The sequence below is a fragment of the Ranitomeya imitator genome, chromosome 2 (assembly GCF_032444005.1).
Source record: "Ranitomeya imitator isolate aRanImi1 chromosome 2, aRanImi1.pri, whole genome shotgun sequence".
NCBI lineage: Eukaryota > Metazoa > Chordata > Amphibia > Anura > Dendrobatidae > Ranitomeya > Ranitomeya imitator.
In genome coordinates, this window is record NC_091283.1 from 422,690,392 (window position 1) to 422,762,480 (window position 72,089).

General features: G+C 45.7%; 1 long non-coding RNA gene and 2 pseudogenes across 1 annotated transcript; 2 read left to right on the plus strand and 1 right to left on the minus strand.

Annotated features, from left to right (window-relative positions):
• Positions 1-2,347: 2,347 nt before the first annotated feature.
• On the plus strand, positions 2,348-2,524 carry LOC138668136 (U2 spliceosomal RNA; annotated as a pseudogene).
• Positions 2,525-7,499: 4,975 nt separating this feature from the next.
• Positions 7,500-28,711, minus strand: LOC138667460 (uncharacterized). The gene is made up of 3 exons (XR_011318769.1): positions 28,660-28,711; positions 9,723-9,875; positions 7,500-8,624 (listed from the first exon to the last, which is right to left on the minus strand). It is a non-coding gene; the product is annotated as an uncharacterized lncRNA (long non-coding RNA).
• LOC138668222 (U2 spliceosomal RNA) lies at positions 14,723-14,903 on the plus strand (annotated as a pseudogene).
• Positions 28,712-72,089: the final 43,378 nt, after the last annotated feature.

The window sequence follows — 72,089 nt, forward strand, 5'->3', positions numbered from 1 at the left end:
TTCCTCAAACAGGCCCAGTCCTGCTGTCTCTTCCAAAAGGAGTACCTCATTTTGGAATAAACAATAAGAGCATACGACTTGGAGAATTTTGAGATTGACACTTTAAAAAACCCAAAGAAGCTGCTACAGCAAATAAGGAAAAATTAATTTATGACACCAATAAGCTACTACTCTTATAACAGAACTGCAATAGTATGAAAACTGGTAAGTGCACCTTATAATAATAATAATAATAATAATAATTTTATTTATATAGCGCCAACATATTCCGCAGCGCTTTACAAATTATAGAGGGTACTTGTACAGACAATAGACATTACAGCATAACAGAAATCACAGTTCAAAATAGATACCAAGAGGAGTGAGGGCCCTGCTCACAAGCTTACAAACTATGAGGAAAAGGGGAGACACGAGAGGTGGATGGTAACAATTGCATTAGTTATTCGGACCAGCCATAGTGTAAGGCTCAGGTGTTCATGTAAAGCTGCATGAACCAGTTAACTGCCTAAGTATGTAGCAGTAAAGACACAGAGACCATTAACTGTATAAAGTGAATGAGAACATGATGCGAGGAACCTGATTATGGTTTAAGGTTTTTTTTTTTTATTGGGCCTCACAGGCATAGTTATGTTAATGCGTTGAGGCGGTGTTAGGACTGGCGGAACGCACCAAGAAAGTTGATATAGATGCGTTCGCAGTCCGGGGTCCACCGTACAGGTGAAAACCTGCTGCTAGTAAATACAGACTATGTGGCGGTACACTAAAGTATATACACGTGGGTTCAACCTCACCCAGCGTGAAGGGAGCAATCCTGTTGTGTCACAGGATCGCGGTACCGCACCTAAAGCGCGAGCGAGTAGTCAGCGTACTTAACCCCAACTGGGATTGAAGTCCGATTAGACCCTCGCTGGCACTACACCGCAACTGGGTGTGAAAGGAAACTAAATATAAATATATAAATGCACAGGAGTGCGAGCAATGCCGCACTGACGGACTCCACCAACCACACTGGCTTGGGTATGGAAAGCGCTAGACAAGCGCACGGCGCCGTACAGGCGGACACAGCAAGAGGACGCTGTAATGTGTGTATCGTGCAGATGATTAGTCGGGCACTAGATAGCTACCAACATCCGCGAGCAGACAACAACTCTAGGGAGGGATATTTAGGAGCTTTCATCCATCGACATACATTCATCTACACACACACATATAACATTATGAGACAATACTAGCGCATGGCCGTGCGGTCATGCGCAGTTTATATAGTTGCAGCACAGGAAGTTGCCACAGAACTTTTGCCCTTCCAAGACCTGCCAAGAGGACCAATGGAATGTGCCGCAGAGCCTGAGCACATGACCCTCGATCTCCAACGGGAGATCTTGCCCTGGGCATGCTCAGTGTGTGCAGATAAGGACTTAGTCCCAGAGAAGTCCGCTCGCTGCTGACCAGTATTGGCTTTAAAGGCAGAAGCTGGAGAAGCAGCAGTAACTCTTCTCACAGAGTCAGACTGAGCGAGACGCTGGGACCGACGTCCCTGCTGAGCAGACTCCACTGCGGCTGGAGGAGAATGGGAGACCGCAGCGGAGACAGATTGAGATTCCCCCTGTGCAGCAGAGGAAACTCGACTCGACGCTTAAAACTGTGGGGATTAATCGTATTAACCTGGGTAGTGCATTCCAAAGAATCGGCGGAGCACGTGTAAAATCTTGGAGATTCTGATTATTGAGGATGCTAACCTCAGGTCATTAGCAGCAGGGCACGGGTACGGTGGTAGACTGAGACCAGAGACGAGATGTAGGGTGGTGCTGAGCCATGGATTGCTTTGTGGATGACAAATCAACATAAAGACTTGTCTTGGGTGATAGTACATGAGTGTTTGCCGACTAGAGACATCCAATACAGGTGAAGACTTAGCAACATACAGACTTGTCCTAGGAATCAGTGCAATAACGATGAAACAACTATGCACCTTATATTGAACTGCGACTTTGCACAACAAGTCTGGAAAGAATGTGGTGAACTTTTGAAATTTTGTTCAGGTCTCACTTTTTTAAACCATGAAATAGTTTTGCACGGAATATTGCCAAACATGAATAAAGAAAAAGAAAGAGTTTTATTGTGCACTTTAACCTGTATAAAGAATGCTTTGTGGAAAACAAGGAACATCCTGCTGTTTAAAAGGGACTACATAATAGTAAGAGACTGTATAAGGCTGGCACTAAGTGAGCTGTACATGTATTACCTTTCAGACATGAAGAAGCTTGGTAAGAAAAGAGCATTAAGTATATGGAACTTTCATTTGTGGAAAATGCTATTCTAAAGATATGAAAATAAGATAAAAACTACGAACTTTTAAATATAAACGCAAAAATCTGTTCTTATCAGTTTAATATCTGATACGTCCCCTATTTGGGGACCATATATTAAATGGATTTTTAGAACAGGGAGATGGAATTCGAGCTTGCTCTGTCAACTCCACGCATTGACCCGTTATTGCAGTATCTCCGTGAACAGTGCACTCCTTCTCTGATCCGGTTTCTAAAAACAGATTGAATTGAAATCAGCGCAAGTAGTCTTTTAACCCTTCATGTGAATTAATTTCAGGGTCAAAGAAGCACATTTCAGATGCCAAATGTAGCATTTTGCTCGATTTCACTTGACCATTTGCAACATTTTGTGTGCCTTGCCTGGCCTTGCTTTCACCTATGTATGTCAAACATTGTATTGCATTCTATATGCAATCAATCAATCAATCAGTTTTTACTGGTTGCAACAGGTGTGTTATGATGTAGGCCTGTACTAGGCCTTTGTTACAGTGTTGCAAATATACTGTGCCATCTACAAAATTAGGCCCCTGCAGTCAGCACTTGGTGTTTAAATTGAAGTATCCAATGAGTAGTTCTGCCATACATACCACATTTGTGACCACATGAATTCTTTTGTAAAACATTGGCTCCCTCTTGTGGACCACTGACTTTTAAATGCGGTGTATTATATGCATTTAAAAAAAAGGAAAAATGGTGCCTGTGCTGATCTTGCATATGCTTGTCTTGTCCATCTACACCTGTGTGAGTATTCTAATGCTTTTTACCAACCAGGTGTGCTGCCTGCAGGAGATAGAATCTGTGCACGGAACCTTCACGTGCAGTCACAATGGCCCTTTATCCATTGTCTCCTGAACTCTCACGTGTCACAATGGGCCCTTGGCCTATAACAGGCAGTGTAAAATGGCCGCCGTCTTCAGTCTGCTGCTGGAGCAGTTTCAGGAGAGCTGGGAAGACAACTGCTCACCTGTCTGTTCTTTTTAATTTCCCTCTCTTTCTCACACTCAGTTGAACACTTTAGAACAAGAGGGGGATGGATGGTGTGTTAAAATAGGTGGAGATATGCAGATTCAAATCGCTTTGTGCACAGCTTGAACACACAAACACACAGCAGAACTGTCATTGAGAATGCATCCAGAGTTTCTAGAAATGTCTTCCCCTTGGCAATTTTTTGCTCTGTCTCCACAATGGGTGTCGGTTTTAGGCCTTGGTGCGGCAGAAGTAGCAAATCATTTCTGTTTATCGCTTCTCGGCCTTTTGGCTCAGATCTTGTGTCTGTCCAGAAGGTTCCTTGAGTGCTTTCCCTCGGCCTTCCGGCATCGCCACTTAGGTGGCTTAAGCTGGATGCTGCTATAGGGGGAGAGTGAGGAGGAAACGGGAAGGCGATCCCTGAAGCCGTTGCCGATGGGAGTCCAGCTTGTCTTTGCTGGGACCGGGGATACCTGGGTCATGAATGGTTTCCACATCGAAGTCTCTGAGGAAAAGAAGTACAATTTTTCGCTTTCCTACTTGGTCAACACCATCTTCTACGAAATTTTGAGGATCCCGAAGTCTGACATCATCTGCCTACAGGAATTTCAGAAATTGCAGAGGTATGTGCTTGTTCTTTCCTCCATGTCTGCTTGTCAGAACCTCTTCAAAGCCTTGAAAGTTCTTTCGGATCACCCTCAGCTGGATGGACTTACGTTCACGGTGCTGTATTCTAAAGGGGATATTCCTTTGGTGGTCTTTATGCATAATCCATTTACCCCTTTGGATAGTATCGTTGCATTCCTGAGAAGACACTGTATTTATGTGCAATTTTCCCATAAAGTCCTAAATGAAGAATGTCTCTGGACTGGGAAATATAAGTTCTTTGTGAGATTTGGGTTCGACCTAGTGGTCCGGGGGGCATTCATTATCCCCCCATAAACTTTACAATTGGGAGAGACTCTGGCTTTTTGTTTTTCCCTGAGGCACCATTATACAGCAGGAGATGCAACAGGTTTGGGCATGTCAAGGAGTGCTGCGGGGAACTTTTGACCTGCAGAAAGTGCAACAGAACTGGACATTTGGCAAAGGATTGTTCTTACCAGGTGATATATGATGTAAGTGGGGAGGAGGGACATATTCTTCGGGATTGTAAGGCCAAGGTCAGGCCTAGGTCCTTTTATGAAGTGGCCCAAAGTAGACCTGCTGTCCCGGTTGCTGATGTTGTTTCACAGATAGAAGCCACAGAACTCGGTGAGGTGACAGAACTACGTGAGATTGAGGATTTACAGGAGGATATCCAGGCCCTAGTGGAATCTCCGGGCCCTGCTTTGCCAGGTATGGAAGTTTCGGAAGTGGATGTGGACCTCCCTCATCAGTCTGAAGTCTGTGGTGAGGGGGAGATGGATGTGTCCCTATCTAAGTCCCATGCATTGTCCTGGAGTGATACTGTCCTTGAGGTAACCGAGGCTCGTGGTCAAGGTGACTTTTCTTCCATTAGGTCCTCTGAGGATGATACTTCAGAGCTTTCCTGTAAAAAACCTAGAAGAGAGGTTCCATCTATTAATGAAGAGGAGCTCAGTCCTGTAAGTGATCGGATGTATCCTCATGCTGTGATTTCTTCAGACACCCCTTACCTTGGAATCCTGGAGGACACCAACGCCTTCGAGGTGCTCACTCATATGGACGATAATGGTTGAGCTAGAGGTGTTCACTAAAGGTTAGGTTTTAATGTTATGCCTTGCCAATCTGGTTGGGACATTGTGTCCCTCCCTAAATGTAAGGCAAATCAGATCCAAGAACAGGAGAGCAACTGTTTTGGCCTATTTGAAACGTTTAGGAGCTGATGTATATTGCCATCAAGTGTGTGGTATTCTGGATGCTCCTAACAATAATGACTGGCCTTATGGACAGCACGTCTGGTCGGGGTCTAGCATTAATTAAAAATGATGGTGTGGGAGTATTAGTGGGTAATAAAGAAATTGTTATAGATAGTTATATGGTGGTGGAGGTGGGACGATGTTTAATTGTTTTTTTGAGTTACAGAGGGTGGCGGGTAAGAATTATTAATTTATATTGACTTACAGGGAAGGAGGAACGGCTCGCTCTACTTGAAAAATTATGTTTTCTTCTTCCAGGAGAATTTCCCTCTATTTTATTTGGTGATGTTAACTGTGTCACAGAAGGTAATTGTGATATAACGGGAAAGAAATTGTCCCATTTAATTTTTGACTTTTCTTTTTTAGATGCAGCAATTGTTAAGCTTGGCATGTGTTAGGAGTCGAGTTCCCGCTGCTGCACAGGGGGAATCTTGAGCCGTGTCTGCTGCGGTCTCCAATTCTGCATCAGCCGCAGTGGAGCCTGCTCAGCAGAGACGTCGGTCCCAGCGTATCACTCAGCCTGATACTGTGCAAAGGGTTACTGCTGCCTTTCCAGGCTCTGCTGTTGTTGCCTGCACTGGTCAGCGGCGAGAAGGCATTTTTGGGACTAAGTCCAGCTTTGCACACACTGAGCATGCCCAAGGTAAGACCTCTCATTGGACATCAGGGGTCACATGCTCAGGTACTGCAGCAGCTATCATTGGTCCTCTAGGAAGGTACTGAAGTTGCTCAGGTACTGTAGCAAACTTCCATTGGTCCTTCTAGGAAGTTCCTGTACGTGCTGCAGTTATATAAGGTTTGCATGGCCGCACGGCCATGCGCTAGTATCACCTCATGTCATGAGCTTGTTAATTGTGGTTGCGCCTGTATGTGTGTGTTCAGGGACCCGGCTGAAATAAGCCCCTAGAATACCGGCCCCATCGGTGAGGAGTATTGCATGAATGTATTCAGGGACCGGCTGAAATAAGCCCCTAGAATACCAGCTCCTCCGGTGAGGAGTGTTTGTATGCTTTTCTGGGTGCGTGACCACTGACTGCCTCCAGCTCAGCAGCTAGCTGTGTTCCCCTGTGATGCTAACAGGGCACAGCATCTTATTTCTAGCGACTCTGTGGAGTTAACAGAGTTTGCTTATACCGCCATATAGTGCCGCCATTTGCCAGCAGCAGGTTCCTCTCCTGCACGGTGGTCCCCGGGTTGTGAACGCACCTATTTATACATATATATATATATGTATACTCGGTGCGTTCCGCCAACCCTAACAGCATGCCACCACCGCCGATGTATCATGCTGACCATGGTGAGATCGAATCAAGAATTGATTTGATGTTGTTTTCTAAAAATATGTTGTGTTCAGAATTTTCTCAACATACGGTTCTTTTTTCAGATCACGAATGTTTAAGGGGTGTGTTTAGTGCAAATGGTGACCTAACATATGGGGGTGGGTTAGGGAAGTTGAATGTAAGATTGCTAGAGGATGTGGAAGTAATGAGTGAATTTAAAATAAAGCATAGGAGATGAAGTATGCGTAAGAAGGACTTTGAATGTGTGCTTGATTGGTGGGATTGGGTGAAAGTACTTTTTAATTTTTTTTTTCAAAAAATGGGGCTATAGAAAAGTTGCCAGATAGCGAAAGTGGTTTAATAACCTTAACAGGCGAATTGATTGGCTGAGAAAGTGTGTTGCAAGTGGTGTGGATTTATCTGATCAGCTTACGGATGATAAGAATGAGTTAAAGGGACACTGTCACCTGAATTTGGAGGGAACAATCTTCAGCCATGGAGGCGGGGTTTTGAGGTTTTTGATTCACCCTTTCCTTACCCGCTGGCTGCATGCTCGCTGCAATATTGGATTGAAATTCATTCTCTGTCTGCCATAGTACACGCCTGCGCAAGGCAAGATTGCCTTGTGCAGGCATGTACTACGGAGGACAGAGAATGAACTTCAATCCAATATTGCAGCCAGCATGCAGCCAGCGAGTAAGGAAAGGGTGAATCAAACACCCGAAAACCCCATCTCCATGGCTGAAGATTGTTCCCTCCAAATTCAGGTGACAGTGTCCCTTTAAAGCGTGTGATTGATGAGAAAGGAAAACAAATTATTTTCCGTACCAAAATTGAGCATTTTGAGGAAAATGAAAAATGTACAAGGTTTTTTTTTTTCCAAAAAGATGAGTGGAAGTGTCATAGCTGTTTTCGTTCTGACCCAATGTCAGACATAGCAGATCACCAGTGAGGCCAAATCAAGAGGTTACACCCGTCATTTTACAAGCGCGCTTGGAGACAAAGGACACCTCACACATTTTCTGTGAGCAAGTCACTTTTATCTGATGTAATGCAGCAAGAGGCAATATTTTATACCATTTACAACAAATGTAACTCTCAATGTAATTCATGTAGCCCCCACCATCACCCAGGGTCATACTGACCTTTATTCCTCACCACGTACCAAAAACATGTTGTGACTGACTATTGAGAACATACATGATAAGAAGTGTAGTCTCCTTGAAGCGGAGACTGTCAGACTACTGCATCAACAGATTCTAGTAATTCTAGCAATTAAAGGCAAAAGGCACTTAAAGGCAAACTATTAACCCTTCTATATCAATTTCCCCCTTTTGTAAATGGTATAATCTCTGCCACCGGGTCAGCTGATGTCCACAAAGGAGCCACTGTCTCATGGATCTAGTACCCATAAGGGGGCTTTCTACCTGCCTCACCCATCCACCCTCAATGTGGACACTCACCTCCCCTGTCAGCAGTGGTTATCCGGGGCCTATGATACACTAGAGAAGGTTCAACCTTAGGTAATACATATATTAGCACCTTTATGGCTACATAAAACAATAAGCAAAGCAACAAGTTTTGCATACAAGTCTGTAAAATACCAAAAATAATCCATCCCGCTAAGCCAATTGGCTGGATTTAAAAAGGAGTCTCTATATTGTATTGGTCTCATTAAGAGCCTTAAGGAACTTAGAAAATCTGAGTCCAAGTCTCATTGTGTATGCAGTGTGGTGTTAATACCTTCCTTGGCTGCTGGGGTAAAGGCGAAGTACAGCATAGTCCTTGCAGATACTGGGCTATGTGTACAGATTCAACAGTCCAACAGTTTTTGTCCTTCCGCGTCTTTTATAAGAAAAGCAAGATGTTGAATAAGTTGTTGTCCTTGTCAATATTTAAAAGTTTATCCAGTGTCTCTGTAAGGTGCAAACATCCTACCACAGCCAGCAAGGTGATTAGGACAACAGTCATTCTGCTGGTGAAAAGATCTTTTTGCAGTGACTGGCATGGATCCAGGTGGGCTTTCCCTCAAGTTTCCCTGAGGTGAATGTGGTCAGCTGGACTTTAAAACGGGCCATCAAACCGTGGATCTAGGTTCCTTCTCACATGTCTGTGTATGACCACCCAATCACCTGGATTCAGCAGATGTACGTCTGCACTGGCATTAGGATCTGGAATGGATGAAAACACATGTTCATGCACCACATTAAGTCTTTTCTGCAAGGCCTGGACATGAGCTGTCATAGCACCGTATTGCATTTGTAGCACCTGTGGGAAGTACAAACCAGCCTTTGGCAAACTACCAAACAGGACTTCTTAAAGGAGGCAAGCTTGTCTTTCTATTTGGAGTGTGTCTGACTGAAAAGAGTGCAAGAGGCAAGCACTCTACCCCGCTCTTTCCTGTGTCTGCCGTGGCCTTTGATTTTTCAGCTTAAGTGCCCCGTTTAGTCTCTCCACTTTCCCACTACTTTGTGGTCTATATGGTGCATGATATGCTTGTTGTACTCCCAGGGCCTGCATGACTTCCCTCATTATTTCTCCCGTGAAGTGTGTACCCCTATCGCTCTCTATGGTTTCTAGGACACCATACCTGCAGATCAGTTCTTTCATCAGTTTGTCTGCAGTTGCTTTAGCATTTGCACATTTTACCAGATAGGCTTCCAGCCAACCAGAGAAGAGATCTACACATACTATGACATTTTTCACACACTCCTACCTTGGGTAGCTGTATGTAGCCAGTCTGCAGTCTCTGAAATGGGTAGAGAGGCCTGGGTGCCGCTTTCTTAGGGATTTGTACTGTTTTACCTGGGTTGTGTTGTGCACAGATGAGGCATGACTGTACGAGCTGTGCTGCTGCGTAACTGAAACCAGGATCGATCCAGAAGGCATCTACCATGGACACATGTGACATTTTGAGGTGTGAGTAGGGCCATGTGTGTTCAGGACATCTAGGCTCAGTGTGCCTGGAATACGCTGACTCCCCGCCACCGTCCACTGCTCCCTAGGCCGCCTTGCTGCTACTTTAGCAGCATCGTCCGCCTTTCTGTTGCCCTCTACCTCCACAGAGTCACCATTCGTGTGTGCTTTTACCTTGACAGTGCCAACCTGGACTGGTAACATCAATGCCTCCACTAATTGTTTCCACAGCTCTGCATTTTTAATGGGCTTAGCGGCTTATGTAAGAAACGTTCTGTTTCTTCAGATAGGGCAATAATCATGGTATATTCCCCATGCACAATTCGAATCTGTGTAACTGTTAGCCACTTTACCTGCAGCAGCTCTACACGCCTCATTGAGTGCCTTCAACTCTGCCTCCTGGACCGAAATGTGAGGAGGGAGTGGTTCAGCTTGGATTACCTCATGTGAGGATACTACTGCATGTCCAGTGTAGAACCGCCCATCCTGGTGCTATCTGGAGCCATCTAAAAAAATAAATGGTAATATAGAGAATGTTCAGCACAGCCGAAGGAAGGAGGTGCACGGTCATAGGTTCCCAAGCCTCAATATGTAGATAATAAGTGACTGGCACACTCCGGACGTGTTGTGATGCAAAATTGGGGTTTATTATACATACAGTAACACAACCGTTTCGGTCATAACTGGACCTTCATCAGTGTGCTAGATAACTAGTATGTTGAAGGAGCCCCAATAATTGAAACTACATTGCATCAGAAAAAAGCCTGGAGCTATATGAAATATAGCACCGCGTGCTCCCTCCACTCATCAGGCTGACAGCGCATACCTCCCTCTTAGCTCACAGCAGCGGTGACTCCGCATGGTTTCATATCTACTGGGGGATAGCGTTACCTGTGATACACCACCCTGCATCTGCAGATTGTTCTCACCTGCTGGGATCTATATACCTTCAGGTTTCTTTTCTGATAGCACCATCTGGGCCATATTCCCCTGTGTCCATGGACTGATACTATCACCTGAATTTCATATAGCTCCAGGCTTTTTTCTGATGCAATGTAGTTTCAATTATTGGGGCTCCTTCAACATACTAGTTATCTAGCACACTGATGAAGGTCCAGTTATGACCGAAACGTTTGTGTTACTGTATGTATAATAAACCCCAATTTTGCATCACAACACGTCCGGAGTGTGCCAGTCACTTATTATCTATCTAAAAAAATAAAAACCTCAGAATATGCATTAAGAACAGGTTTTTTTCCATGAACATATGTAAAACCCACTGTCTCCTGACTCATCAGTTCCTATGCAGTCGTTCGTGCGCCATGTCAACGTACCAGAGTACTTTTTTTTCTCTCTCTCTCTTTTTCCAACGCTGTCACCAATTCCCCCTTTTCTGAATCCACAGGCAGATGAGTGACTGGATTCAGAACATTATATCTTTTGAGGGTGACGTATTCAGGAATTAGTATTAGAGCACATTCAAGTCTGATCTGTCTATCCATAGACAGGTGTTTTGGTTGAACTTGTACGAGTATGGCATTAATGTCATGTGGGGAACAAATTGTTAAAAAGAAAAAGTCAGTGTGATCTCACATGCCTTTCAGTAATACAGCAGCTCTTACAGCACGGACACACGTAGGAGACCCTCTAATCACGGGGTCTTATTGTGCTGAGTAGTAAGCTGTCGGTCTCTGTTTCCCTCTATGCTGTTGTGTCAGCACTGCCTGTTTTCTTCTTTAATCAGTCGTCTTGTACCTTTAGCAATATTGTGGCCTAAAAATGTCACCTTTTGTTTGTAACACTGTAGTTTGTCACATGAGACTCTGCAACCCTTTTCTGCTAAAAACCACAGCAAGGATATCTGGTCCAGGCAGTAGAGCAGGAGATCATCCACGTACTATAATAGTACAATCTGAGGTGAAAAATGCATTTGCCAAATCAGTGATTGTGAAACATTTTGTGACCGTACAGTGAGTGTATTAGGGACAATTGAGGTCACACTCACTGTAACATCATTAATAGCCCGTTAGTCATGAACTATTCTGTAAGTGTCAGGGGAACGCTTGGGTCCTTTTTTCTTAATGGGATACAAAGGGGTGTTGCAGGGGGGAGATCTCTGCACTAGAACCCCTGCCTTAACATACTCTTTAATATCCCTGCTCAGGGCAATTGTTTTGACTAGGCTCAAAGGGATATTGCCTTAACCAAGGAGGAGTGGTTCCTTCTCTTAATTTATCATGACAGGGGTAATGGGCAGCCGACCCACATCAGATTTTCCCCTTGCCCAAACGGTGTCTGGTACCTGACTCTTTTCCGTGTCCTCAGACATTCTGGTGTCAGGTGTTACTTTCACTACCCTTGCCGTACACACCATTTCTGCAATATTAAACAAGTGTTTATATAAATCACACATTAATCTCCAAATATTATTTATACCCGTATTTGATTGGGTAGAGTACCCCTTAAAAACTAAATTTGATTCATAAAATATGTTACCAAAAGAAAATTATATATATGAAAATATATATATAATTCCGAAAGATACTGAGACATAAAATGGGGGAGCACAATGCCATAGGTCACAGCAAAACACAATTCTAAGGAAATAGCAGCACTATATAAGTCCATAACTAACAGTTTCAAATACAAAAAGAAGGGATTTTAAAATACCAAATATCGATGTCAGTTGCTTGCGATATAAGAAGTGGATAAGAAGTGCGATATAAGAAGGTATAAGAAGTGGAAAAGACAAATAAACAGTGACTATGGTTTGAGCCAATATAATGAATGGCTAAAAAACTATATATCATATGAAGACAACCTAGAAATAGACGGTAACTATACCATCTTGTGTAAGGAAAATACTAAACTGGCAAATTAATGGAATTAAGTGTAACTATAATAGGGCATGATTTGGTATAATGTGCATGTGGAAGACCCTGACGCCCCTCTGCCCCAAGTGTTTATATGAAAGGGGACTTGTGAAAGTAATACCCTCAGGAGAGTACTGTATAGTGGCCTAGACAGCACTCTCCTCTGCTTCTAGCAAATTCATAGGGGTATTGTCACTAACAATAAGTTTTTAAGTACCTCTTGGCTGTCTCGTGATTCTAGTCTTATTTGTTTAGTCATAGGGGCTTCAGTCGCTTGTCCCTCTACCCTCACGCATTCCACAGTCTCGTCAGTAATCATGTCTGGCATTATCATGTCTTTGTGTACCACAGTTCCGGCTGCCCCAGTGTCAATCAAGAATTCTGTCTCTTTCCCTCCCAGCATTGGTATGGTGATCATCAAGGCAGGACCAGGTCCAGAGGGGACAAGAGCAGGGCACACATTTGTCACTGGGTTGTCAGTTTCCTAGTCTGAAGGTGAAGAAGGTGGAAGATTGGTCTGAGTGTCCATTTTCTCCACAATTCCAGCACTTCACCGTTTCTAAGTCCTTAGGTCCCTTACTAAGTCTCTACTGTTTTCCTTGTACTCCAACATACATGACACGTCGTCTTATTGTCCTAGTTTGTTCAACTCCTTTAGCAACCTTCAGGAGGTCTTTAGATCTACATTTCTCCATTCAGATCTGGCTGTCTGTACTGCGTCTCGTAAGCCTTTGGTCATTGTTGTGAATTCTGTGGCAGAGCTCCCTCCTGTGGTCACAAGTGGTACTTCGGCTGATTCTCTATGAGCTTCCGTTGGTGGAGGAGAGTGGTACTGCGGCTTCTGAGTTTCCTTCCTCAGGTATGTGGGGAAGTCGTTAGGTGCTGCTCTATTTAACTCCACCTAGTGCTTTGATCCTGGCCTCCAGTCAATGTTCTAGTATAGGACTTGCTTCCTCCTGGATCGTTCCTGTGGCCTGCTGCTCTGCATAGCTAAGTTCCGCTTTTGTTATTTTGTTTGCTGTTTTTTTCTGTCCAGCTTGCTTATTTGGTTTTTCTTGCTTGCTGGAAGCTCTGGGACGCAGAGGGTGTACCTCCGTGCCGTTAGTCGGTATGGAGGGTCTTTTTGCCCCCTTTGCGTGGTTGTTTGTAGGGTTTTGTGTTGACCGCAAAGTTACCTTTCCTATCCTCGCTCTGTTCAGAAAGTTGGGCCTCACTTTGCTAAGTCTATTTCATCTCTACGTTTGTCTTTTCATCTTAACTCACAGTCATTATATGTGGGGGCTGCCTTTTCCTTTGGGGTATTTCTCTGAGGCAAGGTAGGCTTATTTTCTATCTTCAGGCTTTTTCCAGCCCCTTACAGGGGTTTTAGGAGGATTGAAAAATTAATTTTTACTTATTATTGGGGGAGTAAAATGGAGAAACTGAAAAGGGAATATTTGTGTAGATTACGGGAGAATGGGGGTATGGATTGCCCTAATTTTTAATTATGTCTTGGTTTGAATTATATCAAGACAGTGGTTGTTTTGTTAGGAAGGGATAATAAAACGGCATTTATGATTAGATATATGGCCGGGTAGATGTTATTTGGTTTGAAGTGGATGAGGAGGGATGCGAGAGTGCTGATGCCGTTTAAATGTCCAGTATGGTATGACTTTGTGGAAAAGTTTATTTTTAAGCATGATTTGTTGGATGTTCCCATGAGCAAATTTAAGGTGTTAAGGAATGTAAGGAGGATGGGTGTTAGAGAGTTCGAATGTAATATTAGTGGTTTGAGATTGAGCAAAGCATCATATGTATGGAGGAAGATGAGTATAAAAGGGATATCTGATAGGCAGCGTGATATTGTATGGATGTGTCTGCATTAGATTTTGCCTGTGAGAGCAGTGCAAAAGAGAAGGGACCTGATTAGGACCAAAGTGTGTCCGAGCGAAGGATGTGGAGGGAGCGAATCTGTTATGCATTTGGTATGGAATTGTGATTATGCTCAGAGTGTTTGCAAGGGAGTGAGTGGTTTATGCAAGGGACTGGCGGATGTGAGTTTCATAAATTGGAGAGTGGTAATGTTTGGGATAAGTGCAAGACGTCAGGTGAAGGAGAGATTGATGTGGCTGATAATGGCATGTGTAGTAGAAAGTCTGTGGGATGTTAGGAATTTGTGTTTATTCAAGAGAAAAGTGATTTCAGTTAATAATTCCATTAGGATGGTTCTCTCTAGGTTATATGTAGTTTATTTATGGGACAGCTATGGTGGTGGTGGCTCCGATTCAGAAGGTTTTTGGAAAGTTAAGAAATGGAGGTCACTGGTAAAGTTCCAGTAAGTCCTTGCTTGTGTTTCCTGAACTGTGATGTTCATAAGGTTGTAAAGGAAAGTAATAAGATTGTAATTGCTTTAAGTTACAAAAGATGGAATAAAGAAAAAAACCATGATGATGAGAGTTTTGGCAACGTATTTTGAGTTTTCATACTTTTGTTGTTGCTATAAAACTTTACGGAATGGTATAAAAAAAAATCTGTTCTTATCCGTTTAATATCTGAGACGTCCCCTATTTGGGGACCCCAATTTAATGGCTTTTTAGAACAGGGAGATGGAAAAAGAGCTTGCTCTGTCCACTCCACGCATTGACCCGTTATTGCAGTATCTCCGGGAATAGTGCACTCCTTCTCTGATCCGGTTTCTAAAAACAGATTGAATTGAAATCAGCGCAAGTTGTCTTTTAACCTTTATGTGAATTTATTTCAGGGTCAAAGAAGCACATTTCACATGCCAAATGTAGCATTTTGCTCAATTTCACTTGACCATTTGCAACATTTTGTGTGCCTTGCCTTGCTTTCACCTATGTATGTCAAACATTGTATTGCATTCAATATGCAATCAAACAATCAATTTGTCTTTACTGGTTGCAACATGTGTGTTAAGATGTAGGCCAGTATTAGGCCTTTCTTACAGTGTTGCAAATGTACTGTGCCATCTACAAAATTAGGCCCCTGCTGTCAGTACTAAGTGTTTAACCCCTTTACCCCCAAGGGTGGTTTGCACGTTAATGACCGGGCCAATTTTTACAATTCTGACCACTGTCCCTTTATAAGGTTATAACTCTGGAACGCTTCAACGGATCCCAGTGATTCTGACACTGTTTTCTCGTGACATATTGTACTTCATGATAGTCATAAAATTTCTTTGATATTACCTGCGTTTATTTGTGAAAAAAACAGAAATTTGGCAAAAATTTTGAAAATTTCGCAATTTTCCAACTTTGAATTTTTATGCAATTAAATCACAGAGACATGTCACACAAAATACTTAATAAGTAGCATTTCCCACACATTTTACATCAGCACAATTTTGGAACCAAAACTTATTTTTGTTAGTGAGTTATAAGGGTTAAAAGTTGACCAGCAATTTCTCATTTTTACAACACCATTTTTTTTTAGGGACCACATCTCATTTGAAGTCATTTTGAGGGGTCTATATGATAGAAAATACCCAAGTGTGACACCATTCTAAAAAGTGCACCCCGCAAGGTGCTCAAAACCATATTCAAGAAGTTTATTAACCCTTCTTGTGCTTCACAGGAATTTTTGGAATGTTTCAATAAAAATGAACATTTAACTTTTTTTCACAAAAAATTTACTTCAGCTCCAATTTGTTTTATTTTACCAAGGATAACAGGAGAAAATGGACCCCAAAAGTTGGTGTACCATTTGTCCTGAGTACGCTGATACCCCATATGTGGGGGTAAGCCACTATTTTGGTGCATGGGAGAGCTCGGAAGGGAAGGAGCGCCGTTTAACAATTCAATGCAAAATTGACAGGAATTGAGATGGGACGCCATGTTGCGTTTGGAGAGCCACTGATGTGCCTAAACATTGAAACCCCCCACTAGTGACACCATTTTGGAAAGTAGACCCCCTAAGGAACTAATCTAGATGTGTTGTGAGAACTTTGAGCCCCCAAGTGTTTCACTACAGTTTATAACGCAGAGCCGTGAAAATAAAAAAAAAAAATTCCCACAAAAATTATTTTGTATCCCCCAGTTTTGTATTTTCCCAAGGGTAACAGGAGAAATTGGACCCCAAAGTTTGTTGTCCTATTTGTCCTGAGTACGCTGATACCCCATATGTTGGGGTAAACCCCTGTTTGGGCATACGGGAGAGCTCGGAAGGGAAGGAGCACTGTTTTACTTTTTCAACCCAGTATTGGCTGGAATTGAGATCGGACGCCATGTCGCGTTTGGAGAGCCCCTGATGTGCCTAAACAGTGGAAACCCCCCAATTATAACTGAAACCCTAATCCAAATACACCCCTAACCCTAATCCCAACGGTAACCCTAACCACACCTCTAACCCAGACACACCCCTAACCCTAATCCCAACCCTATTCCCAACCGTAAATGTAATCTAAACCCTAACCGTAACTTTAGCCCCAACCCTAACTTTAGCCCCAACCCTAACCCTAACTTTAGCCCCAACCTGTTGTGAATTCTGTGGCAGAGCTCCCTCTTGTGGTCACAAGTGGTACTTCGGCTGATTCTCTCTGTGATCTTCCGTTGGTGGAGAAAAGTGGTACTGCGGCTTCTGAGTTTCCTTCCTCAGGTGATATGGTGAAGTCGTTAGGTGCTACCCTATTTAACTCCACCTGGTGCTTGGATCCTTGCTTCCAGTCAATGTTCTAGTGTTGGACCTGTTTCCTCCTGGAGTGTTCCTGTGGCCTGCTGATCTGCATAGCTAAGTTCCTCTTTGCTATTTGTTTGCTGTTTTTTCTATTCCAGCTTGTCAATTTGTTTTTTTCTGCTAGCAGGAAGCTCTGGGACGCAGAGGGTGTACCTCCGTGCCGTTAGTTCGGTACGGAGGGTCTTTTTGCCCCCTTTGCGTGGATTTTGTAGGGTTTTGTGTTGACCGCAAAGTTGCCTTTTCTATCCTCGCTCTGTTCAGGAAGTTGGGCCTCACTTTGCTAAATCTATTTAATCTCTACGTTTGTCTTTTCATCTTAACTCACAGTCATTATATGTGGGGGCTGCCTTTTCCTTTGGGGTATTTCTCTGAGGCAAGGTAGGCTTATTTTCCATCTTCAGGCTAGCTAGTTTCTCAGGCCGTGCCGAGTTGCATAGGCAGCGTTAGGCGCAATCCACGGCTGCCTCTAGTTGTGTTGGAGAGGATTAGGGATTGCGGTCAACAGAGTTCCCACGTCTCAGAGCTCGTTCTTATTTTTTGGGTTATTGCCAGGTCACTGTATGTGCACTGACCTCTATGTCCATTGTGGTACTGAATTACCAGCCATAACACCAACCCTAACTGTAGCCTTAGCCCTAGCCCTAACGGGAAAATGGAAATACATTTTTTAAATTTTTCCCTAAGGGGGTGATGAAGGGGGGTTTCATTTAATTTTATAGCGGGTTTTTTAGCGGATTTTTATGATTGGCAGCTGTCACACACTGAAAGACACTTTTTATTGCAAAAAATATTTTTTGCGTTACCGCATTTTGAGAGCTATAATTTTTCCATATTTTGGTCCACAGAGTCATATGAGGTCTTGTTTTTTGCAGGACGAGCTTACGTTTTTATTGGTAACATTTTCAGGCACGTGACATTTTTTTATAGCCTTTTATTCCGATTTTTGTGAGGCAGAATGACCAAAAACCAGCTATTCATGAATTTCTTTTGGGGGAGGCGTTTATACCGTTCCGCATTTGGTAAAATTGATGAAGCAGTTTCATTCTTCGGGTCAGTACGATTACAGCGATACCTCATTTATATCATTTTTTTTATGTTTTGGCGCTTTTATACGATAAAAACTATTTTATAGAAAAAATAATTATTTTTGCATCACTTTATTCTGAGGACTATAACTTTTTTATTTTTTTGCTGATGATGCTGTATGGCAGCTCATTTTTTGCGGGACAAGATGGCATTTTCAGCTGTACCATTGTTATTTATATCTGTCTTTTTGATCGAGTGTTATTCCACTTTTTGTTCGGCGGTATGATAATAAAGCGTTGTTTTTTGCCTCGTTTTTTTGTTTTGTTTTTTTTCTTACGGTGTTTACTGAAGGGGTTAACTAGTGGGCCAGTTTTATAGGTCGGGTCATTACGGACGTGGCGATACTAAATGTGTACTTTTATTGTTTTTTTTGTTTTTTGGGGTTTTTTTAGATAAAGAAATGTATTTATGGGAATAATATATCTTTTTTTTTCATTATTAAGGATTTTTTTTTTTTTTTTTACACATTTGGAATTTTTTTTTAAACTTTTTCTTTTTACTTTGTCCCAGGGGGGGACATCACAGATCGGTGATCTGACAGTTTGCACAGCACTCTGTCAGATCACCGATCTGAATTACAGCACTGCAGGCTTCACAGTGCCTGCTCTGAGCAGGCTCTGTGAAGCCACCTCCCTCCCTGCAGGACCCGGATGCCGCGGCCATATTGGATCCGGGCGTGCTGCAGGGAGGGAGGTAGGAGACCCTCGCAGCAACACGATCACATCGCGTTGCTGCGGAGGTCTCAGGGAAGCCCGCAGGGAGCCCCCTCCCTGCGTGATGCTTCCCTGCACCGCTGGCACACCGCGATCATGTTTGATCGCGGTATGTCGGGGGTTAATGTGCCGGGGGCGGTCCGTGACCGCTCCTGGCACATAGTGCCAGATGTCAGCTGCGATAGGCAGCTGACACCCGGCCGCGATAGGCCGCTCTCCCCCCGTGAGCGTGGCCGATCGCGTATGACGTACTATCCTGTCGGTGGGCATACGGGCCCACCCCACCTCGACGGGATAGTACGTCATATGGCAGAAAGGGGTTAAATGGAAGTATCCAATGAGTTGTTCTGTTCTACCATACATAACAGATTTGTGGCCGCATGAATTCTTTTGTAAAACATTGTCTCCCTCTTGCGGACCACCTACTTTTAAATGCGGTGAATTATATGCATTTAAAAAAAAAAGGAAAAATGGTGCCTGTGCTGATCTTGCATATGCTTGTCTTTTACATCTACATCTGTGTGTGTATTCTAATGCTTTTTACCAACCAGGTGCGCTGCCTGCAGTAGATAGAATCTGTGCACGGAACCCTCACGTGCAGCCACAATGGCCCTTTATTCATAGTCTCTGAACTCTCACGTGTCACAATGGGCCCTTGGCCTATAACAGGCAGTGTAAAATGGCTGCCGTCTTCAGTCTGCTGCTGGAGCAGCAGCAGACCACATGGCAGGGGGGGTCTGCGCCCAGCTTCAGGAGAGCTGGGAAGACAACTGCTCGCCTGTTTGTTTTTTTGAATTTCCTTCTCTTTCTCACACTCAGTTGCACACTTTAGAACAAAAGGGGGATGGAGGCGTGTGTTAAAATAGGTGGAGTTATGCAGATTCAAAACGTGTTGTGCAGAGCTTGAACACACACACACACAGCAGAACTGTCATTGAGAATGCATCCAGAGTTTCTAGAAATGTCTTCACCTTGGCAATCTTTTGCTCTGTCTCCACAATGGGTGTCGGTTTTAGGCCTTGGTGCGGCAGAAGTGGCAAACCATTTCTGGTTGTCGCTTCTCGGCATTTTGGCACGATCTGCGGTGGGTCTGTCAGATGGCTGTCTGAGCGTTAGCTCCTGGCCTTTTAGCATCGCCGTTTTATGGCTTAAGCTACATGCTGCTATAAGGAGTTGACCAGTGGACACGACCAGCGATCATGGGACGCTTATGTTACGCAGGGCCCGGCGAGGCTTGTGTGAAGTTTGGTATCCAAATCGATGTGGAAGAAGGGAAAGAAGAAATTTTCTCCCTCAGTTTTGTGGTGAAGAAGGTCCTGTTTCAACTTCTTGGAGTGAAGGAGGAGATCCTGTGCCTGCAACAGTTCAAGTGCAAATATAATCTTGTTTTAACTTCAATGGCTGTATGTAACAATTTGTATGAGTCCCTGAAAAAGAATCTGTAGCATCCATACCTGGGCTGACTTTCGTGATTCTCTATGCTGCTAAGGAGGTACCTCTGACAGTGTTCATGTACAATCCACATGAACAGCTGGAGTTGATTTATGCCTTTTTAAAAAGACATTGTTACATTTGTAAGGCTGGCGTTAAGGTAATGAAATAGGAGGATAGATGGTCGGGGAAATACCAACTAATGGTCACGTTTCGTGCAAGTCCTGATGAGCCAGGGGGTATCCACTATCCTCCATTGAATTTTTCCATTGGGCGGGAGAGAGGGTACCTTTTCTTCCCCAACGTACCCATGTATTGTCGGCATTGCAGGAGGTACGGGCATACCCAAGATGCTTGTAACATAAAAGGCGTTATTTGCAGGAAATGCAATGAGGTGGGTCACCTCTCCTCTACTTGTAAAAATATTATTGTCTGCAACCTCTATGGAGAGAAGGGGCATTCTTTCAAAGACTGTAAATCATGCCCAGGTTCATATGCAGCTGCGACAGGGAGGAGGAGAGCACAGTCTTCGGCTCCAGCAGGTACGCCATCGTCTGTACCGCTGTCCACTGTGGCTTTCCTGGATGAAGAGGAGGCACAGGATTGTTTTCCTGAGAGGATTCGTGTGAACGAAAGAGGGAATATGGAGTTGGCTCCTGAGCCTCCAGTACAGCAGGCTGTTTCTGTTGCCTCAGATGACAGCGATACTGAGACTGTAACTAGTGAAGGAGGTATGGAGGTGTCCCTGGTGGAGGACCTGGAGTCTTAAATCCTTGGCATGGCAGTCACGTTGCAGGGGGAAGAGGAGACAGACCTGTCTAAAACACCACTTGTGGATTGGAGTGCGGATGTGTCAGACCCTGAGATGGAGGAAGGTCAGGGGGATTTTGACTTTCAGCGGAAGGATAGTAGCTCTGATGAGGAGGTAAGGTTCTTCTGTTAAGAAGAAGAAAAAAATTGAGCCATCCTTTTCTCCATTAAGTGACTGCAGTGTTAGTCCTGCTCGGGTGTATCCTACTGCATCTGATCCCAAAGGTGACTCTTTTTTAGGGGAAGGAGTGAACTATGACATCTGCATATCAAACGTCCTGCTCCCAGAAGGTTTAGGATAAAATGCAGGTGGCTGCGTGGTCGTACCTTGGGTCCCCAAATTGACAAATGGCGTCTTTACATCCTTTCTGCATATTGTCACTAAATGTAAGGCAGATTAAGTCTGTACCTAGGAGAGTGGCAATATTGGACTACTTGAGCAATCTGAATGCGGATGTGTATTGTATCCAGGAATGTGGGATTTCTGATCCCTTAAGTGACAATGTTTGGCCTTTGGGTCAGAGTGTGTGGTCTGGGTCTGTAAGTAATTAAAATTCTGGGGTGGGGGTTTTGGTGAATGGTAGAGGGTTAAGGTAGAGAGTTACATAGTGGTGGAAGCAGGGAGGTGTGTAATATGTGACCTTAATTGTAGGGGTTGGAGGGTGAGAGTGGTTAACATGTATGCATCGGTAGATAAGAGGGAGATGCTGGAAATTTTTGAGAAATTGTGTGTGTTTTTATCTGGGAAAATGCCAGTAATTTTTGTGACGGAGGGAGATAAGATGGATATCACAGGTAAAAGACTCAAGAGTCTTGAGACAGATTTTTTTACAGGATGCTGTGGAAGTTATCCTTGGGAAACCCCCTTCTGCAACCTATAAAGCTGACCATAATTTCTTTTCTTCTCAAAATATTGTTTGTAGGAATTTACAGCAGGAAGATGTCCCTTTCTCTGATCATGTGTTTTCTGATCATGTGTCTGATCATGTCTTTTTACGATGCTGCAGAAGTTATCCTCGATCCTCGGTAAACCTCTTCCTGTGACCTATAAGGCTGACAGGGGAGGTATAGAGTCTAGAATAGATTGTATTTTTCTTTATCAAAATATTGTTTGTAGGGATTTCCAGCAGGAAGATGTCCCTTTTTCTGATCATGTGTATTTGAGAGCACGGTTGGAAGGGAAGTGTAATTTTGTATATGGTGGAGGTGTGTGGAAGCTTAATGTGCATTTGTTGGAAGATAAAAGAATTATGCATGACTTTAAAAAGATGTACGTAAGGTGGAGGGATAAAAAAAAGTGATTTCATGAATGTGCTCAAGTTGTGGGATTGGTTGAAGTGTGAGATTGGTATTTCCTTTAAAAAATGGGGTAGGAGGAAAGCTACTATGAATCGGGCTAAGTGTCAGATTGGAGTGGTTGTGAAAGTTGAGGATAATTGGAGTGGATGTGGATGATTTGATGTGTCAGGTGAAAGATGAAATTAAGAAATTTATTGAGGTACAAGGTAAAGAAATTGTTTTCCGTTTTAAGATTGAAAACTTGGAAAAAAAATGAGAAATGTACAAGGTTTTCTTTCAAAAAAGTGTTTGGTAAGAAAATGGATATGCATGAGGTGGTGAATGGTGAAGGCGTGTGTGTTGGGGTAAAGATGTGATGATGAGGGTGTGCTGTGCTATAAGGAGTTGTGTGGGGAAAAATGGTTTGATGATCAGATGATGAATGATGTGTTGGGGTGTTTAAATGGCCGACTGGGAGAGGATGAGTGTGCAATATTAGATGATGAAGTTGTGTTGGATGAAGTTAAAAAAGTGGTTATGTCTGCTAGTAGGAATAAAACTCCTGGAAAAGATGGTTTGCCTGTGGTTCTGGTGTACAAGAAAGGTGATAGGAAGGATCTGGGCAATTGGAGGCCTATCACGCTTCAAAACGCTGATTATAAGGTTTTTAGTAAGTTGTTGGCTAATCGGATGAGGGAAGTGATTGGTGGTGTGGTGGATGAAGATCAAGTGTGTTCGGTGCCAGGGAGAAGTATGACTGAGAATTTGGTTCTGCTGCGTGATGTGATTGGAGATTGTATGAGTTGTAAACAGAAATGTCGGGTTATTTCAGTTGACTTTGAATTAGCCTTTGACCGTGTCGCATAGTTTTATGTTTCATGTTTTGGCCAAGATGGGCGATTCGAGGAATTTTGTGAGCTGTGTTAGGAGTTTGTATAGTAATGTGATAAGTGAATTTTTGGTGAATGGGTGTTTGAGTGATAAAGTGAGAATTATTAAGTCTGGAGTACCTCAGGGGTGCCCTATGTCCCCTATTTTGTTCATTAGTGTGATTGAGGTGTTGATGTGTATGATTAGGAAGGATAAGGTTATGAGAGGTGTGTTGATTTCTGGGAGTGGTGGGCAGGATGTCAGAATTTTGGGTTATATGGATGATGTGGTGATAATGAATGAGAGTATGGCTGCAATGAGTAGGGCAAGGTTGATATTAAGTCTGTTCTGTAGTGTTTCTGCTTTTAGGGTTAATTGGGCTGAGTTCTTTTAAATGTTTTGGTGATTGGAATGTTAGGATGGATGGTGTGAAATGTGAGGATGGTCCAATGAAGGTGCTTGGGATTAAGTTCAATGATGATTTGAAGGGAAATGAAAGTTGGGATGAGTGTCGGGACAGAGTGGTGCGTAAATTGAATTTTTGGAGGCTAAGAGAATTGACTAACTGGGAAGGTCTTAATTATTAAGGCGGTTATTTTACCCATTTTGTTATTTGTTGGGAATGTGTATCCTACTGCGTTTAAGAAAATCAGGAAAACAGAGAAATTGATTTTTAATTTTCTCTGGAGAAGTCGCATGGAGAAATTGAAGCGGGAGTCTGTGCATAAGTTATGTGTGAATGGCGGCTTGAATTTTTTGAGTGTTGAGTTCTTTTTGGGGATTAGTTATGTGAAAATGTTTGTAGTATGTTTGGGGAAAGGTAATAAGTGTGCTTATATGATGAAGTATTCAGCTGGATGGATGTTGTATGGTTTGAAGTGGGTGAAAAGGGATGCAAGTGTGCCAGTTGATTTTAAGTGTCCGATGTGGTATGCTTGTGGTGAGAAATTTGTTAGAAAGTATGATTTGTTGTCTGTTAGTATGAACGATCTTAGACAAAAGAAAAAAGTTGTTAGGATGGTGCGTGACCATGAGGTTGTATGTGATATTAATGGATTGAGAGGTGAAGAGGTGCCTGAGATGTGGAAGAAACTAAGTAGACAAGGTGTGACGAATAGACAGAGAGATGTTGTTTGGATGATGTTACATGATATTTTGCCTGTTAGGGATGTGCAAAAGAGGAGGGATTTAATTAAATCTAAGGTATGCCCGAGGGATGGATGTGGTGCGAGAGAGCATGTTAGACATTTGGTTTGGGACTGTGATTTTGCGTATGCTGTATGGAAAGGATATTCAAATTAGATTTATCTCCACCTTTAATCATAGATGGGAAGTGATGAGAGACATTTTAGAAAAGCATTGGCCTATTTTAAAAACTGACTGTATCCTACAGAAATGTCTTCCGGATAGGCCCCTCCTGACAGCACGAAGAAGTAATAACATCTGTGACATGCTGGTACATAGTCACTAAGTGGCCAAGATCCCGGATCCATTTAATGCCGGAAGACAGAAAAATGGATGTTATCCATGTGGTGACTGCCTGGCTTGTAAAAACTTGGTAAGGGCCACATCTTTCACGTAATCTGACGGTAAAAATTAATTTCAAATCCAAGAGCATATTAGTTGCAATATCATATTTGTGGTGTATTATGCAGAGTGTCCATGCAAGTTAATATACGTAGGTTTAACATCCCGGGAATTGCGTGTTCGTACACGGGAACACGTAAGGGATATTATTGCATCGTGTGACGTGGAAGCTGTGGCCAGTCTTAAACCTATTCCCAGACATTTCAGGGTATATCACAACTGTAACCTGAAAGACTTAAAAATCAGAGGTATCGATAGGATTCATGCCGGTATTAGAGGTGGGGATCTAAAACGTAAACTAGCACAGCGAGAATGCTGCTGGATCACTATTTTGAACACTATTACTCCAGCACGCCTAAATGAACAAGTCAGCTTCAGTTCCTTTCTGTAAAGATATGTCTCCTTTGTGTTTTGTGTGTGTTTTTAATTATATGTATTTCTTGTTTTTAATTAGCAGCGTTCATATAAGCACATGTGATGACGCCAAAACAAGCCTTTTTGAAACATCGTTGTGGAGGGATTTTGGGGGATAATTCCCTGATATATGGACCAGGATAATGAATCCAGGATGTATCGCTATAAAGAACATTGGGGAGTTCATGAGCAGTGGCACTTTAAAAAATGTATTCTGTTTATTAGTATGTATGTAAAAAAATCTCTTGATGCTCGTATGTAGCGTCATGTAATGTTTATATTGAGGTAGGGTCCTCATGTTTTTTACTTGGATGTATTTTCACCATTGTTATATAGTAGTGTATAGTTTTATCATAATGTAATCATGGCTCTCATTTAGCTTTGTATCTATATTCACTTATTATTATTGTGTTAATTATCATCATGCTCGATTCTGCACATGTCTGTAGGGCACTTTTTCAGTCAGCACATGGATTCTGTGCTTATAAATAACTTAGTAGTATTCACTTTCGTTGTTCTGGGTCACCTTCCTCTCCAAGATGGGCGGAGTTTCCCATAAGATACAGTGCGCATGTCCTCTGTGGCTGGAGTCCCGGGGCATCATGGACAGCATTTGAAAGTGACATTTGCGCTTCAGTGATGTCATCGCGACGTCCCTGTATGCGCTCCGTCACGATGGGCGCCTGATATGATGCAGTTCCCGGTGCGGTCAGCGGCGCACATGCGCTACAACCTGGGTCATGTTTACGATAATCAGGGACCCTATAAAATCTCCCCCCACACACATCACAGTACCGCCCCCTGACAAAGCCGAAGCGAAATGCGCATTGGGGCTGTACTGTGTGACCATCCCGCATCTGCCATATGGGTAAGAAAGCATTCCTGGGGTCTTTCGATAAATATGGTTAATTTATTAAATAAGCTACTCTTTACTGAGGACTAGGAGACATAAGATCATTGTGATTATTAGGTCCTAGGTGTTTTCTGTTCCCCCTGACATCTTGAGATTAGCACTAAGCATTTTACTATATATACTGAGCAGTATGTGGGAGGTCACACAGGTCTGGTACCGGTTGTTGCCTCGCTGAACATGTTACGAATTATTGAATATTTTGTATATGATGTTATGAATCTGTATTTGTCAGAAATAAAGTAGATTTTATTTGTATAATATTTTGGACTTGAACTCCCCTTTCTTCTATGGATTTAATGCATGGAAAGGTATAGGTGGTCTTTGTAAGGAATTGGCTGGAGTGTCGTATCTTAAATGGAAACTTACAATGTTTGGAATGGGTGCATGTAGTAGGGTGAAGGATAGGATTTTATGGCTGTTGGTTGTATGTGTAATTGAAAGTATATGGGATGCGAGGTATTTGTTAGTTTTCAGGAGGAAGAAGATGTCAGTTAATAAATGTTTTAGTTTGATTCTGTCACGTATGTATGTAATGTACCTGTGGGACCAGAAACGAGGAAGTGTTATTGATGCTGAAGGAGTTTGGAAATTCAAGAAGTTGAGATTTCTTGAGAAGTTTAATTAGTGTCTTATTGGAGTTATTTTGAATATATACCATGTATGATGAAGGCTGAGTATCATTTGAAGCTTTTTTTAAGCTGATTTGATTGAGCATTAAGCTCTGCCTATCTGATTTGGTATAAAAGAAAAAAACTGCCTTGGTTTAGTCATTATATGGCTTAAGCAGGGATGCTGTGCTGACAGGAGTGGAGGAAGGAGAAGGCCAATTTAAAGAAGTTGGGAGTGGTAGTCCGCTTCGCAGGGACCGGTGACGCCCGGGTCCGTAATGGATTTCGCATTGATGTCGCGCAGGAGAAGAGGATGCATTTTGCGCTGGGATATATTGCAAATATGATCCTTTATGACACGCTGAAGGTGAAGAAGGAGGACATCGTCTGCCTGCAGGAATTCAGGATAGATGGATAGAATGTGCTTATTTTTTCATCTGCTGGAGCCTGCCAGAATTTATACAGAGCACTGAGAGACCATGCTGAGAATGCTCTACTCACAGGACTGACATTTACTGTCCTTTATTCTAGAGGGGACATACCCCTAGTAGTATTCATGCACAATCCCTTTGTGCCCCTGGAGGAAATAGTGAAATTCCTAAAAAGACACTGCTCCTATGTCCAGTACGCCCACAGAGTCATCAGCATGGAGTCTGGGTTCTGGACTGGGAAGCATAAATTCTTTGTCCGGTTTGGTGTGGACCCTCAGGGCCCTGGGGGGGATCCATTATCCTCCTCTAAACTTCTTTATTGGGAGGGACAGTGGGTATTTGTTTTTCCCTGAAGCCCCCTTCTACTGCAGGAGATGCAATGAGTATGGACATGTTGTGGATAACTGCCCCACTGCAATGCTCTGCAGAAAATGTAACCTACCTGGACATTATGCAAAAGACTGCCCTAACCCCATAGTGTGTAATGGCTGTGGGGAGGCAGGACACATGTACAGGAATTGTGGGGCAAACAGTGCTGAGGAGCCAGGCTGTATGCCCAGGTAGCGTCTGCCAGCCCTACAGTCTCTGGTGGCAAAGCTCTGCAGGAACGCCGACCTCATGGCAAAGCAGGAGCCATTATTAGGCCATGTTCCCACGTTCCTAATTTCCCTGCTGTTTTTTCTGCACTAAAAACGGCAGCTCTTGGCAGAAAACGCAAGTGCGTTTTTTGGTGCGTTTTTTGATGCGGTTTTTAGTGCAGTTTTTTATGCAGTTTTCTCTGCAGAGTCTGTGTGTTTTCTAGGAAGTTTTTTTAGGGTTAAAATGGCTGAAAATACCCTAACCCTACCCCTACCCCTAACCCTAGTTCTAACTGTAGTGGAAAAAAAAAATTCTTTATTTTATTATTGTTACTACCTATGGGGGTGATAAAGGGGGGGGGGGGGCATTTACCTTTTTTTTATTTTGATCACTGTGAGGTTATCGCAGTGATCAAAATGTGCCTGGAACGAATCTGCCGGCTGGCAGATTCGGTGGGCGCACTGCGCATGCGCCCGCCATTTTGGAAGATGGCGGCGCCCAGGGAGAAGACGGCCGGACGGACACCGGGAGGCCCGGTAAGTATAAGGGGGGGAGATTAGGGCACGGGGGGCGTCGGAGCACGGGGGGGTGGCATCGGAGCATGGGGGGGTGGGATTGGAGCACGGGGAGGAAGCCACACTCCGCCCACGCACTTCCTGCTGCAGCGGTTCTGCACCACAAACCGCAGAAAACCCGCAGATATTTTTTTCGTCTGCGGGTTTTACTGCGGGTTTGACCTCACAATGCAGGTCAATGGGTGCAGAACCGCTGCAGTTCCGCAAAAAGAAGTGACATGGTACTTCTTTTTTACTGCAGCTATTCAGCGCGGATTTTTTGGGGATTTTCCGCAATGTGGGCACAGCAGTTCCTGTTTTCCATAGGGTACATTGCAATGTACCCTGCTTGGAAAACAGCTGCGGACCCGCAGCGGCAAAATCGCGGCGGTTCCGCATTAAAAAAAGGATAGTGTGAACATGGCCTTACTGAGAGGAAAATCTCCCCCGCAGCTGCAGGTAATCAGCTTACCTCAGGTAATCAGCAGCCAGCTGTGTGTGACTCACCCAGAGCTCCAGACACTAGTGATGTGTCATTCCTGAAGGAGCCAATACAAAGAGCTGGCTCCCTGCTGTGAATGAAAGGAGTGGGCTCTGCAGTGTGAGTGAGCACTGAGCCCAGTCTTTTTTTTTTCCTTTCTTGGCTGGTGCTTGGAGCTTATCAGATTCAGCTTAGTGAAGTGTGACTGTGACTTGTGGGAGGAGCAGTGAGGTGAGAGGTAGATGTGGACTGTTAGTAAATGCAGTGAGCACTGGAGAAATGGTGCAGACAAGCACAGGACAGGGTGGATGGGAAAAGAAAAAAAAAAGGGATTCCTATTGCTAACCCTTCAGTGCCCCCAGACTGCAAGCATTAGTGTTACACCATCCTTCAGTGCTGGGGTCAGGATGTGAGTTACCTTAGTCCCAAATAAAGATATAGTTTACTGACCTCATGCATGGCACATACTGTATATAGTGTGTATAGGAGGATGGACTCAGCAGATTGGTATCATAGTATTAGTCAGGACTGAGGAGGATTCAGGACAGGGACGAGGATGGATCAGTTGCTGCTGAGGGTAGGGTAATAATATAAAGTGACTAGATTGTGGCCCGATTCTAACGCATTGGGTATTCTAGAATATGCATGTCCCCGTAGTATATGGACAATGATAATTCCAGAATTTGCGGCAGACTATGCCCGTCGCTGATTGGTCGAGGCAACCTTTATGACATCATCGTCGCCATGGCAACCATTATGACATCTACGTCGATACTGTGCCCATCACTGATTGGTCGAGGCGAATTCGCGGCAGACTGTGCCCGTCGCTGATTGGTCGAGGCAACCTTTATGACATCATCGTCGCCATGCTGTGCCCGTCACTGATTGGTCGAGGCCTGGCGGCCTCGACCAATCAGAGACGCGGGATTTCCAGGACAGACAGACAGACAGAAAAACCCTTAGACAATTATATATATAGATTTTAGGCAGAACCTATGGTGAGATCTAGTACAGCTCCAATCATATAAAGTTACGCTGGTTTCACACTTTAATATTTTGCAATCTGTGTGACAATGGCTGCACCCGGATCCGCTTACGTCTCCATTGCCTTTCAGTGGTGACAGATGGGACCTGCGTGTGCATCCAGCTGTCACCGTTTCCCACGGATCCGTGTGTCTGCATATTTTAACAGACGCACAAAAACGCAACTTGATGCAGTTTTGTGTTGTCTGAAAAACATGCAGGCACAGGGACACAGACGGATCCATGGCTGCACATCTGGAATTCCCATGGAGCACGGATCTAGGACACACATGGATCCATATGATTCCGTGTGCAGGGATCCGTTATGCGGGACTGAGCATGCTCAGAAGCAAGGGATGTGCTGTATGGGAAAGTGATTAAACTGTATGGGAACAGGATGCGGACATAATGTAAACTATACATGCTGTGCTGTCAGTGAACGGCCTCACTAGAAGGGCTTGTGCCCTATGCAGGGGTGGATTAAGGGTAGCCAGGGCCCCGGGCTGTTCAGACATTGTAGGCCCCCCCGGTAATGTGACGGGGGGGTCATGTGACGGGGGGGTCATGTGACGGGGAGGGTCATGTGACGGGGGAGGGGTCATGTGATGGGGGAGTGGGGGTCATGTGACCGGTGGGAGGGTCATGTGACAGGGGGGGTCATGTTATTCCTGAACCTGATTATTCAAGAAAAATAGTTGCTGTGTGAAACTATAACCTGTCAAACATCCATTGATGTGGTCAATTTACCCTTCAGTTAGGAAGAAAAACAAAACAAAAATAAAAACACTTTAAACCATAGTTTTGAACAGTCCAATTTTAATCTGTAAACAAGACTGTTGTAAATTTTCGCAAGTTTCTCATCTAAAGTGCAACGCAAAACAGTTGAAAAAACATTTAGGGTATGTTCACACAGGGCGTTTTTTCAGCCTTTTTTATGCAAATTTTTAGCTGCCTTTTATAATACCAGCAAAGTCTATGAGATTTCAGAAATGTAATACATACACATTGCTTTTCTGTGATCAGTAGTTTCTGCTTTGCTGCGTTTTTTGGATATAGAGCATGTTATTTCCTTCAAAGTTTTTGCTAAATTTTTTCACCCATTGACTAGAATGGGTATAGAAAAACACTCAGCAAAAAAGCAGGTATCATGATGTGCTGCTGAAAATCCAAGGACACTAGCATGTACAAAGAAAAAGAAAACGCACCAAAAACGCAACAAAAAAGAACCAAAAATGCACCTAAACCTGCGTTTTTGAGGCAACTTCTTTCCTGCCTATATGATCAGGTTTTCCTGCAGAAAAAAAAAAAACAGCAAAAAAAGCTCTGTGTGAACTAACTTACCCTTAAGTATCACATTTTCATTACAAATCAATACAGTCAAATCAATGACAAAAGTGTCAAATGCATAAATTATATAAATATTACTTATACACGCACATTTCAAAAGCTGCCTGAACCAGAAACTATAGATCAAAGTATCTTATCCAAAAATGTAAACTCAACCACAGCACCAATAGTTTCAGGCATATCAGTACTAAATGCTATATGTTAATTTAACCTTCAACCAAGGGGTGTTAATAGAGACTGGTCAACATCAAACACGGGGAAAAGGCGACACTCCAAGAGACCAATCCTAACCCGGAGACAACATGCAAGACAAATAGAAAACACTTCCAGATTAGGAAAACTTGCCTTTTCTATGTAATAGAATCCACGTTGCTGCGCAATGTAAAACTCATTGTTTTCTTATCTCCAGTCAAAAGAAAATTAGATGATGATGTAGGGTATTGAAGCCACAAAGGCTGACATTCTGGAATCAGCCTATAATATTTGGACCTGCTGGATAGACTCCTATCCGGATCCTCTTCAAAACCCCTCCTTAAATGTATCACTCTGAATGAGATACAGTATATGAAATGACAAGCTGTTATTTTTTATCTGAAGCATAAGCTCTCTGTCTATATCAAGTTATTTATGAGACAAGCTATAATACGGTACACAAAATATACCAACCACTAGATAGTGTTTGGTATAAGTTAAAGTAAATGACTAAGGCTATGTGCACACGTAGCGTCGGGACCCTGCGGGTTCTCCCGCAGCGGATTTGATAAATCTGCAGGGCAAAACCGCTGCGGTTATCCCTGCAGATTTATCACGGTTTGTCTTGCGGTTTCTGCTGCGGGTTTTACTCCTGCACTGGTTTTACTATTGATGCTGCATATGCAGCATCAATAGTAATGTTAAAAATAAAAAAAAAATGGTTATACTCACCCTCTGACGTCCCGATCTCCTCGGCGCTGCAGGCGGCGGTCCGATTCCAAAGATGCTGTGCGAGAAGGACCTTCGTGACGTCACAGTCATGTGACCACGACGTCACCGCAGGTCCTGCTCGCATAGCAAACCTGAGACCGGACGGCCACGTACAGCGCTGGGAGGTGAGTATATCATTATTTTTTATTTTAATTCTTTTTTTTTACCACAAATATGGTTCCCAGGACCTGGAGGAGAGTCCACCCCGGGTACCACCTGCACTTTATCCGCTTATTTCCCGCGTGGTGGGCACAGCCCCATGCGGGAAGTAAGCGAATAAATGCATTTCTATATGTGCAGAATGGCTGCGATTCTGCACAAAGAAGTGACATGCTGCGGGTTGTAAACCGCTGCATTTCTGCGCGTTTTTTCTCGCATGTGCACAGCGGTTTGCGGTTTCCCATTGGTTTACATGTTTACTGTAAACGCAATGGAAACTGCTGCGGACCCGCAGCATCAAAATAGGCCGCGGTTCCGCGGTAAAAACCGCAACGTGTGCACATAGCCTAAAAGTCTGATGAAAGACAGTATTCAAATATATTATCAGGATTTTTTTGCAAAAGTAAGCATCCCCTTCCATCCTTGTTATTTCTATAATTGGGTAATTTTACGCTTTGAATTTATGTCTCATCGGAATGTAAAACCCTAAATTAGACTTTTTTAAGCCAAAATTAACACATTTTTTTCCTGCATTTCTCTGCACTGTATTCATCAATTATTTGGGATACGTCAAGGGTTTTCAAAAGTTTGCATTCAATGCTTAAAAGAGAAAGGTGATTTAACCGTTCTTGGCCCATTTGGCTCCTAAGCTCATTTTTTATTCTTTTGAGTTTTGAAAAAGACCTTTCGCCAGTACAGTTTGACACCATCATACTCAAATATATACTGAGTATAATTTCAGTGTTACAAAATGTCTGAGTTAAATTATGTTCATGTAGAAGTAGAAACAAATTCAGTTCAGACAATTGGTTTTTTCCTGTCTTCTCTCTTACAAAGCAGGTGGATAAAAATGTTGAAAACTGAACTAACTCTGTTTCAGTTACACCTGGCATTAGGTCTTCTGGATATGAACGAACAAGAATGCTTCCAGCTTCTTTAATCTCTGATGGAGAAAGTTTTGACAAATGTGACAAAAAGCCAAATTTGAAGCAAACATCTGAATGTGCTCCAAGAAGTTGACTCAGGCCACTCATTAGGTTGTCGATGAGACCTATAAAAACTTCAATTTTGAACTTATCCCTTGGGGTTAAGACAAATGCTTCTGAGTTACCATCATCATAGCGCCGATTTCTCTGCCGAAATCGACGTACAGAAGAATTATACATATTATGGCCACAAATCTTGACAGCCTCATTTTCATATTTCTCAAATTCTTCTCTCAGACTCTTGACAAAGTCTAACAAAGACTGAAGTAAAGCCACAACAGTATTTAAATTTAAACCTGCCTCTTGTAGGGACAAATTGGTTTTATGAAACCGATCCAAAATTGTATGCCACACCACGAGAATAAAAGTAGAATCAAGTTCACTTAACTTCTCACCCAAAGCCTCAGCCTCATTTTTACATGAACTGAAGTCTGGATCTGTAGTCATACTGTGTAAAATATCACATATTGGCTGGTAACCTTTGTACAAAGCTAAAACTGCCTCATATCTTGCTGACCACCTTGTGGTAGAAAGCTGTTTCAAAACTGGTAGCCCAAGGGGTTTTAGTTTGTCTACCAGTACTCTCCATCTACCAGTAGATGCTGAAAAAAAGACAAATTTGTTCCAAAACATTGAAAAATCTGAAAATTTCTGGAATACTTTCAGCACAATTTTTCCCTACTAGGTTAAGGGAATGAATGTGGCATAAGGACATACATTCCTGACATATGTTTGGACACCATTGTATTTTCCACTCATATTGGCGGCATTATCATAAGACTGGCCACGGCAATCTTTAATCTCGATATCGTTTTTTGAAAGAATACCAACAATCAACTCAGCTATTTGTTTGCCAGTGTGACCAATACCAGGAATGAATTGTAAAAATCTTTCAACAGGTCCAGAAGGCAAAACATAATGGACTATAAACGTTAGTTGGTCACAGTTTGAAACATCTGGTGTAGAATCCACAGAGAGTGAGTAAAATTTAGCTTTCTTCAATTCCTGCACAATAAGTGATAGGACATTGGTTCCTAAAATCTGTATCAGTTCCTCACAGACAGTAGAAGACAAGTAAGACGTATGCCCCCTGCCTTTATTTGCATGTAGTTTTATATGTTCATCTAGGAATTCATCCACATTCGCCATTACTTCCATGAACCCAAGATAATTCCCATTGTGAGAAGAACCAATTGTTTCATTTTTCCCCCTGAAAGGCTGCCCTCTTTCAGCAAGGAACATTATAACTGAAAGGGATCTCTTTAACACTTTACGCCAGTATAGTTTTTCGCTTTCCATTTGCAAAAGCATCTGACTGTCTAACCGACATGTTGTCTGTTGTCTGCTCACTACTGACAGGACAGCTTGCTTGTGGTTCTCACTGCATTCATGCGTAACTAGCCTGTCCTCCCCATGTTTCCAGTCATTAAAACCATATGTAAATGCACAATGCTTGCTAGAAAACAGTTTACATGGAAAACAGAACAATTTGCCTTGAGATGGTGAATAGCATAGCCAATTTCGTGATGACATTTCATTAGTTTTGGGGTTTACATGTGTGAAGTATTTTTTACTACAGTACCTATGATAGTTAGCAGTGGTAAGCACAGCAGAGTTGAGGAAGTCTGCCTCAGAGTTTTGGAAAAAAGTAGCTCCTTTAGCAATACAATATTCTTGCATTTCTTTTGACATTTTTTCACCCCACAGCCCAATATCTGATGAACACTCGGAAACAGCTTCCACCACTTCCTGAGCATGCTCTAGTTCTTCAATTACGTTTTCTGGCTCGGCATCAGGTTTTTGGGGCAATATAATTAAAGAATGTGTCATCAGATGAGTGACATGGAGATGTATCTTTATCACAGCTTTTGTTATTGTCATCACTTTGACTTGGCCCATCAGATTCTGCAGATTTTCTTTTAAAGAAACTCTGTAACTTTGGAATTTTAGAAACCTCTTCATGTATTTGTTGAGTTCTCTGTCGCTGCTCTTTTCTTTTCTGAGCACCAGATTTTTGTAAAAAATGCATCTAGGGGCATAGGATGATACGGTGTAAGACAGAGAAAAATTGAATAATTTAGTAAACTAAAAATGGTTGCTGTGTCAGCCTGTGTGTGTGTTTTGTAAAGAACTTACAGTTTGGCTGGTACTTTCAAGAGGAAGCGCACAATGGTATGTACTTGAGTTTTGAATACCTACAAGAAAGGAAGAACTATAAGTTTCTAACAACTGTGTACACCTAATGCATTTGGTGTGTGTACCCGGGCAATTTACCCTGGACTGGCAGGGCTGTCACTAGAAATTTCAGGGCCCCATACTGGCTAAATTTTCCAGGCCCCCTTGAGACTTTACCCACGCTCCACCCCTTGTAATGTCCACAGTGCCACCGCTCTCTCTTGAAAAAACTCCACTTCTCACATTAACAGTTCCCATCACCAGATCATACATACATACATATAACCGGCAGCTTTTGTTTTGGCCAAAAGATTTTGTAAGACACCACCATAACACGGTAGACACTTTGGGCCGGGCCCAACTGTACTGTAACCTATTATATACTTGTTAAAATATGCAATACAATTTAGGTATATTTTGATTTATTTTTCAATTTTTAAAATGAACAATATCACATACAAGGAACAAATACCGCTACACCATGACCAGATGACATATTACAACCACAGTGATCAAATTATATCACATACAAGGAAAAAATACCGCTACACTATGTCAAGAGCACATATTACCACCACTTGGTGACCAAATAGCACATCCAAGGGACAAATACCACAACACCATTTCCAAACCACATATTACCACCACATAGTGACTGAATACTACAATACTGACAGTAATAAAAAAATAAAACAACAAAATACTATCACCATAACTGCCAGTATTCACAGGAGATCTGTACTTAGTATGCAGTGTCTGTGTAGAGGTTATACAGCAATCACTGGCGACATTATACACAGGAGCTCTGTATATGGTTTACAGCAGGGGTGTCAAACTGCATTCCTCGAGGGCCGCAAACAGGTCATGTTTTCAGGATTTCCTTGTATTGCACAGGTGATAATTTAATCACCTGCACAGAATGATTCCAGCACCTTGTGCAATACAAAGGAAATCTTGAAAACACTCATGGTCTGAGCTGAGACCCTCAAGGAATGCAGTTTGACACCCCTGGTTTACAGTGTATAGTGTCAGTGTATAGATAACACTGACTCACCAGTCTCTAGGTGAAGTCCTTCATCTGTCAAGAAGCACAGACTGCCATCATTTATTCCAGCCAGGGCTTGTTTGTTGTTTCTGCAGGAAATAACAGTTATCTCGAGCTCCGCTTGCAGAACACATTACTTAATTTTTCCCAATTTCAACATTACACCACATAAAGAAAAAAAGGCGATATAGTGTCACTCTACACAGTAACAGGACCGCCCCCCCATTTAATACAGTATACTCAAAAAATAAAATAAATACATCACTGCAGTAATAATATCCCTTAATTAGCCCCTACGGAAATAATATTCCCCATCCTGGCCCCCCGTGTATCTCATTCCTGGCTCCTGCAATATGTTCTCGCATCCTGCCCTCTTGAGTATCCATTCTACCCCATATGATTTCCCCATCCTGCCCCATCCATCTCCATCGTGTCCCATGACAGGGTGTTCAACAATCTGCCCCAGTGTGGCCAGCATATTACCCCCAGTGTGTCCAGCATGTTACCTCCACACAGTGTATCCAGCAATCTGCCCCAGTATGTCCAGCATTGTCCCCAGTGTGTCCTGTCCAGCAATATGCCCCAGTATGTCCAATTGTCCAGCATTGCCCACAGTTTGTCCAGCAATCTGCCCCAGTGTGTCCAGCAATCATATGCCCCAGACTGTGTCCTCCAGCATTGCCCCAGTCAGTGTCTCCAGCAATCATCTGCCCCAGACTGTGTCCTCCAGCACTGCCCCAGTGTGTCCAGCAATCATCTGCCCCAGTCCCCAGACTGTGTCCTCCATCATTTCCCCAGTGTCTCCTGCATTGCAGTGTGTCCAGCAATCATCTGCCCCAGTCCCCAAACTGTGTCCTCCAGCATCATTGCCCCAGTGTGTCCAGCAATCATCTGCCCCAGTCCCCAGACTGTGTCCTCCAGCATCATTGCCCCAGTGTGTCCAGCAATCATCTGCCCCAGTCCCCAGACTGTGTCCTCCAGCATTGCCCCATTGTCTCCTGCATTGCCCCCCAGTGTCTCCGCATTGCCCAAGTGTGTCTGTCCAGCAATCATCTCCCCAGGCCAGTCCCCAGACTGTGTCCTCCAGCATCATTGCCCCAGTGTGTCCAGCAATCATCTGCCCCAGTCCCCAGACTATGTCCTCCAGCATTGCCCCCCCTAGTGTCTCCTGCATTGCCCCAGTGTGTCCAGCAAATGCAATCATTTGCCCCAGTCCCCAGACTGTGTCCTCCAGCATTGCCCCCCCCAGTGTCTCCTGCATTGCCCCAGTGTGTCCAGCAAATGCAATCATTTGCCCCAGGCCCCCAGTCCCCAGACTGTGTCCTCTTCCAGCATCATTGCCCCAGTGTGTCCAGAAATCAGACTGCCCCAGACTGTGTCCTGCTCCCAGGCCCAGCATTGCCCCCAGTGTACACAGACTGTGACCTCCAGCATTGCCCCCCCCCTAGTGTCTCCTGCATTGCCCCAGTGTGTCCAGCAAATGCAATCATTTGCCCCAGTCCCCAGACTGTGTCCTCCAGCATTGCCCCCCCCCCAGTGTCTCCTGCATTGCCCCAGTGTGTCCAGCAAATGCAATCATTTGCCCCAGGCCCCCAGTCCCCAGACTGTGTCCTCTTCCAGCATCATTGCCCCAGTGTGTCCAGAAATCAGACTGCCCCAGACTGTGTCCTGCTCCCAGGCCCAGCATTGCCCCCAGTGTACACAGACTGTGACCTCCAGCATTGCCCCCCCAGTGTCTCCTGCATTGCCCCAGTGTGTCCAGCAAATGCAATCATTTGCCCCAGTCCCCAGACTGTGTCCTCTTCCAGCATCATTGCCCCAGTGTGTCCAGAAATCAGACTGCCCCAGACTGTGTCCTGCTCCCAGGCCCAGCATTGCCCCCAGTGTGTAGACAGACTGTGTCCTCCAGCATTGCCCCCCCCCCAGTGTCTCCTGCATTGCCCCAGTGTGTCCAGCAAATGCAATCATTTGCCCCAGGCCCCCAGGCTCCAGACTGTGTCCTCTTCCAGCATCATTGCCCCAGTGTGTCCAGAAATCAGACTGCCCCAGACTGTGTCCTGCTCCCAGGCCCAGCATTGCCCCCAGTGTGTACACAGACTGTGTCCTCCAGCATTGCCCCCCACCCCAGTGTCTCCTGCATTGCCCCCCCCCCAGTGTCTCCTGCATTGCCCCAGTGTGTCCAGCAAATGCAATCATTTGCCCCAGGCCCCCAGTCCCCAGACTGTGTCCTCTTCCAGCATCATTGCCCCAGTGTGTCCAGAAATCAGACTGCCAAGGCCCCCAGAGACTGTGTCCTGCTCCCAGGCCCTGCATTGCCCCCAGTGTGTACAGCAATCTGCCCCCCAGCCCCAGTGTCTGACACTCCTCCACTCCACCTCCACGATACCGTTAGGTTATAAAAAATAAAAAAAATTCTCCTCACCTTACCACCAGCGATCCAGGCGATGAGCTCCCTCCAGCAGCGCGCACTCGCCAGCGACTGACTATGACGTCAGATGCCGGCGACGTGTGCGCTGCGCGGCGCCTGCGGCCGACAGCCTCCAATTGGCTGGCGGCTGTTGTTAACTATTGCCGTGCGGGCGCGCCCGCACGGCAATAGGAAACCGCCGCAGGCAGCGCCGGTAGGGGCCCAGTGAGCAGATGAGATGGGGCCCGATGCGGGCCCCCTCTCTCTGCCCACCGGGTCCGGGGGGGCTCCCGGCACGGCAGTGATGGCACAGCACGGCACGGCAGGGGCACGGCCGCACGCGGCACATAAATCAGGAGATAACGCCGCGGCACCACCAGTCTGACAGGGGCGGCTGGTGGGTCACGGGTGCCAGTGCCACTGTGTCACTGACTCTCTGGACTCTGCACTGTGATGGCGGCGGCCGGCGGGCAATCTGTGCGGTGGCCCAGGGTCCCCCCACACCACTGGGCCCTGGGCTACCGCCCAGATTGACCCTCTGATAATCCGCCCCTGGCCCTATGTTATAGCGTGCTAATGGTAATAAAATGTATTGGGAGCCTGTATATAACATGGGGGCTCCTGGTTAGGGGCTGCACGGGTGGGTCTGCTTTCACACTAGCGATTTGGTACGGTGTGTTGTGATGTGTAGCAATTCTGATGCATGCCGATCCAGATTGCATCCCTACACTTAACATAGGGACGCATGGACCTGCTTTTGCATCAGGACGCATCAGGATCACTATGCGTCAGGATTTCTCATGTGCTCCCAAAACGCAGCTTGTTGCGAATTTTGGGTGTTAAAAAATCTGCAGACATCCTGGTACGTGGCAGCGCATCCAAAAGACATCTGATTGTCAATGTAGATGCCCCCGAATCAGGATGTCTGCGTCCGCTCTACATGTGGATGTGATACTGTGCAGGCTCGGAGCCCCATTTTTTTTTCTTTCACTTTCACCAGTCTCTCCCCTCTCCTCTTTCCCCTCTGCCCCAGAAGTCAGAATTTGACATTTCAACCAAATCTTGATCAGGATGCAGTTCCATGCGTTTGCTTCCGTTTGCAAAAAAAATACGGATGCAGATAAATTGTGTCCAAGAGGGAATGACTACAGGAATGTACAAAAAACGCCACATATTAGAAAGGAATACGTTAAGACTACAACCGAGTAGCAGAGGGGCCCTGCTCACAAGAGCTAACAATCTGAGGAAACTACAATGCTAAACACAGTGTGTACTGCTTTACTAGGTACTTATAGAGGTGTATAATGAGGCTCTCACTGTACAGGCAAAGACCTGGAACGATGACTGTGTAAAATGCATTTTTATTTAAAAAAGAGCCGGTTCGTGAGCCGAATGAGCCGGATCACCACAAAGAGCCGGACTGCCCATCACTACCAGACACAGACAAGCAGCCTGAGAGGAGAGCGGGGGGCGTGGCTACAGAGGCTGAGGAATCTGTGACTGCACAGGAGGTGTCAAAGGGGGCGGAGCTAGAAACGGAGCTCAGCTCACAGCTCCCAGGACATCTCTCTGCCTGCGGGGAGGGAGACATGGAGGTGTCACTGAATAAAACACCTCACTGGGACCAGGGCTGCCACTAGAAATTTCGGGGCCCCATACTGGCAAAATTTTCGGGGCCCCCTTGAAACTCCGCCCAGGCTCCACCCCAGCCCCGCCTCCAGGCTCCACCCCACGAACTGTCCACAGTCCCACCGCTCTCTTGGAAAATCTCCACTTCTCACCTATCACACATTAACAGTTCCCATCACCAGATCACACATATAGCCGGCAGCTTTTGTTTTGGCCAAAAGATTTTTTAAGCCGCCACCACAACAAGGTAGACACTTTTGGCCGGGCCCTACTCTACTGTAACCTACTAAATATTTGTTAAAATATGCAATACAATTTAGGTATATTTTTATTTATTTTTCAATTTTTAAAATGACCTATAATACTACATACAAGGAACAAATACCACAGCACTATGACCAGATGACATATTACCACCACAGTGATCGAATAATATAAAATACAAGGAACAAATACCGCTACACCATGACCAGACCACATATTACCACCACATCATGACCAGACCACATATTACCAACAATGACTGAATACTACAATACTGATCAGTAATAAAAAAAAAACCCACAATACCATCACCATCAGTGCCATTATGCACAGGAGATCTGTAATTAGTAAGCAGTGTCTGTGTACAGGTAATACAGTGATCACTGGTGACATTACACACAGGAGCTCTGTATATAATGTATAGATAATACAGTGATCACTGGTGACATTGTACACAGGACCTCTGTATATAGTATACAGTGTATAGTGTAAGTGTATAGGTAACACTGACTCACCAGTGACGTCTCTAGGTGAAGTCCTTCATCTTTCATCCAGCACAGACCGCCATCACTTTATCCAGCCAGGACTCGTCTCTGCAGGAAATAAAACAGTTATCTCGAGTTCCGCTTGTAGAACACATTACTTAATTTTCCCAACTTCTACATTACACCACATGAAGAAGGCAACATAGTATCACTCTACACAGTAACAGGACCGCCCCCCCATTTAAAACAGTATACTCAAAAAATAAAATAAATACATCACTGCAATAATAATATCCCTTAATTAGCCCCTATGGTAATATTCGCCATCCTAGCCCCCGTGTGTCTCATTCCAGGCTCCAGCCATATGTTCTCCCATCCTGCCCTCATGAGTATCCATTCTGCCCCATATGATCTCCCCATCCTGCCCCATCTGTCTCCATCGTATCCATCCTGCCCCATCTGTCTCCAATCTTGCCCCATCTGTGTCCAGCACTCTGCCCCATCTGTGTCCAGCACTCTGCCCCATCTGTGTCCAGCACTCTGCCCCATCTGTGTCCAGCACTCTGCCCCATCTGTGTCCAGCACTCTGCCCCATCTGTGTCCAGCACTCTTCCCCATCTGTGTCCAGCACTCTGCCCCATCTGTGTCCAGCACTCTGCCCCATCTGTGTCCAGCACTCTGCACCATCTCTGTCCAGCACTCTGCACCATCTCTGTCCAGCACTCTGCACCATCTCTGTCCAGCACTCTGCACCATCTCTGTCCAGCACTCTGCACCATCTCTGTCCAGCACTCTGCACCATCTCTGTCCAGCACTCTGCCCCATCTCTGTCCAGCACTCTGCCCCATCTCTGTCCAGCACTCTGCCCCATCTCTGTCCAGCACTCTGCCCCATCTCTGTCCAGCACTCTGCCCCATCTCTGTCCAGCACTCTGCCCCCCATGTGTCCAGCTTTCTGCCCCCCCCCGTGTCCAGCTTTCTGCCCCCTCTGTGTCCAGCTTTCTGCCCCCCCCGTGTCCAGCTTTACTGCCCCCTCTGTGTCCAGCTTTACTGCCCCCTCTGTGTCCATATTTACTGCCCCGTGTCCAGCTTTACTGCCCCCTGTGTCCAGCTTTACTGCCCCGTGTCCAGCTTTACTGCCCCCTCTGTGTCCAGCTTTACTGCCCCCTCTGTGTCCAGCTTTACTGCCCCCTCTGTGTCCAGCTTTACTGCCCCCTCTGTGTCCAGCTTTACTGCCCCCTCTGTGTCCAGCTTTACTGCCCCCTCTGTGTCCAGCCTTCTGCCCCCCGTGTCCAGCTTTACTGCCCCCCTGTGTCCAGCCTTCTGCCCCCCCTGTGTCCAGCTTTACTGCCCTTCTGTGTCCAGCGGCCTTCTGCCCCCCTGTGTCCAGCTTTACTGCCCCCTCTGTGTCCAGCCTTCTGCCCCCCGTGTCCAGCTTTACTGCCCCCTCTGTGTCCAGCCTTCTGCCCCCCTGTGTCCAGCTTTACTGCCCCCCTGTGTCCAGCTTTACTGCCCCCCTGTGTCCAGCCTTCTGCCCCCCCTGTGTCCAGCTTTACTGCCCCCCTGTGTCCAGCCTTCTGCCCCCCCTGTGTCCAGCTTTACTGCCCCCTCTGTGTCCAGCCTTCTGCCCCCCCTGTGTCCAGCTTTACTGCCCCCGTGTCCAGCCTTCTGCCCCCCCTGTGTCCAGCTTTACTGCCCCCTCTGTGTCCAGCCTTCTGCCCCCCCCCGTGTCCAGCTTTACTGCCCCCCTGTGTCCAGCCTTCTGCCCCCCCTGTGTCCAGCTTTACTGCCCCCCTGTGTCCAGCCTTCTGCCCCCCCTGTGTCCAGCTTTACTGCCCTTCTGTGTCCAGCGGCCTTCTGCCCCCCCTGTGTCCAGCTTTACTGCCCCCCTGTGTCCAGCGGCCTTCTGCCCCCTCTGTGTCCAGCTTTACTGCCCCCCTGTGTCCAGCCTTCTGCCCCATGTCCAGCTTTACTGCCCCCTCTGTGTCCAGCCTTCTGCCCCCCCTGTGTCCAGCTTTACTGCCCCCCTGTGTCCAGCCTTCTGCCCCCCCTGTGTCCAGCTTTACTGCCCTTCTGTGTCCAGCGGCCTTCTGCCCCCCCTGTGTCCAGCTTTACTGCCCCCCTGTGTCCAGCGGCCTTCTGCCCCCTCTGTGTCCAGCCTTCTGCCCCGTGTCCAGCTTTACTGCCCCCTCTGTGTCCAGCTTTACTGCCCCCTCTGTGTCCAGCCTCCTGCCCCCCCTGTGTCCAGCCTTCTGCCCCCCGTGTCCAGCTTTACTGCCCCCGTGTCCAGCCTTCTGCCCCCCCTGTGTCCAGCTTTACTGCCCTTCTGTGTCCAGCGGCCTTCTGCCCCCCCTGTGTCCAGCTTTACTGCCCCCCTTGTGTCCAGCGGCCTTCTGCCCCCTCTGTGTCCAGCTTTACTGCCCCCCTGTGTCCAGCCTTCTGCCCCGTGTCCAGCCTTCTGCCCCCCCGTGTCCAGCTTTACTGCCCCCCCCTGTGTCCAGCGGCATTCTGCCCCCCCCCCCGTGTCCAGCTTTACTGCCCCCCTGTGTCCAGCGGCCTGTTATGGCTGGCAATCAGGCAACACAGCGTGCAGTAATCAGCGCACATACAGAGATCTGGCAATAACCAAAAACAATAGGACGAGCTCTGAGACGTGGAATCTCTGTAGACTGCAGTACCTGATCTATCCTCACACAACTATAAGCAGCAGTGGATTGCGCCTAACAACTACCTATGCAACTCGGCACTGCCTGAGGAGCTGACTAGCCTGAAGATAGAAATACAAGCCTGACTTACCTCAGAGAAATACCCCAAAGGAATAGGCAGCCCCCCACATATAATGACTGTTAGCAAGATGAAAAGACAAACGTAGGAATGAAATAGATTCAGCAAAGTGAGGCCCGATATTCTAGACAGAGCGAGGATAGCAAAGAGAACTATGCAGTCTACAAAAAACCCTAAAACGAAAACCACGCAAAGGGGCAAAAAGACCCACCGTGCCGAACTAACAGCACGGCGGTGCACCCCTCTGCTTCTCAGAGCTTCCAGCAAAAGACAATAGCAAGCTGGACAGAAAAAAACAGAAAACAAACTAGAAGCACTTATCTAGCAGAGCAGCAGGCCCAAGGAAAGATGCAGTAGCTCAGATCCAACACTGGAACATTGACAAGGAGCAAGGAAGACAGACTCAGGTGGAGCTAAATAGCAAGGCAGCCAACGAGCTCACCAAAACACCTGAGGGAGGAAGCCCAGAGACTGCAATACCACTTGTGACCACAGAAGTGAACTCAGCCACAGAATTCACAACAGTACCCCCCCCTTGAGGAGGGGTCACCGAACCCTCACCAGAACCCCCAGGCCGACCAGGATGAGCCACATGAAAGGCACGAACAAGATCTGGGGCATGGACATCAGAGGCAAAAACCCAGGAATTATCTTCCTGAGCATAACCCTTCCATTTGACCAGATACTGGAGTTTCCGTCTAGAGACACGAGAATCCAAAATCTTCTCCACAATATACTCCAATTCCCCCTCCACCAAAACAGGGGCAGGAGGCTCCACAGATGGAACCATAGGTGCCACGTATCTCCTCAACAACGACCTATGGAATACATTATGTATGGAAAAGGAGTCTGGGAGGGTCAGACGAAAAGACACCGGATTGAGAATCTCAGAAATCCTATACAGACCAATAAAACGAGGTTTAAATTTAGGAGAGGAAACCTTCATAGGAATATGACGAGAAGATAACCAAACCAAATCCCCAACACGAAGTCGGGGTCCCACACGGCGTCTGCGATTAGCGAAAAGCTGAGCCTTCTCCTGGGACAAGGTCAAATTGTCCACTACCTGAGTCCAGATCTGCTGCAACCTGTCCACCACAGAATCCACACCAGGACAGTCCGAAGACTCAACCTGTCCTGAAGAGAAACGAGGATGGAACCCAGAATTGCAGAAAAATGGAGAGACCAAGGTAGCCGAGCTGGCCCGATTATTAAGGGCGAACTCAGCCAACGGCAAAAATGACACCCAATCATCCTGGTCAGCGGAAACAAAACATCTCAGATATGTTTCCAAGGTCTGATTGGTTCGTTCGGTCTGGCCATTAGTCTGAGGATGGAAGGCCGAGGAGAAAGATAGGTCAATGCCCATCCTACCACAAAAGGCTCGCCAGAACCTCGAGACAAACTGGGAACCTCTGTCAGAAACAATATTCTCAGGAATGCCATGTAAACGAACCACATGCTGGAAGAACAAAGGCACCAAATCAGAGGAGGAAGGCAATTTAACCAAGGGCACCAGATGGACCATTTTAGAAAAGCGATCACAGACCACCCAAATGACCGACATTTTTTGAGAAACGGGAAGGTCAGAAATGAAATCCATCGAAATATGTGTCCAAGGCCTCTTCGGGACCGGCAAGGGCAAAAGCAACCCACTGGCACGTGAACAGCAGGGCTTAGCCCTAGCACAAATTCCACAGGACTGCACAAAAGCACGCACATCCCGTGACAGAGATGGCCACCAGAAGGATCTAGCAACCAACTCCCTGGTACCAAAGATTCCTGGATGACCGGCCAGCACCGAACAATGAAGTTCAGAGATAACTTTACTAGTCCACCTATCAGGGACGAACAGTTTCTCGGCCAGACAACGATCAGGTTTATTAGCCTGAAATTTCTGCAACACTCTCCGCAAATCAGGGGAGATGGCAGACACAATGACTCCTTCCTTGAGGATACTCGCCGGCTCAGATAACCCCGGAGAGTCGGGCACAAAACTCCTAGACAGAGCATCCGCCTTCACATTTTTAGAGCCCGGAAGGTATGAAATCGCAAAATCAAAACGAGCAAAAAATAACGACCAACGGGCCTGTCTAGGATTCAAGCGCTTGGCAGACTCGAGATAAGTCAAGTTCTTATGATCAGTCAATACCACCACGCGATGCTTAGCACCCTCAAGCCAATGACGCCACTCCTCGAATGCCCACTTCATGGCCAGCAACTCTCGGTTGCCCACATCATAATTACGCTCAGCAGCAGAAAATTTCCTGGAAAAGAAAGCACATGGTTTGAACACTGAGCAACCAGAACCTCTCTGTGACAAAACCGCCCCTGCACCAATCTCAGAAGCATCAACCTCGACCTGGAACGGAAGAGAAACATCAGGTTGACACAACACAGGGGCACAGCAAAAACGACGCTTCAACTCCTGAAAAGCTTCCACGGCAGCAGAAGACCAATTAACCAAATCAGCACCCTTCTTGGTCAAATCGGTCAATGGTCTGGCAATGCTAGAAAAATTACAGATGAAGCGACGATAAAAATTAGCAAAGCCCAGGAATTTCTGCAGACTTTTTAGAGATGTCGGCTGAGTCCAATCCTGGATGGCCTGAACCTTAACCGGATCCATCTCGATAGTAGAAGGGGAAAAGATGAACCCCAAAAATGAAACTTTCTGCACACCGAAGAGACACTTTGATCCCTTCACGAACAAGGAATTAGCACGCAGTACCTGGAAAACCATTCTGACTTGCTTCACATGAGACTCCCAATCATCTGAGAAGATCAAAATGTCATCCAAGTAAACAATCAAGAATTTATCCAGATACTCACGGAAAATGTCATGCATAAAAGACTGAAAAACAGATGGAGCATTGGCAAGTCCGAACGGCATCACCAGATACTCAAAATGACCCTCGGGCGTATTAAATGCCGTTTTCCATTCATCTCCCTGCCTGATTCTCACCAGATTATACGCACCACGAAGATCAATCTTAGTAAACCAACTAGCCCCCTTAATCCGAGCAAACAAGTCAGAAATCAATGGCAAGGGATACTGAAACTTAACAGTGATCTTATTAAGAAGGCGGTAATCAATACACGGTCTTAGCGAACCATCCTTCTTGGCTACAAAAAAGAACCCTGCTCCCAATGGTGACGACGATGGGCGAATATGTCCCTTCTCCAGGGACTCCTTCACATAACTGCGCATAGCGGTGTGTTCAGGTACGGACAAATTAAATAAACGACCCTTAGGGAATTTACTACCAGGAATCAAATCGATAGCACAATCACAATTCCTATGCGGAGGTAGGGCATCAGACTTGGACTCTTCAAATACATCCTGAAAGTCCGACAAGAACTCTGGGATGTCAGAAGGAATGGATGACGAAATAGACAAAAATGGAACATCACCATGTACTCCCTGACAACCCCAGCTGGTTACCGACATAGAGTTCCAATCCAATACTGGATTATGGGTTTGTAGCCATGGCAACCCCAACACGACCACATCATGCAAATTATGCAGTACCAGAAAGCGAATAACTTCCTGATGTGCAGGAGCCATGCACATGGTCAGCTGGGCCCAGTACTGAGGCTTATTCTTGGCCAAAGGTGTAGCATCAATTCCTCTCAACGGAATAGGACACCACAAAGGCTCCAAGAAAAATCCACAACGTTTAGCATAATCCAAATCCATCAGATTCAGGGCAGCGCCTGAATCCACAAACGCCATGACAGAATACGATGACAAAGAGCACATTAAGGTAATGGACAAAAGGAATTTGGACTGTACAGTACCAATAACGGCAGAGCTATCGAACCGCCTAGTGCGTTTAGGACAATTAGAAATAGCATGAGTAGAATCACCACAATAGAAACACAGTCTGTTCAGACGTCTGTGTTCTTGCCGTTCTACTTTAGTCATAGTCCTGTCGCACTGCATAGGCTCAGGTTTACTCTCAGGCAGTACCGCCAGATGGTGCACAGATTTACGCTCGCGCAAGCGACGACCGATCTGAATGGCCAAGGACATAGACTCATTCAAACCAGCAGGCATAGGAAATCCCACCATTACATCCTTAAGAGCTTCAGAGAGACCCTTTCTGAACAAAGCCGCTAGTGCAGATTCATTCCACAGAGTGAGTACTGACCATTTCCTAAATTTCTGACAATATACTTCTACATCATCCTGACCCTGGCATAAAGCCAGCAGATTTTGCTCAGCCTGATCCACTGAATTAGGCTCATCGTAAAGCAATCCGAGCGCCAGGAAAAATGCATCAACATTACTCAATGCAGAATCTCCTGGTGCAAGAGAAAACGCCCAGTCCTGTGGGTCGCCGCGCAAAAAAGAAATAATAATCAAAACCTGTTGAATAGGATTACCAGAAGAATGAGGTTTCAAGGCCAAAAATAGCTTACAATTATTTCTGAAGCTCAGGAACTTAGTTCTGTCACCAAAAAACAAATCAGGAATCGGAATTCTTGGTTCTAGCATCGATTTCTGATCAATAGTATCTTGAATCTTTTGTACATTTACAACGAGATTATCCATTGAGGAGCACAGAGCCTGAATATCCATGTCCACAGCTGTGTCCTGAAGCACTCTAATGTCTAGGGGAAAAAAAAGACTGAAGACAGAGCTAAGAAAAAAAAATGATGTCAGGATTTCTTTTTTCCCTCTATTGGGAATCATTGGTTTGGCTCCTTGTACTGTTATGGCTGGCAATCAGGCAACACAGCGTGCAGTAATCAGCGCACATACAGAGATCTGGCAATAACCAAAAACAATAGGACGAGCTCTGAGACGTGGAATCTCTGTAGACTGCAGTACCTGATCTATCCTCACACAACTATAAGCAGCAGTGGATTGCGCCTAACAACTACCTATGCAACTCGGCACTGCCTGAGGAGCTGACTAGCCTGAAGATAGAAATACAAGCCTGACTTACCTCAGAGAAATACCCCAAAGGAATAGGCAGCCCCCCACATATAATGACTGTTAGCAAGATGAAAAGACAAACGTAGGAATGAAATAGATTCAGCAAAGTGAGGCCCGATATTCTAGACAGAGCGAGGATAGCAAAGAGAACTATGCAGTCTACAAAAAACCCTAAAACGAAAACCACGCAAAGGGGCAAAAAGACCCACCGTGCCGAACTAACAGCACGGCGGTGCACCCCTCTGCTTCTCAGAGCTTCCAGCAAAAGACAATAGCAAGCTGGACAGAAAAAAACAGAAAACAAACTAGAAGCACTTATCTAGCAGAGCAGCAGGCCCAAGGAAAGATGCAGTAGCTCAGATCCAACACTGGAACATTGACAAGGAGCAAGGAAGACAGACTCAGGTGGAGCTAAATAGCAAGGCAGCCAACGAGCTCACCAAAACACCTGAGGGAGGAAGCCCAGAGACTGCAATACCACTTGTGACCACAGAAGTGAACTCAGCCACAGGATTCACAACAGCGGCCTTCTGTCCCCTCTGTGTCCAGCTGCCTTCTGCCCCCTCTGTGTCCAGCTGCCTTCTGCCCCCTCTGTGTCCAGCTTTACTGCCCCCGTGTCCAGAGGCCTTCTGCCCCCTCTGTGTCCAGCCTTCTGCCCAAACCCCCCCCCCCCCGATCGCCGCTCTCAATAGAAAAAAAAAAAAAGTTCTGCTTACCTGCCGCGCTCCTGATCTCTCCACGCAGCTGCACTGTGCACTCGCCGGCAACTGACAATGACGTCAGACGCCGGCGACATGCACGCTGCGGCTGGCGGCTGTTAACTATTGACGTGCGGGCGCGGGCCCGCATGTCAATAGCGTACAGCTGCAGTGCCGGCCCGCCGCTAAGGGCCCGGTTCAGCCTGCGGCTGCCGGTAGGGGCCCGGTGAGCAGGTAAGAGGGGGCCCGATGCGGGCCCCCTCTGCTCACCGGGCCCCTTACGCCAGTCACGGCTGTAATGCCCTGATGGCGGCCCTGACTGGGACACAATGCAGACAGAGGAGGAGGAGGATGGCAGTGACAGTGAGTGTGAAGTGAAGGAGCAGGGGGACTTCACAGCAGCAGTGAGGCCAGCAGATGAAGCCAGTGGCCAAGCTGTGAAGAAGCCCCGCCTGGCATACCATTATGCAGATGAGAGCAGTGCAAGTCCCATCAGTGACAGGGAGTACCCCGCCATCAGCTTCTCCCCTGACATGGCTTTTTTAGAGGGGGTTCCTTCTCCCAGTTGTTACCAGTCCGCCTGCCTGCCTCCAGAAGGACAAGGCTGACACAGAAGTGGAGAGTCTGTAAAAACTTACATAAAAAAGTGCTGATATGGCTGCCAAAGCTGCACTTAATGTCGTATCCCTGAATGTGAGACAGATAAAATCTAAAGGACGCAGGTCTACTGTGCTGAAATATATGAAAAATCTGGGAGCGGACATTTACTGCCTGCAGGAGTGCGGATTATCGGAAGTTCCGAATGACCAGGACTGGCCTCATGGACAGCACATATGGTCTGGGTCACATGTAAATAAAAATGATGGTGTGGGGATCCTGCTGGGGAACAAGCAGTTCTGCATGGACAGTTATACAGTGGTGGAGGTGGGGCGGTGTATTATAGCTGTAATTAGGTATAGGGGGCTGCGGGTCAGAGTGGTCAATGTATATAGTCCTACCGGAAAGGAAGAGCGTCTTGCTCTGTTAGAGAAATTAGCTTTATTTTTGCCAGGAAAGATTCCTACAATTTTTGTTGGTGACTTTAATTGTGTCACAGACGAGAGCAGTGATGTAACCGGAAAAAAATTATCTCATTTAATTTCTGATTTTTCTTTTTTAGATGCCGCAATGGTAAATTCAGACAATCCACCCCCTACGTATAAGGCAGACAGAGGGGAGATTGAGTCAAGAATTGACAGGATGCTTTTCTCCAAAAACTTGGAGTGCATTAAGTTTGAACAGGGTGCAGTATGCTCCAAGAGAAGGGGAGGTTTGTGCATGGCAGGGGAGTATGGAAGCTGAATGTGAGGCTGCTGGAGGATGAAAGAGTGATGAGTGATTATAAGAAGAAGTATGAAAGATGGGGATACTGTAAAAATAGGTTTGCATGTACCTGTCCTGTCTGCGGTCAGTGCGAAATCACTCCACAACTTGGTCATAAAACCCCTCTTTTCAATGCCACTTCTGATTTGTGCACCTCTAACACCTCTGCCATGTTGCCCCCTGCAGCTCTTGTGAGAACCATCACTGCCGCTGTGTGCTGGGAATGCCTGAATCAAACGGTCTACAAGAGTTGCTTGTTAGGTTGCCAATATTTGCTCAAGGTTCTCATGTGGCATGATATTTTGCAATTTCCCTTTATAGCGTGGATCCAGGAGGCAGGCCAACCAGTAATCGTCATTGGTCATCAGTTTGATAATGCAGGGGTCCCTTTTTAGGATACGCAAGGCATAATCCGCCATGTGGGCCAATGTTCCAGGTGTCAATTCACTGCTAGTGCTGGGTTGAGGAGCACTTTCTGGCAAATCAACATCACTTGTCTCCCTCAAAAACCCTGTACCTAACCTTGCAACGCCACCAGTTTCTATTGCCCCCTGAGAAGCTTCCTCCTCCAAAAAATATTCATCCCCATCATCCTCCTCGTCCTCCTCCTCTTCGCCCGCCACCTCATCAAGGAGACTTCCCTAAGCAGACAATGGCTGACTGTCATCAAGGCTTCCCTCGTCCTCGGCTGCAGACGCCTGCTCCTTTATGTGCATCAAACTTTGGCATCAGCAGACGCATTAGGGGGATGCTCATGCTTATGATGGTGTCGTCTGCACTAACCAGACGTGTGCATTCCTCAAAACACTGAAGGACTTGACACAGGTCTTGTAGCTTCGATCACTGCACACCTGACAACTCCATGTCTGCCATCCAACTGCCTGCCCGTGTATGTGTACCCTCCCACAAATACATAACAGCACGCCTCTGTTCGCACAGCCTCTGAAGCATGTGCAGTATGGAGTTCCACCTTGTTGCAACGTCGATTATTAGGCGGTGCTGGGGAAGCTTCAAAGATCGCTGATGGTTCTGCATATGGCTGGAGTGTACGGGTGAATGGCGGATGTGCGAGCAAAGTCTTTGCACCTTCAGGAGCAGGTCGGGTAACCCCGGATAACTTTTCAGGAAGCACTGCACCACCAGGTTCAAGGTGTGAGCCAGGCAAGGAATGTATTTCAGTTGTGAAAGGGCTATGGCAGCCATAAAATTCCTTCCGTTATCACTGACTACCTTGCCTGCCTCAAGATGTACACTGCCCAGCCATGAGTTTCTTGCTGCAATAACTCGAACAGAACTTCCGCGGTGTGTCTGTTGTCAAAACACTTAATTTCCAACACAGTCTGCTGACGCTTACCACTAGCTGTTCCATAATGGCACACCTCGTGTGCAACACTGGCAGCTGCGGCTGGAGTGGTCGTGCGACTGCGGTCTGTGGACGAGCTCTCGCTTCTGCTGGAGGAGGAGGAGGGGTGGCGAACGCCTACAGCCAACTGTTTCCTAGACCGTGGGCTAGGCAGAACTGTCCCAATCTGGCTGTCCCCTGTGGACCCTGCATCCATAACATTAACCCCTTCATGACCCAGCCTATTTTGACCTTAAAGACCTTGCCGTTTTTTGCAATTCTGACCAGTGTCCCTTTATGAGGTAATAACTCAGGAACGCTTCAACGGATCCTAGCGGTTCTGAGATTGTTTTTTCGTGACATATTGGGCTTCATGTTAGTGGTAAATTTAGGTCAATAAATTATGCGGTTATTTGTGATAAAAACGGAAATTTGGCAAAAATTTTGAAAATTTCGCAATTTTCACATTTTGAATTTTTATTCAGTTAAACCAGAGAGTTATGTGACACAAAATAGTTAATAAATAACATTTCCCACATGTTTACTTTACATCAGCACAATTTTGGAAACAAAATTTTTTTTTGCTAGGAAGTTATAAGGGTTAAAATTTGACCAGCGATTTCTCATTTTTACAACGAAATTTACAAAACCATTTTTTTTAGGGACCACCTCACATTTGAAGTCAGTTTACGGGGTCTATATGGCTGAAAATACCCAAAAGTGACACCATTCTAAAAACTGCACCCCTCAAGGTGCACAAAACCACATTCAAGAAGTTTATTAACCCTTCAGGTGCTTCAAAGCAGCAGAAGCAACATGAACATTTAACTTTTTAGTCACAAAAATTATTTTTAGCAACAATTTTTTTGATTTCCCAATGGTAAAAGGAGAAACTAAACCACAAAAGTTGTTGTCCAATGTGTCCTGAGTACGCTGATACCTCAAATGTAGGGGTAAACCACTGTTTGGGCGCACGGCAGGGCTTGGAAGGGAAGGAGCGCCATTTGACTTTTTGAATGAAAAATTGGATCCACTTTTTAGCGGACACCATGTCACGTTTGGAGAGCCCCCGTGTGCCTAAAAATTGGAGCTCCCCCACAAGTGACCTCATTTTGGAAACTAGACGCCCCAAGGAACTTATCTAGATGCATAGTGAGCACTTTGAACCCCCAGGTGCTTCACAAATTGATCCGTAAAAATGAAAAAAGTACTTTTTTTTCACACAAAAATTCTTTTAGCCTCATTTTTTTCATTTTCACATGGGCAACAGGATAAAATGGATCCTAAAATTTGTTGGGCAATTTCTCCTGAGTACACCGATACCTCACATGTGGGGGTAAACCACTGTTTGGGCACATGGTAAGGCTCGGAAAGGAAGGAGCGCCATTTGACTTTTTGAATGAAAAATTATCTCCATCGTTAGCGGACACCATGTCGCGTTTGGAGAGCCCCTGTGTGCCTAAACATTGGAGCTCCCCCACAAGTGACCCCATTTTGGAAACTAGACCCCCCAAGGAACTTATCTAGATGCATATTGAGCACTTTAAACCCCCAGCTGCTTCACAGAAGTTTAGAACGCAGAGCCATGAAAATAAAAAATAACTTTTCTTTCCTCAAAAATGATTTTTAGCCTGGAATTTCCTATTTTGCCAAGGGTATTAGGAGAAATTGGACACTAAATGTTGTTGTCCAGTTTGTCCTGAGTACGCTGATACCCCATATGTGGGGGTAAACCACTGTTTGGGCGCACGGCAGGGCTCGGAAGGGAAGGCACGCCATTTGGCTTTTTAAATGGAAAATTAGCTCCAATCATTAGCGGACACCATGTCACGTTTGGAGAGCCCTTGTGTGCCTAAACATTGGAGATCCCCCACAAATGACCCCATTTTGGAAAATAGACCCCCAAAGAAACTAATCTAGATGTGTGGTGAGGACTTTGAACCCCCAAGTGCTTCACAGAAGTTTATAACGCAGAGCCATGAAAATAAAATAAAAAATTATTTTCTCAAAAATGATCTTTTAGCCTGGAATTTTTTATTTTCCCAAGGGTAACAGGATAAATTTGACCCCAAAAGTTGTTTTCCAGTTTCTCCTGAGTACGGTGATACCCCATATGTGGGGGTAAACTACTGTTTGGGCACATGCCGGGGCTCGGAAGTGAAGTAGTGACGTTTTGAAATGCAGACTTTGATGGAATGCTCTGTGGGCGTCACGTTGCGTTTGCAGAGCCCTTGATGTGGCTAAACAGTAGAAACCCCCCACAAGTGACCCCATTTTGGAAACTAGACCCCGAAAGGAACTTATCTAGATGTGTGGTGAGCACATTGAACCCCCAAGTGCTTCACAGAAGTTTATAACGCAGAGCCGTGATAATAATAAATACGTTTTCTTTCCTCAAAAATAATTATTTAGCCCAGAATTTTTTATTTTCCCAAGGGTTACAGGAGAAATTGGACCACAAAAGTTGTTGTCCAGTTTCTCCTGAGTACGCTGATACCCCACGTGTGGGGGTAAACCACTGTTTGGGCACACGTCGGGGCTCAGAAGTGAAGTAGTGACTTTTGAAATGCAGACTTTGATGGAATGGTCTGCGGGTGTCACGTTGCGTTTGCAGAGCCCCTGGTGTGCCTAAACAGTAGAAACCCCCCACAAGTGACCCCATTTTAGAAACTAGACCCCCCAAGGAACTTATCTAGATATGTGGTGAGCACTTTGAACCCCCAAGTGCTTCACAGACGTTTACAACGCAGAGCCGTGAAAATAAAAAATCATTTTTCTTTCCTCAAAAATGATGTTTTAGCAAGCATTTTTTTATTTTCACAAGGGTAACAGGAGAAATTGGACCGCATTAATTGTTGCGCAGTTTGTCCTGAGTATGCTGGTACCCCATATGTGGGGGTAAACCACTGTTTGGGCACACGTCGGGGCTCGGAAGTGAGGGAGCACCATTTGACTTTTTGAATACAAGATTGGCTGGAATCAATGGTGGCGCCATGTTGCGTTTGGAGACCCCTGATTTGCCTAAACAGTGGAAACCCCTCAATTCTAACTCCAACACTAACCCCCCCACACCCCTAACCCTAATCCCAACTGTAGCCATAACCCTAATCACAACCCTAACCGCAACACACCCCTAACCACAACCCTAATTCCAATCCTAAACCTAAGGCTATGTACCCACGTTGCGGATTCGTGTGAGATTTTTCAGCATCATTTTTTAAAAATCCGCGGGTAAAAGGCACTGCGTTTTACCTGCGGATTTACCGTGGATTTCCAGTGTTTTTTGTGCGGATTTCACCTGCGGATTCCTATTGAGGAACAGGTGTAAAACGCTGCGGAATCCGCACAAAGAATTGACATGCTGCGGAAAATACAACGCAGCGTTTCCGCGTGGTATTTTCCGCACCATGGGCACAGCGGATTTGGTTTTCCATAGGTATACTTGGTACTGTAAACCTGATGGAACACTGCTGCGGATCCGCAGCCAAATCCGCACCGTGTGCACATGGCCTAATTCTAAAGGTATGTGCACACGCTGCGGAAAACGCTGCGGATCCGCAGCAGTTTCCCATGAGTTTACAGTTCAATGTAAACCTATGGAAAACAAAAATCGCTCTACACATGCTGCAGAAAAACTGCACGGAAACGCAGCGGTTTACATTCTGCAGCATGTCGCTTCTTTCTGCGGATTCCACAGCGGTTTTACAACTGCTCCAATAGAAAATCGCAGTTGTAAAACTGCAGTGAAATGCGCAGAAAAACCGCGGTAAATCTGCCATAAATCCGCATGGGTTTAGCACTGTGGATTTATCAAATCCGCAGTGGAAAAATCCACAGAGGAACAGAATACGTGTGCACATACCGAAACCCTAACCCTAACCCTACCCCTAACCCTAGTTCTTACCCCAACCTTAGTGGAAGAAAAAAAAAATCTTTATTTTATTATTGTCCCTACCTATGGGGGTGACAAAGGGGGGGGTCAATCAGTATTTTTTTTATTTTGATCACTGCGATAAAACCCAAACCCTAACCCTAGCCCTAACCCTATTCTAACATTAGTGGAAAAAAAAAATTTCTTTATTTTTTTTTATTGTCCCTACCTCTGGGGGTAACAAAGGGGGGGGAAGATGGCGGCATTTTGGAAGATGGCGGCGCCCAGAAAAGAAGACGGACGGACCACGGGAGGCTCGGTAAGTATGATGGGGTGGGGGGGGGAGCACGGGGGGGTGGATCGGAGCATGGGGGGGTAAATCGGAGCACGGGGGGGTGGATCGGAGCATGGGGGGGTGCAATGGAGCATCGGGGGGTGGATCGGACTGCAGGGGGGGTGGATCGGAGTGCAGGGTGGGTGGATCGGAGTGCAGGGGGGGTGGTTGGAGCACAGGGGGGTGATTGGAGCACGGGGGTGAGCGGACAAGAGCACGGGGGGGGGAGCGGACAGGAGGACGGAGGAGAGCGGAGCAGTGTAAAGGACAGATCGGATGGCTGGGGGGGCGATCGGTGGGGTGGGGTGGGGGCACATCAATGTTTCCAGCCATGGCCGATGGTATTGCAGCATCGGCCATGGCTGGATTGTAATATTTCACCAGTTATATTAGGTGAAATATTACAAATCGCTCTGATTGGCAGTTTCACTTTCAACAGCCAATCAGAGCGATCGTAGCCACGGGGGGGTGAAGCCACCCCCCCTGGGCTAAACTACCACTCCCCCTATCCCTGCAGATCGGGTGAAATGGGAGTTAACCCTTTCACCGGATCTGCAGGGACGCGATCATTCTGTGACACAGCATATGCGTCACAGGTCGGATTGGCACCGACTTTCATGACGCATACGCTGTGTCACAGGTCGGGAAGGGGTTAACCCAGTGTGCCGTGATGGACACGTAACGTCCCTGGCCATGCCTACTGGTCCATGCATCTGTTGTGAGGTGCACCTTTCTACTGACAGATTGCTGGAGTGCATGGACAATGCGGTCTTTTACATGCTGGTGGAGGGCTGGGATGGCTTTTCTCGCAAAGAAGTGTCGACTGGGTAGGTCGTAGCGTGGTACTGCGTAGTCCATCAGGGCTTTAACCCCTTCACGACATGCGCCGTACATCTACTGCGCATGCCATGATTTCCCCTTTGATGTGGGCTCCGGCGGTGAGCCCACATCAAAGTCGCGACATGTCAGCTGTTTTGTACAGCTGACATGTTCGCGCAATAGCGGCGGGTGAAATCGCTATTCACCCGCCGCTATTAACCTGTTAAATGCCGCTGTCAAACACAGACAGCGGCATTTAACTACCGCATCCGGCCGGGCGGCCGGATATGACGTCATCGCCGACCCCCGTCACATGATCGGGGGTCGGCGATGCATCAGGAAGGTAACCATAGAGGTCCTTGAGACCTCTATGGTTACTGATGCAGGTCTGCTGTGAGCGCCCCCCTGTGGTCGGCGCTCACAGCACACCTGCATTTCTGCTACATAGCAGCGATCTGATGATCGCTGCTATGTAGCAGAGCCGATCAGGCTATGCCAGCTTCTAGCCTCCCATGGAGGCTATTGAAGCATGGCACAAGTAAAAAAAAAAATGTTTTTAAAAATATGAAAAAAATATAAAAAATATAAAAGTTTAAATCACCCCCCTTTCGCCCCATCCTAAATAAAACAATAAAAAAAAGCCAAACCTACACGTATTTGGTATCGCCGTGTTCAGAATCGCCCGATCTATCAATTAAAAAAAAGCATTAACCTGATCGCTAAACGGCGTAGCGAGAAAAAAATCCGAAACGCCAGAATTACGTTTTTTTGGTCGCCGCGAACATTGCATTAAAATGCAATAACGGGCGATCAAAAGAACGTATCTGCGCAAAAATGGTATCATTAAAAACGTCATCTTGGCAAGCAAAAAATAAGCCCTCACCCGACCCCAGATGACGAAAAATGGAGACGCTACGGGTATCGGAAAATGGCACTTTTTTTTTTTTTTTTTTTTTTTTTTTTAGCAAAGTTTGGAATTTTTTTTCACCACTTAGATAAAAAATAACCTAGTCATGTTAGGTGTCTATGATCTCATAATGACCTAGAGAATCATAATGGCAGGTTAGTTTTAGCATTTAGTGAACCAAGCAAAAAAGCCAAACAAAAAACAAGTGTGGGATTGCACTTTTTTTGCAATTTCACCGCACTTGGAATTTTTTTCCCGTTTTCTAGTAAAAGACATGGTAAAACCAATGGTGTCGTTCAAAAGTACAACTTGTCCCGCAAAAAATAAGCCCTCACATGACCATATTGACGGAAAAATAAAAAAGTTATGGCTCTGGGAAGGAGGGAAGTGAAAAACGAAAACGCAAAAATGAAAAAGGGCCGCGACTTGAAGGGGTTAAAAGCTTCGCTTTCAACTAACCGGTAGGGCATCATCTCTAACGAGATTAGTCTAGCAATGTGGGCGTTCAAACCCTGTGTACGCAGATGAGAGGATGAGTACTTCCTTTTCCTAACGAGAGTCTCTTGTAGGGTGAGCTGGACTGGAGAGCTGCATATGGTGGAACTAGCGGGGGTGGTGGTGGACATGGCAGACAGAGAGGGTTGGTGATGGTATTCTTGCAGTTGGCCTACATACAGTGTTTACTACCAAGAACTTGGTGATTAACTGACTGCTTTGGCCTTGCAACGAAACCTCCACATTTGCTGCAGGTGGTGTCGTAAACACTGGGCTTACAGTGAGGGAAGGAATGTAGCGTTGCTGACTAGCTTCATTGTGAGCGGGTGCAACAACGTTACGGGATGTTTGGTAGTTAGTCCAGGCTTGCAAGTGCATGGTGGTTAAATGTTTACGCATGCAAGTTGTATTTAGATTTTTCACATTCTGACCTCTGCTAAAGGTCCTTGAGCATTTCTTACAGATGACTTTGCACTGATCATTTGGATCTTGGTTAAAAAATTGCCAGACTGCACTCTTCCTACTATTGAATACCTTTTCAGGCATTGCACACTGAGCTACTTTAACCGGATGGCCACGCTGTCCCTCAACTGCTTTTGGTTTTGACACACGTTTTTGGCCAGATACAGGCCTGCCAGATCAAAGCTGTTGCGATGTTGATGCCTGCTGCAGCTCCTCCTCCACTTCAGAGCTACTGCCGGCAGCACCCTGTTCCCCCAAAGGCTGCCAATCGGGGTCAACAACTGGGTCATCTATCACCTCCTCTTCTATGTCCTGTGCACCTTCCTCTGTGTCACCGTGTAAGCCGGTGCTATAGTGTTCGGGACGGGGCTCCATACTCTCATCAGGGTCAGATTCTGGATCAGTACACTGCGAGGGCAATGTTGTGATCTGAGTCAATGGAACAGCATTATAATCTAGCTGTGGCTGTGCATCTGTGCACTCCATGTCTGATTCATCTTGTAATGGGCATGGCCTGTTTACAAATACTGTGCCTGGGTTAGAAAGGGAAATTGTTAAGTTTGCTAATGACAGGTGTTATGAAGGCAATCCAGAAACACAGTGTGCTTAGCGATCAGAGCGCACACAGTGATCTGACAAATACCCAAAAATACAAGAACGAGCTCTGAGACGTGGAAACTCTGTAGACTGCACACCTGATCCTATCCTAAACACAACTAAAAGCGGCTGTGGATTGCGCCTAACAACTACCTAGGCAACTCGGCACAGCCAAAGAAACTAGCTAGCCTGAAGATAGAAAAATAGGCCTGACTTGCCCCAGAGAAATTCCCCAAAGGAAAAGGCAGCCCCCCACATATAATGACTGTGAGTAAGATGAAAAGACAAAACGTAGGGATGAAATAGATTCAGCAAAGTGGGGCCCGATATTCTAGGACAGAGCGAGGACAGTAAAGCGAACTTTGCAGTCTACAAAAAACCCTAAAGCAAAACCACGCAAAGGGGGCAAAAAAAAAACCACCGTGCCGAACTAACGGCACGGCGGTACACCCTTTGCGTCTCAGAGCTTCCAGCAAAACAAAAGACAAGCTGGACAGAAAAAAAGCAACAAAAAAGCAAAAAAGCACTTAGCTATACAGAGCAGCAGGTCACAGGAACAATCAGGAGAAGCTCAGATCCAACACTGAAACATTGACAAGGAGCAAGGATAGCAGCATCAGGCGGAGTTAAGTAATGAAGCAGTTAACGAGCTCACCAGAACACCTGAGGGAAGAAGCTCAGAAGCTGCAGTACCACTTGTGACCACAGGAGTGAATTCAGCCACAGAATTCACAACAGTACCCCCCCCTTGAGGAGGGGTCACCGAACCCTCACCAGAGCCCCCAGGCCGACCAGGATGAGCCGCATGAAAGGCACGAACAAGATCGGAAGCATGAACATCAGAGGCAAAAACCCAGGAATTATCTTCCTGAGCATAACCCTTCCATTTAACCAGATACTGGAGTTTCCGTCTAGAAACACGAGAATCCAAAATCTTCTCCACAATATACTCCAATTCCCCCTCCACCAAAACCGGGGCAGGAGGCTCAACAGATGGAACCATAGGTGCCACGTATCTCCGCAACAACGACCTATGGAATACATTATGTATGGAAAAGGAGTCTGGGAGGGTCAAACGAAAAGACACAGGATTGAGAACCTCAGAAATCCTATACGGACCAATAAAACGAGGTTTAAATTTAGGAGAGGAAACCTTCATAGGAATATGACGAGAAGATAACCAAACCAGATCCCCAACACGAAGTCGGGGACCCACACGGCGTCTGCGATTAGCGAAAAGTTGAGCTTTCTCCTGGGACAAGATCAAATTGTCCACTACCTGAGTCCAGATCTGCTGCAACCTATCCACCACAGAATCCACACCAGGACAGTCCGAAGACTCAACCTGTCCTGAAGAGAAACGAGGATGGAACCCAGAATTGCAAAAAAATGGAGAAACCAAGGTAGCCGAGCTGGCCCGATTATTAAGGGCGAACTCAGCCAACGGCAAAAAGGACACCCAATCATCCTGGTCTGCAGAAACAAAATATCTCAGATATGTTTCCAAGGTCTGATTGGTTCGTTCGGTCTGGCCATTAGTCTGAGGATGGAAAGCCGAGGAAAAGGATAGGTCAATGCCCATCCTACCACAAAAGGCTCGCCAAAACCTTGAAACAAACTGGGAACCTCTGTCAGAAACAATATTCTCAGGAATGCCATGCAACCGAACCACATGCTGAAAGAACAAAGGTACCAAATCAGAGGAGGAAGGCAATTTAGCCAAGGGCACCAGATGGACCATTTTAGAAAAGCGATCACAGACCACCCAAATGACTGACATCTTTTGAGAAACGGGAAGGTCAGAAATGAAATCCATCGAAATATGTGTCCAAGGCCTCTTTGGGACCGGCAAGGGCAAAAGCAACCCACTGGCACGAGAACAGCAGGGCTTAGCCCTAGCACAAATCCCACAGGACTGCACAAAAGTACGTACATCCCGTGACAGAGATGGCCACCAGAAGGATCTAGCCACTAACTCTCTGGTACCAAAGATTCCAGGATGACCAGCCAACACCGAACAATGAAGTTCAGAGATAAGTTTATTAGTCCACCTATCAGGGACGAACAGTTTCTCTGCTGGACAACGATCAGGTTTATTCGCCTGAAATTTTTGCAGCACCCGCCGCAAATCAGGGGAGATGGCAGACACAATGACTCCTTCCTTGAGGATACCCGCTGGCTCAGATAAACCCGGAGAGTCGGGCACAAAACTCCTAGACAGAGCATCCGCCTTCACATTTTTAGCGCCCGGAAGGTACGAAATCACAAAGTCGAAGCGGGCAAAAAATAACGACCAACGGGCCTGTCTAGGATTCAAGCGCTTGGCAGACTCGAGATAAGTCAAGTTCTTATGATCAGTCAATACCACCACGCGATGCTTAGCTCCTTCAAGCCAATGACGCCACTCCTCGAATGCCCACTTCATGGCCAGCAACTCTCGATTGCCCACATCATAATTACGCTCAGCGGGCGAAAACTTCCTGGAAAAGAAAGCACATGGTTTCATCACTGAGCAATCAGAACCTCTCTGTGACAAAACCGCCCCTGCTCCAATCTCAGAAGCATCAACCTGGACCTGGAACGGAAGAGAAACATCTGGCTGACACAACACAGGGGCAGAACAAAAACGACGCTTCAACTCCTGAAAAGCTTCCACAGCAGCAGAAGACCAATTAACCAAATCAGCACCCTTCTTGGTCAAATCGGTCAATGGTTTGGCAATGCTAGAAAAATTACAGATGAAGCAACGATAAAAATTAGCAAAGCCCAGGAACTTTTGCAGACTTTTCAGAGATGTCGGCTGAATCCAATCCTGGATGGCTTGGACCTTAACTGGATCCATCTCGATAGTAGAAGGGGTAAAGATGAACCCCAAAAATGAAACTTTCTGCACACCGAAGAGACACTTTGATCCCTTCACAAACAAAGAGTTAGCACGCAGGACCTGAAAAACCATTCTGACCTGCTTCACATGAGACTCCCAATCATCTGAGAAGATCAAAATGTCATCCAAGTAAACAATCAGGAATTTATCCAGATACTCACGGAAGATGTCATGCATAAAAGACTGAAACACAGATGGAGCATTGGCAAGTCCGAACGGCATCACTAGATACTCAAAATGACCCTCGGGCGTATTGAATGCAGTTTTCCATTCATCTCCTTGCCTGATTCTCACCAGATTATACGCACCACGAAGATCTATCTTAGTGAACCAACTAGCCCCCTTAATCCGAGCAAACAAGTCAGATAACAATGGCAAGGGATACTGAAATTTAACAGTGATCTTATTAAGAAGGCGGTAATCAATACACGGTCTCAGCGAACCATCCTTCTTGGCTACAAAGAAGAACCCTGCTCCCAGTGGTGATGACGATGGGCGAATATGTCCCTTCTCCAGGGATTCCTTCACATAACTGCGCATAGCGGCGTGTTCGGGCACGGATAAATTAAATAATCGACCTTTAGGGAATTTACTACCAGGAATCAAATTGATAGCACAATCACAATCCCTATGCGGAGGTAGAGCATCGGACTTGGGCTCTTCAAATACATCCTGATAATCAGACAAGAACTCTGGGACCTCAGAAGGGGTGGATGACGAAATCGACAAAAATGGAACATCACCATGTACCCCCTGACAACCCCAGCTGGATACCGACATGGAATTCCAATCCAATACTGGATTATGGGTTTGTAGCCATGGCAACCCCAACACGACCACATCATGCAGATTATGCAACACCAGAAAGCGAATAACTTCCTGATGTGCAGGAGCCATGCACATGGTCAGCTGGGCCCAGTATTGAGGTTTATTGTTGGCCAAAGGTGTAGCATCAATTCCTCTCAAAGGAATAGGACACCGCAAAGGCTCCAAGAAAAACCCATAACGTTTAGCATAATCCAAATCCATCAGATTCAGGGCAGCGCCCGAATCCACAAACGCCATGACAGAAAACGACGACAAAGAGCATATCAAGGTAATGGACAGAAGGAATTTGGACTGTACAGTACCAATGACGGCAGACCTAGCGGACCGCTTAGTGCGCTTAGGACAATCAGAAATAGCATGAGTGGAATCACCACAGTAGAAACACAGACCATTCAGACATCTGTATTCCTGCCGTTCAACTCTAGTCATAGTCCTATCGCACTGCATAGGCTCAGGTTTAACCTCAGGCAGTACCGCCAAATGGTGCACAGATTTACGCTCGCGCAAGCGTCGACCGATCTGAATGGCCAAAGACAAAGACTCATTCAAACCAGCAGGCATAGGAAATCCCACCATGACATCCTTAAGAGCCTCAGAGAGACCCTTTCTGAACAAAGCTGCCAGCGCAGATTCATTCCACTGAGTGAGTACTGACCATTTCCTAAATTTCTGACAATATACTTCTATATCATCCTGACCCTGGCACAAAGCCAGCAAATTTTTCTTAGCCTGATCCACTGAATTAGGCTCATCGTACAGCAATCCGAGCGCCAGGAAAAACGCATCGACACTACTCAATGCAGGGTCTCCTGGCGCAAGAGAAAATGCCCAGTCTTGAGGGTCACCGCGCAAAAAAGAAATAATAATCAAAACCTGTTGAATAGGATTACCAGAAGAATGAGGTTTCAAGGCCAGAAATAGCTTACAATTATTTTTGAAACTTAGAAACTTAGTTCTATCTCCAAAAAACAAATCAGGAATAGGAATTCTTGGTTCTAACATAGATTTCTGATCAATAGTATCTTGAATTTTTTGTACATTTATAACAAGATTATCCATTGAAGAGCACAGACCCTGAATATCCATGTCCACACCTGTGTCCAGAATCACCCAAATGTCTAGGAGGAAAAAAAAAAAGTGAACACAGAGCAGAAAAAAAAAAAAATGATGTCAGAACTTTTCCTTTCCCTCTATTGAGAATCATTAGTTTGGCTCCTTGTACTGTTATGTTTGCTAATGACAGGTGTTATGAAGGCAATCCAGAAACACAGTGTGCTTAGCGATCAGAGCGCACACAGTGATCTGACAAATACCCAAAAATACAAGAACGAGCTCTGAGACGTGGAAACTCTGTAGACTGCACACCTGATCCTATCCTAAACACAACTAAAAGCGGCTGTGGATTGCGCCTAACAACTACCTAGGCAACTCGGCACAGCCTAAGAAACTAGCTAGCCTGAAGATAGAAAAATAGGCCTGACTTGCCCCAGAGAAATTCCCCAAAGGAAAAGGCAGCCCCCCACATATAATGACTGTGAGTAAGATGAAAAGACAAAACGTAGGGATGAAATAGATTCAGCAAAGTGGGGCCCGATATTCTAGGACAGAGCGAGGACAGTAAAGCGAACTTTGCAGTCTACAAAAAACCCTAAAGCAAAACCACGCAAAGGGGGCAAAAAAAACCCACCGTGCCGAACTAACGGCACGGCGGTACACCCTTTGCGTCTCAGAGCTTCCAGCAAAACAAAAGACAAGCTGGACAGAAAAAAAGCAACAAAAAAGCAAAAAGCACTTAGCTATACAGAGCAGCAGGTCACAGGAACAATCAGGAGAAGCTCAGATCCAACACTGAAACATTGACAAGGAGCAAGGATAGCAGCATCAGGCGGAGTTAAGTAATGAAGCAGTTAACGAGCTCACCAGAACATCTGAGGGAGGAAGCTCAGAAGCTGCAGTACCACTTGTGACCACAGGAGTGAATTCAGCCACAGAATTCACAACACATCCTTCTCTGTTGTTCTGGGTGAAGGACACAAGGAAGCGACTTGTTCGTGACCGGGAGCATCCACTGACAACGCGCTGCTTTTAAATTTTGCACTTTCCGAAGAGGAGGCGAAAGAGCTAGAGGCAGAGTCAGCAAGGAAAGCCAAAACTTGTTCCTGCTGCTCCAGCTTTAAAAGCGGTTTTCCTACTCCCAGAAAAGGGATCGTTCGAGGCCTTTTGTAGCCAGATGATGATGCTGGCTCAACAACTCGAGACTTAGGTGCTATATTGCTTTTCCCACGACCACCTGATGCTCCACCACCACTACCATCATTACCAGCTGGCAATGACCGCCCATGGCCACGACCTCTTCCACCAGACTTCCTCATTCTTGGAAAAATTTAACCAAACTAACAAACGTTATATGGTACTGTAAAACCAGTTAGAAGGTGTACATTAACTTGTTGTGAATTTAAATCTCCCTTTATAGGTGTGTGAGACTGCTAGGAAAATCAGGCCCACTGTATTACACAACACAGTTTCTGTGTCAGAAAGTGGCTGACAGATATGCCACAAACAGGACTCACGCAGATGCACTTAGTGGCAATAGAAATTTCCGTTTATAGGTGTGGGAGACTGCTGGGAAAATCAGGCCCACTGCATTACACAACACAGTTTCTGTGTCAGAAAGTGGCTGACCGTTATGCCACAAACAGGACTGACGTAGATGCACTTAGTGGCAATAGAAATTTCCCTTTATAGATGTGGAAGACAGCTGGGCAAATCAGGCCCACTGTATTACACTACACAGTTTCTGTGTCAGAAAGTGGCTGACAGATATGCCACAAACAGGACTGACGCAGATGCACTTAGTGGCAATAGAAATAAATAAATAAATGTCACTTTATTGATGTGGAAGACTTCTGGGAAAATCAGGCCCACTGTATTACACTACACAGTGTTAGGGGTCGAGTTCCCGCCTCTGCACAGGGGAAATTTCGGGCCATCTCCGCTGCGGTCTCCCATTCTTCTCCTGCCGCAGTGGAGCCTGCTCAGCGGAGAAGTCTGTCCCAGCGTCTTGCTCAGTCCCACTCTGTACAAAGAGTTACTGCTGCTTTTCCGGCCTCTGCCATTGAAGTCAGTGCCGGGCAGCGGCGGGCAGACCCTTTTGGGACTAAGTCCTGCTTTTCTCGCTCTGAGCACCCTGAGTAAGATCTCTCAGTGGAGATCGAGGGTCACATGGTCAGATACTGCAGCTAAGTCCATTGGTCCTTTCGGGAAGGTCCTTTAAGTGCTAGGACTAAGTCCTGCTTTGCACAGACTGAGCATGCCCAGGGCAAGATCTCTCAGTGGAGATTTAGGGTTACATGCTCAGGTATGGCAGTGTTATGAACAGGTAATTCAGAACCACAATGGACCTTGAAGTTCAGAGCACGCAAGGTGACCGGACATTTACCAAAAAACATAGGACGAGCTCTGAGACGTGGAAACTCTGCTGACCGCAATCCCTAATCCTAACACACCACACTAGAGGTAGCCGTGGATTGCGCCTAACGCTCCCTATGCAACTCGGCACAGCCTGAGAAACTAACTAGCCCTGAAGATAGAAAAATAAGCCTACCTTGCCTCAGAGAAATTCCCCAAAGGAAAAGGCAGCCCCCCACATATAATGACTGTGAGTAAGATGAAAAGACAAACGTAGGTATGAAATAGATTTTAGCAAAGTGAGGCCCGACTTACTGAATAGACCGAGGATAGGAAAGATAGCTTTGCGGTCAACACAAAAACCTACAAACAACCACGCAGAGGGGCAAAAAGACCCTCCGCACCGACTAACGGTACGGAGGTGCTCCCTCTGCGTCTCAGAGCTTCCAGCAAGCAAGAAAAAACCAATATAGCAAGCTGGACAGAAAATATAGCAAACAGAAATAACACAAGCAGAACTTAGCTTATGTAGGATAGAGAGGCCACAGGAACTATCCAGGAGGAAGCAAGACCAATACTAGAACATTGACTGGAGGCCAGGATCAAAGCACCAGGTGGAGTTAAATAGAGCAGCACCTAACGACTTAATCTCATCACCTGAGGAAGGAAACTCAGAAGCCGCAGTACCACTCTCATCCACCAAAGGAAGCTTATAGACAGAACCAGCCGCAGTACCACTCACGACCACAGGAGGGAGCTTGGCCACAGAATTCACAACAGTACCCCCCCCTTGAGGAGGGGTCACCGAACCCTCTCACCAGAGCCCCCAGGCCGACCAGGATGAGCCACATGAAAGGCACGAACCAGATCGGCAGCATGGACATCAGAGGCAAAGACCCAGGAATTATCTTCCTGACCATAAACTTTCCACTAAACCAGATACTGGAGTTTCCGTCTCGAAACACGAGAATCCAAAATCTTCTCCACAATATACTCCAATTCCCCTTCAACCAAAACCGGAGCAGGAGGATCAATAGATGGAACCACAGGTGCCACGTATCTCCGCAACAATGACCTATGGAACACGTTATGTATGGAAAAAGAAGCCGGAAGAGTCAAACGAAAAGACACAGGATTAAGAACCTCAGAAATCCTATATGGACCAATGAAACTTAGGAGAGGAAACCTTCATAGGAATATAACGAGATGACAACCAAACCAAATCCCCAACACGAAGTTGGGGACCCACACAGCGCCTGCGGGTAGCGAAACGTTGAGCCTTCTCCTGGGACAAAGTCAGATTGTCCACTACATGAGTCCAAATCTGCTGCAACCTATCCACCACAGTATCCACACCAGGACAGTCCGAAGACTCAACCTGCCCTGAAGAGAAACGAGGGTGGAACCCAGAATTGCAGAAAAACGGCGAAACCAAAGTAGCCGAGCTGGCCAGATTATTAAGGGCGAACTCAGCCAAAGGCAAAAAGGACACCCAATCATCCTGATCAGCAGAAACAAAACATCTCAGATATGTTTCCAAGGTCTGATTGGTTCGTTCAGTCTGGCCATTAGTCTGAGGATGGAAAGCCGAGGAAAAATACAAATCAATGCCCATCCTAGCACAAAAGGCTCGCCAAAACCTCGAAACAAACTGGGAACCTCTGTCAGAAACGATGTTCTCTGGAATTCCATGTAAACGAACCACATGCTGAAAAAACAATGGCACCAAATCAGAGGAGGAAGGCAATTTAGACAAGGGCACCAAATGGACCATCTTAGAGAAGCGATCACAAACCACCCAAATGACCGACATTCTTTGAGAGACAGGGAGATCCGAAATAAAATCCATAGAGATATGCGTCCAAGGCCTCTTCGGGACCGGCAAGGGCAAAAGCAACCCACTGGCACGAGAACAGCAGGGCTTAGCCCAAGCACAAATCCCACAGGACTGCACAAAAGAACGCCCATCCCGCGACAGAGACGGCCACCAAAAGGATCTAGCCACCAAATCTCTGATACCAAAGATTCCAGGATGACCAGCCAACACCGAACAATGAACCTCAGAGATAACTTTATTCGTCCACCTATCAGGGACAAACAGTTTCTCCGCTGGGCAACGGTCACGTCTATTAGCCTGAAATTTTTGCAGCACCCGCCGCAAATCAGGGGAGATGGCAGACAAATTTACCCCCTCTTTGAGAATACCCGCCGGCTCAGACAAACCCGGAGAATCGGGCAAAAAAACTCCTAGACAGGGCATCCGCCTTCACATTTTTAGAGCCCGGAAGGTACGAAACCACAAAGTCAAAACGGGAGAAAAACAGCGACCAACGAGCCTGTCTAGGATTCAACCGTTTGGCAGACTCGAGATAAGTCAAGTTTTTGTGATCAGTCAAGACCACCACGCGATGCTTAGCTCCTTCAAGCCAATGACGCCACTCCTCGAATGCCCACTTCATGGCTAGCAACTCTCGATTGCCAACATCATAATTTCGCTCAGCAGGTGAATATTTCCTGGAAAAGAAGGCGCATGGTTTCATCACCGAGCAATCAGAACTTCTCTGCGACAAAACAGCCCCTGCTCCAATTTCGGAAGCATCAACCTCGACCTGAAACGGAAGCGAAACATCTGGTTGGCACAACACAGGGTCAGAAGAAAAACGACGCTTCAACTCCTGAAAAGCTTCCACAGCAGCAGAAGACCAATTGACCACATCAGCACCCTTCTTGGTTAAATCAGTCAATGGTTTAGCAAAGCTAGAAAAATTAGCGATGAAGCGACGATAAAAATTAGCACAGCCCAGGAACTTCTGCAGACTCTTCAGAGATGTTGGCTGAGTCCAATCATAAATGGCCTGAACTTTAACAGGGTCCATCTCGATAGTAGAAGGAGAAAAAATGAACCCCAAAAATGAAATCTTCTGAACACCAAAGAGACACTTTGACCCCTTCACAAACAAAGAATTAGCACGCAGGACCTGGAACACCATTCTAACCTGCTTCACATGAGACTCCCAATCATCCGAGAAGACCAAAATATCATCCAAGTATACAATCAGGAATTTATCCAGGTACTCTCGGAAGATGTCATGCATAAAGGACTGAAACACTGATGGAGCATTAGAAAGTCCGAATGGCATAACCAGGTACTCAAAATGGCCTTCGGGCGTATTAAATGCGGTTTTCCATTCATCGCCCCGTTTGATACGCACAAGATTATACGCACCACGAAGATCTATCTTGGTGAACCAACTAGCCCCCTTAATCCGAGCAAACAAATCAGACAGCAGCGGCAAGGGGTACTGAAATTTGACCGTAATTTTATTTAGAAGGCGGTAATCAATACAAGGTCTCAGCGAACCATCCTTCTTGGCCACAAAAAAGAAACCCGCTCCCAATGGCGACGATGACGGGCGAATATGACCCTTCTCCAAAGACTCCTTCACGTAACTCCGCATAGCGGCGTGCTCAGGTACAAATAAATTAAACAGTCTACCCTTAGGAAACTTACTACCAGGAATCAAATCGATAGCACAATCACAATCCCTATGCGGAGGTAGGGCATTGGACTTGGGCTCATCGAATACATCCCGGTAATCAGACAAGAACTCTGGGACCTCAGAAGGGGTGGATGATGAGATAGACAGAAATGGAACATCACCATGTACCCCCTGACAACCCCAGCTGGACACAGACATTGATTTCCAATGTAATACTGGGTTATGGACTTGTAGCCATGGCAACCCCAACACGACCACATCATGCAGATTATGCAACACCAGAAAGCGAATATCCTCCTGGTGCGCAGGAGCCATGCACATGGTCAGCTGGGTCCAATACTGAGGCTTATTCTTGGCCAAAGGCGTAGCATCAATTCCTCTCAATGGAATAGGACACTGCAAGGGCTCCAAGACAAACCCACAGCGCCTAGCATACTCCAAGTCCATCAAATTCAGGGCAGCGCCTGAATCCACAAATGCCATGACAGAATAGGAAGACAAAGAGCAGATCAAAGTAACGGACAAAAGAAATTTCGACTGTACCGTACCAATGGTGGCAGACCTAGCGAACCGCTTAGTGCGCTTAGGACAATCAGAGATAGCATGAGTGGAATCACCACAGTAGAAACACAGCCCATTCTGACGTCTGTGTTCTTGCCTTTCAGCTCTGGTCAAAGTCCTATCGCACTGCATAGACTCAGGTTTATGCTCAGATAATACCGCCAAATGGTGCACAGATTTACGCTCGCGCAAGCGTCGACCGATCTGAATGGCCAAAGACATAGACTCATTCAGACCAGCAGGCATATGAAATCCCACCATGACATCCTTAAGGGCTTCAGAGAGACCCTTTCTGAAAATAGCTGCCAGCACGCATTCATTCCATTGAGTGAGCATGGACCACTTTCTAAACTTCTGACAATAAATCTCTATCTCATCCTGACCCTGACACAGAGCCAGCAAATTTTTCTCTGCCTGATCCACTGAATTAGGTTCGTCGTACAGCAATCCGAGCGCCAGAAAAAACGCATCAATATTACATGATGCAGGATCTCCCGGCGCAAGGGAAAATGCCCAGTCTTGAGGGTCGCCACATAATAAAGAAATAATGATTTTAACTTGTTGAACTGGGTCACCAGAGGAGCGGGGTTTCAAAGCCAGAAACAGTTTACAATTATTTTTAAAATTCAAATATTTAGCTCTATCTCCAGAAAATAACTCAGGAATAGGAATTTTAGGTTCTAACATAGGATTCTGAACCACTAAATCTTGAATGTTCTGTACTCTTATAGTGAGATTATCCATCAAAGAGGACAGACCCTGAATGTCGATGTCCACACCTGTGTTCTGAACCATCCTGATGTATAGATGTATAGGGGAAAAGAAAGACAGAACACAGTGCAAAGAAAAAAAAATGGTCTCAGAACTTCTCTTTTCCCTCTATTGAGAAGCATTAGTACTTTGGGCCTCCAGTACTGTTATGAACAGGTAATTCAGAACCACAATGGACCTTGAAGTTCAGAGCACACAAGGTGACCTGACATTTACCAAAAAACATAGGACGAGCTCTGAGACGTGGAAACTCTGCTGACTGCAATCCCTAATCCTAACACACCACACTAGAGGTAGCCGTGGATTGCGCCTAACGCTCCCTATGCAACTCGGCACAGCCTGAGAAACTAACTAGCCCTGAAGATAGAAAA